Source organism: Sylvia atricapilla, chromosome 2 (assembly GCF_009819655.1).
Source record: "Sylvia atricapilla isolate bSylAtr1 chromosome 2, bSylAtr1.pri, whole genome shotgun sequence".
Classification (NCBI taxonomy): domain Eukaryota; kingdom Metazoa; phylum Chordata; class Aves; order Passeriformes; family Sylviidae; genus Sylvia; species Sylvia atricapilla.
This window is the reverse complement of record NC_089141.1, coordinates 101,921,263-101,993,351: the sequence shown is the minus strand read 5'-3', so window position 1 is coordinate 101,993,351 and position 72,089 is coordinate 101,921,263. Positions and strand designations below refer to the sequence as shown.

At 43.7% G+C, this 72,089-nt stretch overlaps 1 protein-coding gene across 1 annotated transcript; it reads right to left on the bottom strand.

The window, feature by feature from the left end:
• Nucleotides 1-15,630: 15,630 nt before the first annotated feature.
• On the bottom strand, nucleotides 15,631-53,752 carry PTCHD1 (patched domain containing 1). The gene is made up of 3 exons (XM_066313968.1): nucleotides 52,965-53,752; nucleotides 40,096-40,756; nucleotides 15,631-21,960 (listed from the first exon to the last, which is right to left on the bottom strand). The coding sequence occupies exons 1-3, from the start codon at nucleotides 53,391-53,393 to the stop codon at nucleotides 20,306-20,308; spliced, it is 2,745 nt and encodes a 914-aa protein (XP_066170065.1). The 5' UTR covers nucleotides 53,394-53,752; the 3' UTR covers nucleotides 15,631-20,305.
• Nucleotides 53,753-72,089: the final 18,337 nt, after the last annotated feature.

The window sequence follows — 72,089 nt, the reverse complement described above, 5'->3', positions numbered from 1 at the left end:
TTGGGAGAACAAGGTGTATTGTTCTTGAGAAAATGCTCAAGATATGCTGAGAAGTGGTAGGGAGGTGGAAAATTCTGTCTTACAATGGAATTTGAGTAACTTGTAATACAGGTGGCATTGGTGGAGAACTGAACAAAGATGGAAACAATACAGGGACTTCACAATGTATTTTGTCATTCTCCAGGTGGCGAATATCAGATGAGCAGAGCTGCCCTGTTTGTTCTGTGTAGAAAGGACAGGAGTGTGATAGAGAGGGTGGCTTATGCAGTTAAAAGACACCACAACACACGTGATGGAGCTAAGCCAGGTTTGCAGGAGCACAGCCCTGCCTCAGCAGCTCCATGCTTGGCACTGTCCCTGGGCTGTGGATGTGCTGCACAGCACAGCACCCACTGAAAGGCACCAAAAGGAACTGCAAGGAGGGTGACAACAAAATATGGTGTAGCAAAGCCTAGTGTCCTTACCCTGGGGTGCTCTCTGCCCTGAAATGCTGCTGCCCAAGGGTGCTCCTGCACTCAGAGCCAGCAGGCTGTGGGAGCTCAGGTACCAGTGGAGAGACACACATGCAGCAGGGCTGAGGTGGAGAATTAATTTGCAATTCAAATGTAGTTACTGAGGTAGATAAATTTAATTATTTAGAGACATTCAAGCCAGATTTCTGAGTGCCACACTCATGTGTATTTGTCAAAAACGATCACTTGCTTCATTTACTCTGCAATGATTTTCGTATTTTGAATTGTCACCTCAGCTCTTAAAGTTGTGATGTATGGCTGGCACTGAAGTGTCTGAGGAACTCCAGACAAAGAGTAAATGCTTGGGAACGTGGCCGAGGCTGCTCTTGCTCCAGTATGACAACGAGCAGGCTGCACTGCTTAGTGCTTGCCATCAGAGCTAATACACACCGCCATCTGCCAGGTGTACATGGGGAGAAAGCCAGATTACCATCGTGCCTAGGTGTGTATCTGTGTGGAGGAGGCCAGGAACAAAAGCCATACATTACAGAGAATGAAGCCTCAGCAGATGAGGTAGTGGGAAAATCTTGCTCGCCTTATTTACCTCGGTGATTTCATTGAGGTGAACTTTCATGAGAAAGGCAGGAGGAAGCTCTGTCAGTCTGATGAAAGACACAGAAGGAGCATGCTTATGACAGAGATGGAAATTGCAACCCTCTTGTAGGGCAGAAATGGAAAGAAATTGGGAGTAGATGTGCAGCAAGTTTTCTGAGAGCCTACATTTAATTTTACTCTTTTCAGATGCATCACTGTAAGCAGTACACAATTTTCAGCCCAGGCAGATCTGGCACTAACATATTTTAGAGGCTTTTCAAGTGGAGTGGCACACTGCAGCTTCAGGCCCTCTGTTCCTCATGATTAATGCATCCTGCTTTCTGTGTAAGAGGAACCTCAAGCTGCACAGGTACATCATAGGCACATAAATGGGAAGAATTCAGAAAGGATTTTTCTCACAACCCTGGTGCTGAAAAATACAGAAATTTTTCCTTCTTTTCACCTGACCTCGTATCTTTGGTGAACTCCATTTGTCCCAAAATAAGAAACCTGCTTCTTTTGCATTTTGATGGATGATTCTGCTTTACAACATGACATTTTAGACATGACATATAGAGTATTCCTGGAAAGGGTCTTATTGTGCAAATCAAAGATATGCATTTGCATAATAACCAAAAATATTGTGGGACAGTGTCCTTAAAAATAATATTTATTCTATATTTTTATTTTATCAAAATTGTTTTCTACCTGCTATACACCATTGCGACACATTCTTTTGTTAAAAGACCTCTAGAAGGAAATACTAAGTTTTCTTTCCTTCTATAATATGTGCTTAGATACCTTGACTTTTGAGACAAATCCACACTCTGTTTTAGAGCCTAGATATAGATATTTTTGATTATATGGGCCACTCAGGAATATATCTGATTTTTTTCTGTTGCTTAGGTATACAAAGCACATGATACACAAAACTGTAAGTCATTCCCTCTGCCTAATCAACATGATTGTATATTATCTGTCTTCCCATCCCAAATGAGACATATAGAGAAGCCTACAAGCCTGATGGCTGCCTATGGGTCACCATGGCTCTGGTATCTAGACTGATGTCCAAATGAAGAATCATTAGGTTTTTGCATAGGCAAAATAATCTTGAAGACCTGAGCCTGTTAGGTTTTAGGATGTGCTTTTTAGCATTAGTGTTTCTGACTCAGGCTGATGCACAGGGCAGTGTGCTCCTCCCCATGTCCCTGCAGGCAGGCAGGCAGACTGGAGCTGCTGGGAGCTGTGCCTGCAGTGCTCCTGCTGTCCCCTCCTCGGTGTGCAGCACGGAGCACATGTGGTGGAAACCACATGTCAGGGAAGCACTGGGGCTCCCCTCGGGCAGCTGAGCCACTGGGGTGGGACAGGGCAAGAACAGGGAGAGGACAGCCTGGCAGCCTGACCACCTCTACCAGAGGGCAAGGGTTGGGGTCCCTGAGGGAGCAGGGCTGGGCTCTGGTGCAGTGCTGTGCCCCTGTTTCAGTCTAGAGAGAAAATAAACTGGGAGATCGGTGTCAGCACCTGTGAGATTGATGGAAAGGTAGGAAACAGGCCTCCCCACAAACTCCAGAAACCCTCTGACCATCTTCCACCTCTTCTGGGTTGTCATGGCCCTCATTGGCTCGCTGCCCCTCTTGGTGACACTGTCTTGGTGACACTGTGTCCCTCTGTGCTCATCCACAGCCCTCCACCCCCACGATCACCTGAGTTTAAGGTCTGAAAGGAGACTTATTCACTCATTTGCTCCTGTGCTGACGACATTCAGGATTTGTCTAAACTGCCAAGAAATCTTTGAACTGGTTCCACTAGTGAAGCATGTATCTAACTCTTATGTGACATTGTTACCTCCTTGTCTGGCCCCTGTCTGCAGGTGTCTCATCAGACCCATCGGATGGACGGATGGAAACATCGCTGGTCCAAGAAACGTGGCCTCAGTGTGAAGATTCAAGCATTTGAGTACTCACTTTGTGATTCATTGTAAGTCTGAGATATTGAAATGATTGAGTAAGTTTGGGCTGCTCATGAATTTTTCAGTGCTTTTTTTTCCTTTGCAAAGGATGGGGCAGGCCTGAGTTACATTTAAAGGAAACAGAAAATACCACTATTAATAGACAGTGGAGAGGTGCTGGTTTACTAATTTATTTGGTTTTCCTGTACCTCCAGTTTGCATTAGGCCCAATGACTTCATGAAATTTGAATGAGTTTACAATATTTTTCAGATAAGACCAGTCCTTGTGCAGAGAAAAAAAAAATAATTTAAGATGTAGTATTCAATTATGCAAGAATAGGGAGAAAGTACAGAGCAGCTGGCTCAAGGCAAATAGACTGAGTGTTGGACAATGCTGTGGTGCTGCCATTCTGTTCTTTAATGATGATTTATTAAGAACAGACAATATGTGATCTCTCCCTCAGTGGCCTCTCTTCAGCTGGATGCCATCAACTCAGGAAGGCTCAAAACAGTGGCTTTGGGGTAGACATATGTTAGAAAGTGTTTTAGAGGCTACAAAAAGATGGAGAAATGGTGCAGGTATGGAAAGAGTATTGTATTTACCTTTTCTACAATGAAAACAGCATGGATTTGAATGCTGCTGTTGCTATCGATTCTCGTCAACTTCATTGAGAGATACATGCAGTCAGGGATGTGGAGTTTGATTTTATGTGGCTAAACATTTAAGCAAAGCTGTCAGTGGCTTTTCAAGGCAAAAATTCAATTACTGCGATTTTGACATCACTATCTATTTTCTCAGAATTATTTTAAGATCTGGTATCATCCCTGCCTTTTTCCAATACCCTTGTTTTTCTTCACTGTTTCTTCCTTTCTACTGATGGCATCTATATATTTTGCCTTCTTTTTCTGCTTTTTTTCCCATTCCACTTATTTCTTTGACATTTTCCCCCTTCTTCAGTTAACCTCTTTTCTCTCCCTGCATGCTTTCTGTTTTTTTCATTTGCCCTTTTTATCTCCCCCATGCAAGCTCGTTCACTTTTACATTAATGGGATAACCACAAGCAGTCAGATGTTTAAGCTGTCTTTTTATGGTGGTAAAGAGAATGAGCCTTTCTATTTCTGAATAAAAATATTCTTGATAACTTTGAATAACTTCTAGCAGTCTGGGATGGTGAAAGAGGAAGTCTGAGGTGAGCTTCTGATTCTGCAAAGGCAAATGCTGCAGTGTATAGGCATTCTGCATTCTCAAAATGTTAACAAAGAAGGAATTTGAAGGAGCTGGACACACTAAACTTCTAATATAGTGTGTCAAGTGCTTCAACCAACACAAATATTTCATTGTGGTTAGTTATCAACCCCCTTAACTCTCTGTACTGAAGTCACGAGAAAATTTATAGAACTGCCTCTGAATAATGTGATTATCAAAATATCTGACTGCATCTGGAAAAACAACTGCAGTTCAAGCTTTCCTTTGGGTTCAAAATTTGCTTGGTGAAGGACCTTGCCAGTTCTCAACTGGCATTCTCAGTGTTTTACATGACAGAAACAATGCCTGCTGTGTTAGCTGCCCTGTCTGGAATTGCTAAGTGTCATGACAGAGGTGAATTGAAAGTTCTCCATACAAGCATTAAATTCTCTGTTCCAAGGAGCAGTTTTATGGACTGTACCCAAAATGGCAGAGACTTGCAGTATGGTGGCAATTTCCTTCATGTAGGAACTCTTAGCATGAGAATCAAAACTAAGGTCATAATCCTTTGCCTACTTGTTGTGTGCAAACCAAGTGCAAGCATACATGTGATACACAGTTGGACTGAATGACACTAAAGGTATTTTTCAACTTAAAGTGTTCCATGATTCTATGATAATGTTGTCTAAGAACATCCAGTGGAAGAAATAGGGAATATTAACAGCAGAATGGGATGCCTGGAGGAAAGCTTCTTTTCTTTCCCTGGGTAATCGTGCTTCTCTTTAGCCAGTTAATTTGGAAAGTGGGAGCTCAAGAGAGTCCTTAGTTTAGCACTGGCAGAAATTCCAAGCAGCCAGCCTATCCAGATGCCCACATCAGATCCAGGTGCTCAGATCAGGAGGTTCGCCCCCTCCATGGCATTAGTGGACAGAGAGATATCCCTGAGAGCCTGTTGAAAATGGGACCTTAACTCATCTTGAAGGAATCTTTGCCCTGAGGACAAGAGGAATTTTGTGGGACACTTGCCACATGTAGGTGGCATGAAAGCTGAATTGTGGAGCAAAGCAACTGCAGTGAAAACACACTCACCAGAGGCTGTATTAATATAATTTTGAATAATGATTATGTGAGAGGAAACCAATTTGCTTTTAGATATCCCACAAACAGAAAAAAAATCAGATAAATTATTCATTGTGAATTATTTGCATAGACCGGTAGGAACTCATTAAACACCGAAAGACTGATCTGCAAGAAAGAAATGGAGAAAGTATTTAATCTGGTATTTCTTGTCTCCTAAGCTTCCAATAATTGTCTATCCAGCAAATTATTTTGTCTCTTTCTTCTGTTGTTATTCTGTACTTCATGGACCCTTCTTACTGAATGTTTTACAGCAGAGATTTCCTGTGAGCCAAAGAGCTTGAATTTCACAGATACTAAAGTGCAGCAGGAAACAGTAGAAGACATCACATTTTCTCCACTTATTGTGGCTGAATTGCTACAAATTTTAAATTGCTGTACTTAAATGTATTAGCTACAGATACATAAATCTCTCATTTTTTTGAACACATCCCAGCCTCTACAGGCCAGGAATCCAGCTTTTATGCTAAGTAACATGACAAGCAATTCAAGGTGCCTCTCTTTCTGAATACACAATGAGCCAATTTAAAGGGACAAAGCTTGGGGCAACTTGAATTGAGCTTTACCATACTTGAATTGGAAAACACTGGATTTTTGTAAAAAAAAGGGGCTGAATCAGTATCTAGGTTGTTTCAAGCAGTTTTTTTTGTGTAACTTCTTCTTTAAACCCTGCTAAACATGGTCCCACAGCCAGCCTAGGCATATTCCCAGTGCATGCCTATTCTTGGAATGAGGATATACAAATTGGCTTATATTTGCTGCAAATTAAACTGATTGTGTCTTGTCCCACCTTCAGAGGACACAAGAAATATTTGATACCAGTTCTTATATATCCTTTTCATACAGATAAGTGTTACTGTAGTTCTCAAATTCATCTCTCCTAGAATAAGGTTTTTTTCTGAAGAAAGTGCATTTTTCTGATTCCTCATTCTCATTTAATTCTGTACTCTTTCCAAGGGTCATGCCCACAGCGTTCAGTTGAAGATTCATCTCCTCCAGGAGAACAGAAAAAAAAATAGTCTTCTATGTCTTCTGTATGTGATTCTTTTAATAAACTGGGTAAGGATTAGATGTGATGGCTTTGTAGCATTGCCACAGTTTTTATTCACTGTGAAGCAGTGCCCAAGTGCAATCTCTGATACACTTCTGCAAAATTGCTGTTTGATAATTTTTTCCATACTTTGTGTTTGCACCACTGATTTCTCTTTCCCTCTGGACCTGGCTTTTTTGAATTTCTTATAGATGATTTCACAACATTCTTTCTTTCAATGGTCTGAGTGTGTTTTGACTCTGTTCTCAGCCTTCGGAATTCTGCAGTTCTTCCCAACTCAGGTGGACAATGCTTTATTAATATATCCTTTTGTGTGCTATCAATGCTGGTAATAGTGAAAACACTGAATGGAGCTGGCCCTGAATAGCCCATGTGGGATCTCCCCCTTGTGTGTCTGCTAAGAGTACCACTGAGTCCATCAAATGTGAGCATGCACACACATGCAAGTGTAGAGATGGATTTGAAATCTGACCTGATATTTCCTATTGTATCACAATTACTCTGGGATTTGAGAACAATTAAATTTCAGAAACACTTATCTTTTTTCAAAGTAGTGCCATTTGACATTGCAATTGCTTTGTATTCAAAGCACAAACCAAAGCTGCTACCACAAAACCCACTATGATTCTGTAACTGTTGTGAAAAATAATGACATGCCCTCTCCTTTCATTGTACTCACACTAAACTCACAGCACATATTTTGTAAAAATTAGTAGCATGCTTGGCTTTTGTTCCCTCTGCAGTATTTTGTACATCTGTCATTATATCATCTTTCTTGGTTTCTTGTGGTGTGTTGAGGAAAGGGGAAAAATGATAATTTTGCCAGAATTGTGGATTGCTTTTCTTTGCCAATGGAAGTTGTGTTGGCTTAGGCCATATGGGAATGGACTGAGATCAACCTTTTACATAGAAACCTCTTATGTGCATGTCTGAGATAAATGAGGATGAGAACAAGCAAGGAGAGAGCAGGGTGGCATTGTAGGAGGGGAAGATGCCAGGGAACCTTCATCTGAAGAAAGACAGAGATCTTGAAATGTGTGTGGCCACTCCCAGGGGAGAAGGGGACAGTCCTGCTGGAGGTCTGCAAAGCAGAACCTTTGTGTGTTACAGGCTTGGTGGGATAACCCATGGGTCCTTGGGCAAACTGGCAGGACCTGGCTCCCTGCAGAGCTGTTTTGAGGGCATGCCAGAGATTTATCAGTTCTCCAACTCTAAGTGGAAGACCTTCTTCCACTTTCCTTTTTCCCCCAGGCTTTGCAGTTGAGGAGGAGCCCAGGAATTAGAAACTCTGGTATTTCATTACTGGTACCTTGCTGGAAAATTGCATCCCTTTAGGCAGTGACCTAGTTAAGGCTCCTACTTCTGCAGAAATTTGGTGTTCCCACCTAGGCAGCTCCTAGCAAATGCCTGGTGAAAGGTCCCTTTTCTCTCCCACACTGTCTGGAAGGTTGTATCCCTCTCTTTGCAGGTATAATTCAATACAAACAAGAACTGTGTATTCCTTGCCAGTCATTGCCCAGTTCCCCAGGCACTGACCGAGTCATTGCCTTCCCATCAGCCTCAGTGGGAAGCTGCACAATGCTGCAGAGACACAATGGAGAAAGGGGTATTTTTAAATGTGTGCTTTATTTTTTTTTAAACCTGTATAAATAAATACAAAATGACAAAGAGGTTCATGTTTACTAAACATTGCATTTGATTGTATGACATTACACAGTGTGTGTCACAATAGTTCACCTTGTAATTGTGTCCTTTTAGCTGTTGATGCATAATTTTATAAGTCATAGGATACAATTAGTCCTGAAGCTGCATCCAGCCACCCCTTTAGTGGAACCCCTGAGTACTTACAATTGCAAGAGTGTATTAGGGGAGCGCTTGAGTCAACTGGCCAAAATTGGGGAATTTCATTAGAGAGGTCTGGCATAGCAAAAGGAGAAGGTAATGAGAGGTGTAGGATAGATTCTTGAGAAAAGAAAAAGTAATAAAGGTTTGGAGCATTTTTATTTCTGTATTTTGTCCCCTTAGTGGTTAACAGAAACATACTGGAATTAACCAAAGTCAGCAGAAACCACAGGCTCACTTAGGAATATGATTTTTTTTCATGCTCACTGAGAGCAGGCAAGTGGACAAACCTTGCATGATCAGTTTTTACCTGATGAGCTGGTTCCTTTTTGAAAAGGGTAAAAATATACTCAACCACTTGATGAAATGCTGATTCTCCAAACCACTTACCATCCTCACCCACTGAAGGTCAACTGCCAAGGTTTTATAGACATTCTCTGGTCATGATTCGCTTGCTTGCTTCTTTAAATTGCACTCCATGTGCTTTTTCACATTCATCCTCTCATTCATTCTCTTCAAAAGGCTTGAATAGAGCTACTTTACCTTCACATTTTGAGCTTTTAAAAGTATTTGCTGCAAACAATTTTTCAGTTCTGTTTGGTCTGTTTAAAGCAAATTGTTTTTACATAGGTTAGAATTTTGTATAGATTTTCCCCATTATTCTGTGAAATACATATACTTTATATATATTTTAGGAGTGGGAGTAGCTGTAAAGGATGGCCTTTGACTACCTGACATCTATGGCTGGCCACCTGAGTATGGTTTGTATTTGGTCAATGGCGGAATGTATATTAATGATAACTCATTAATATGTCTAAAAATTATGATGATTATGTCTAAAAAATGCTTACAGATTTGAATGGAGTGTGAAAGCCATGAATCTGGTGACCTTATAAATAAGCCATAACAAGAAGTTAAAAATCATAAAAAGGTGTTTTTACTATCTTTCCCTGTCTTTATTTTTCCTGCATCAGGAGATTTTCGGTAACATTTAGCCAATTATGCATTCAAATCCGAGTTTACATAGAAGTGCAATGTTTGCTATTGTTTGCATTTGCTACTGCCTTGCTATCTTTTCTCAGCTCACGTCTGGCCTTTTCTCTCCTGAACAGGTTTTGTATATGATTTTATGTGCTTTGAGTTTGTCAGACTTGAAGACTTCTCCTTTCAGAACAAAGGTAAAAATGTGAACTTTCTTTAAAAAAAGAAAACCCAGTCTTTTCTGCTGAAAATTTCAAATTCAGCAACTCTATTCAGCTCTCCTCCCTTTCCCAATGCTTTACTTCCACTGGGCAACACGGTTTCAATACAGTGGTTATACTCTGCTTGGAGTATACTGAAAATCCATAGTTCTTCCTGGCTTGGGAGTTGAATAGTGAGCACCTTTTAAAAATTTGGTACTGGAAAATGAGGCTCACAAAATTACTGGTAACTGAGCCTCACAAAACTAGCTGCACTTTACTGAAATGATGAGACTTTTGCTTGCTTTCTCTCCCTCCCACTGTGGCCACCTTAATTTCCAGATGTACTAACAGAGAATAGAGATGGCAGGTGTGGAAACCTTTTGGGGCAAATAGAAGAGATAATATTTAAAAATATTTGTTTGTTCTGAACAAAGGCTTTTTCACCAAAAAGGTATCTCAATAAAGCTTGCAATATGAGTGTCAGAGGGGCTGCATGGCCTGAAGCCAAAGGCTGAGAGCTATGAAGATTTGGGAAAGCACAATCATAAGGATGCCTGGACAAGCATTCATGGCACATCTACTGCTTAGGGATACCACAGTGTACCACAGAGGCCAAGTTTTCTTATAAGCTTTTAAAGAACATTAGAAATTGGAATGCCCTATTTTGCACAGCTGTCTGATGAAGGAGGAACAATGCTTTGCCTTGCTGAGGTATGGGTTTCCTGTTCTGGTCTGTGCTTGCCTCTGTGTCTCAGGTCCTTTGTCACTCAGACACTGTCAAGGGATCACTTGCCTTGAAAGCAGATTGACAAAATGAAACTCACCCTTTGGCTTCCAGGGGAAGGGGAGAACAGTTGTCTGGAATGTGCTGGGTGGTGCTTTGAATAAATGTTATTAGCTGTAACTCGTGAGAAGCCTGTAGAGAGGTGCTGATGAACACAAAGAGTAAGTACTTCATTGAAGTATTTTTCCCATAATTTTTCCATTTCTCCTCTACCCAGGTTCCACACTTTAAAGCTCTGTTGGTTGCAGTTGTCAATAATTTAAAACTCTTACCTTATTTTTGATCTGGTGCTGGAACAGACCACCTGAAGAGCTCTCCAGGGCTGTGAGTACATTTAGGAGGTTTTCTGTCCAGATTTTTGTGGAGTTTTCTGCAATACATCTAGGCATATTTTTTTTTGTCTCCCTTGACTTTTACAGTTTCCAATATGTTTTTGTCATTTCTACCTGTGAAATGTTCTCCATGAATTTATTATTTGCGTCTCACTTCAAATACTTTGTATTCTGAGATTTTGACTTTGAAGCATTTGCCAAAAGAAAAAAAAAAAAAAAAGAAGGAATTCACTGATGTTAGCAGTCTTCTCCATAATTCTGAAGTCACATATCACTGCTCCACATTTCCCCTTTCTAAGCCAATTTCTTTTAATCTTTTTTCTGTAAATGAGATTCTTCAGGTTTGGTATCACTACTGACTGTGAGATGAGAACTCCTTCTTTGATGGAAAGGTTTGGAAAATGCTGAATCAGCAGTTTAATTGATATTCTCTCTCTCCTCTCCTTATTTCTGCAAATTCCATATAATAAATCTGCTGTATAAACATCCTCACAGATTATGATATTAAATATCATATGATGCCCTGACAGTGAACTTTGGATGCTCCTGCTTTCTAGATCTAATAATGTTATGGCACTTGTGTATATCAGAGCCATGGCAGGTCAGCAGAATGTTTTTGGTTTCCTGTGACAGCCGCTACAGCCACCCTTCCAGTAGGATCCAAGATACTGACAGAAAGGCTCCCATGAGAGGGGCAAATGAGCAGGAATAATCCTGAAATTATAATGTGGCCACTGCCTCTGGAGCCAACACCAGGAGATGCTTGGGAGAACCCCACCTGTCTTGCAAAGAGGGGTACGATATACAGATTGGTAAAACTGCCAATAGACAGGTTTGGAACAGGCTGCAATAACATGCAGAGAGAAAAGAAAAGAGAGATTCAATTGCAGATGGATGTCCTTGAATCAGGAATCACCTTAAGAGAGCTGGAATTTCCCACTTCTTGATGTACGTTATGTGCCTGAAGGCTCACTTCATCCAGAGAGAAAATTGATCGCATCTTCATAAAAAAAGAGTAGAAATCCAACACACAAGTACTTTGTCAGGAAGGAATGGCTATTTCAGAATATTAAATTCAGCTGCTCTTCTCTAAGTAAGAATTGCAGTAAAATAGTGAGGGTCAGTTTGTAATTTTTAAGTAAGTTATGAGCCAGGATCCATGACCAATCTCTTTTCTGTATGTTTATATATATTCTGTATGTTTATCTATACTGTTTATATATCATGTTAAATTTTCCAGCTCTGGGGTCCAGATTAGATTATGAATTATATCCCCCTTTTATTCCAAAACAATGAAATACTGAATCTATATTTGAAATCATATAATTAGGCAGCTGTGATTTTTATCTTCCTTGTATGGACAGATCCTGTCTTTTATTAAACAGCCTTAATATATATTACAGCTGCTAGTCTGATTTTTCTCAGTCTCATACTAGTTAGGCCCTCCTTCACTTTGCAACTCAGAAGTTTTTATATCATTTCTTTCTCATCCTCCTGACACAATAAAACCTGAGTTTTATTGACAGCTCTGCATTTCTGCAGTGAGTTTCTTTGTTCCTAAACTCCTTACCAAACTTCTCTGATGCTCCTCCCCTGCTGATCCATTACTAATCTCAGAACAGATAAACTATTCTTCCTACCAGCTTTCAACTCCATTTCTAGGTTGGCTTTTCCTCCTCTTTATACGGAGCCAACTTGTGTTGGGCGTATAAGAAATACATAATTGGTATGGGGGTGTATGCACTATATATATATTAGTGGGGCATCTCATTTTCCTGAATATAGATGACAAATAAAAAATCATTTTTTTACTTGTAGCATCAGGGAACAGATTGCTTATTATGAAATATAATCAGTATGTGAAGGCATATTTTTTTACAAATTGTGTTTTCTGGCATCAGTTTGTTTGTGTACATTTAAAATTTTGTTTCCAGCAAACTTCACCTGTGCAAATTGGTAATTTCTAAGATGATAAATGTCAGTTTTGCTCAAAAGAATGCCTCCTCACAGAACAGAGCATATTTCAGAGGATGCAATGTGGCCAAAAAGGAATCAGAATGGAATATTCTGCATTCATATATAACATATGCTATGTATAGTCTGGATACCCAGCTAAGGCCTTTGACGTGATTCTTACATTTCTCATATGTATAAATTTTCAAGTGGACTTGTTTCTTTGCTGGTGGACTGTTGGATGTCTTATCCTCTGGTTCTTTCTAGCTAGTGCTTGGCATATATTTCAGCTATATTCTGCCAGTAAACTGAAATCAGCAAAAAAATCCTGTTCTTCCTAATGAGTTCTATATTGCCCTTAACGTTTACAAGTTCAAGCAATATTTACAGGATGAATGTAAACATAAGCACACTTCACTGTTTTGGGTCCACAATCCTGCCTGGTTTCTGTGTGCAAATTAGTTGTATAAGTAAGGAAATGTGGTATTTGGGAGTGAAAATATTCTGATTTGTATGCAGGAGTGTAAGAATTGCATGTGGAATTCAGACATGCTGCTCACAAACATTTGTTGGGCTGAACTGTGTGCCTTGATAAGCTAAAAATCAGATTTAACATGCCTTTATTTTGAAGGCATATGTACAGAAGAACTTTTAGAATAAAACATGCTGATTGCACATTTGGAAAGCCTGAATTTTGTAAATTAGATTGGTGGAGATTTGCACAAAGGAGTGCTTGCTAACACAAATGAGGAACACCAGCCTGGTACGGGGGTTTTGCTTTTTTGAGTTCCTGTGTGATACTTAGACTTAGCCTCTCTTACATTACACTAGCAATGAGAAAAATTGATATCATTCAAGTTTCAGTTTCAGACAGAATTTTTGGCAACAGTGCTTCAGGAGTCTGAATTTAAGGCAATGAGAGAAAGATTGACTGAAAGGGATGAGGCCAGGAGCTGTAACAGGTGACAGGAATCACATCTAAATTGCAGACCCAAACTTCCCATTAAACTAAAGCCCTTGGTAGCCAAAACCCCCAAACCCCTGCTATTTATTGCAGTGACTTGGGATCAGATTTGGCTCACCTGCATTTTAAAGTAAAGTGATGCATATCTCATTTCTACAGAGCACCTGTAGCTGTCATCCTCATCCCCTGATGGGGTGGTTTGCCTCTGCCTTGAAGCAGTTGGTCCAAATGGGCCTGTAAGGATGCTCCCCTTCTCCAAAACATTAGGAAAGAAGTGTAAATGGGTTATCTGCTTGGGCATGGGAAGAAGATGATGGAGCACAGTCATCGGAAGATCCTGGAGCAGCAGCTGTGGTGGGAGAGGTGTCTCTCAGTGATGATGAGGCTTCTAAGTTTGTGGATGGTTAAGGTTTTGGTAAGAAAATTTTGAATTGCAAAAATACTGTTCAACAGTAATACTTCAGGTCTACCTACCTACCAGATCTCAGAAGGTCTGGTTCTTGTTTGAGGAAATAACTTGTAGTTTTTGATCAAATCAGATTCAGATTTTTGCCTTAGCTGTTGGTTTGCCTGCTGAGGCTGAGGTTCTGCAGCTGGGTTACTTAGACCAGCCCCAAAAAGCACTTAGATCCCAATAACATGGAAATGAATAGATGTGAAGTGGGTTTCCCTGTGCTTGCTGCTGAGCAGTGTGCAGCTTGGAACATGAGGTGCTCCTGGAAAAGCAGCATGCCCATCATGCTGGGGACATCACTGGCTCTGTGCTGAGCAAGTGCCTTTGAACTATTCCACCACCCCTCTCCGTGGGGTCTTGGAGAGCATGCTCATCCTGATTACTTGGTATAGGCCAGGAAAATCAGTTTGTTGCATTGGTGATGGCACGGGATTTCGGTAGCAGTTTGGGAGCACAGGAAGCAAAGAGAGAGACAGCCATTTTATTTTAGGCTTATGCTATACATTGAGATTCATTATACAATTTTTCCCCTAAATTAATACAAAAATAGTAAAAATAGGTTAAAAAAAGCCTAAACGAAACCCCCTGACATCTTGCAAGCCATTTATTTGATGCACAGATTAAGACTTGGAGCTTAAATAATCTAGAACTGTTTCTGTCAATCTTTTTTTTTCTGTTTATCCCAAAAATTAAAAAAAAAGGTAATGACTTGCAGAATGCCAACGACATCAGAACAATTTGTGCCTGAGAAGCGGCTGCCCCAGGCAGGCGCACGTGATGCTGAGGTGCCCTCTCTCCAGGCAGGAAGCTGTGCCAGGACAACAGGGCAAGGGGTGGCATGTGGACATGCCATTCTGCTCCAACCCACGCACCACAGACAAGAATTTGTGTTCAAATGCCCTCCTGGGATACTTTTGCCATCTCTTTCTCAAAAGATCCCAACCAAACATGAAGTTCGCCATTGCGCTTTCCTGGCAGTGGATTGAGGTTCACAAGGGCTTCCTGGGGGCTCATCTCCCCACAATTAGGAGCTAAAACTTCTCCCAGTTCTCTAGTAAGACTGGGCAGGGGGGATAAGGTTGCCCTCCCCACTCCACTGAGCTGGGGTCACTGGGGGTGCCCTGCAGTGATGGTGTAGTGCCTGGCCATGGGTGGAAGATGCTTCCTACCTTTGGGAAGGGGAAGGAGAAGGGGTTCTCCCCCCTCCCTGCCTCCTTCTCATCAGACTTGTATGTACCCCAGAGAGGCTTACTTATTTCATAACATTTGTAAGAAAATAAATGACAAGTACTTCTTGTGATAAATGTAGGGATAAAGCCATGGAAGAAATACTTTGTCCCTACATAGCTAAATTGTACAATCTGATTTTTATGGATCAGTATTTTAACGTGTGCAAAGGCAGGGGAGGAAAAGGCTCTGGGTAATTCTTTCTAACCAAGAGCTTCCAGAAAGTGGTTTCCCATATGGTTTGTGCCTTACCACGCAAGCACTGTTTCAGCAAAACCCATCAGCAGTGCTGCCACAGTGTGAGAATTGTGAGGGGATGTTCCTGCACGGGAGCTGATGCTCTCTGCAGCCTGCACACCCTGGGAACCCCCGGGCAGGACTGTGGGAGGGGGACAAGGGAAATGGCACCACCACAGCCCCTGGTCTGGCATCCCCAGTGCCCACACAGCAGTGCTGTCCCTGCCCCTCCCACACTCCCATCTTGCAGTTCCCAACCATGCCAGAGGAGCTACTGTAACTGCAAATGCAGAGCTGACTCCTATTGACTCGGCTTCCCTTCCCTAAGTGTGTCTCCCTGAACGTGATATTTGCTTCCCGAGTTAACAAAACAGGAAAAACCACCTTTCCTAAGTCTTGAAGTCACCAAGTCTTCTCCCACAACCCACTTGCTTTGCTGGCTCTCTGTTTTTCAGAGAATCCAGTCTTCCTTCTGGACTCCACCGATATCTGCCAGTCATGCCACCACTTAGTTTTGTTTTCCCTTTGAATAAAAATAAAGGTGTTGGCTGATGTGGGATTTCATGGCTCACAGGAGGACAGTCAGCCTAGAAAAAAAACATTTAAAAGTACACCTTTCAATTTACAGTACATGTTTTACCTGAATTCGGTGCTGGCTCAGAAGGCTTCTGAGAGCAGATATGAATCCTCTTTTGACTCAACATAACCTCAGGCCACTTTGGTACTGTATTCCCTCCAGGTTCATGCAGTTGACCATGATAAGTGTATTTGCTTGTCTTTGGAAAAGAAGCTCTTTTTCTTTGACAGACAGGTTTTTCTCAACATTTCCTGCTCTAATTTTAATCTAACTAGAACACTTCCACATTTCTGCTTTGGGCAGAAAATTCTGTGTTCATCAATTAATTTTTATGGCATAGTTATTCCAGCTATAACAGATTTTCTTTCTTTATTTTTTTCTCCAGTTAGAGTAATTGTAAATTGAAAGTGGACTTGTGCTAACACATCAGAAGTTACATTACAAGAAAACTGTATTGATCTTGAGGGCCATATGCACGTAGGTTGGCTCTTTCCCCCATGCTTACCCTGTAGTAAAAATATTCTGTACACCATACTCAACTGTATGGGAATTTTAATGTTTGTAGAAGATATATGTGCTCAGTGAGCCATAGTCCTACACAGTCTTGTTAGCCTTAGCTAAAACTTTCACTGTTAGATTTTAATCAGTGCCTGACAGTGTAAAATACTCTGTTCTACTAATTGAATTTATAAAAAAATTGGATCATCTATACTGCAAACAAAACCACAGTGATACCTGGGCTAAAAAGCCACTTAAGAGTATGACAAAAATCTGCTTAAGCCTAGGTAGTCTTCCAAACTAGAGGTTCACCAGTAAGGGTAGAATCTTCTGCACAGTTAGCCACTGGGAGTGCTTTGGACTGAGAACAGAGTGCTGCATCTGCACCCACTAATCAATTGGCGCAGGGACATCCATTGACTTTGGTGAAGATAATTGCTCCAGAGGAAAACGTTGAAGGAGAGGAAGGCCAAAGTGGCTTAGCATAGTCTGAAACCTTGAGAACATGGTTCATGTTGAGGTATTCAAGCTACCTGCAGAGAAGGAGCATTTGGTGCATCCCTCAGACACATCAGGATTCAGGCAGAAGTCTCATGGATCTGGGTTGAGTGCACTTTGGACACTTCTGTGGCTGTACCTTGCCAACCCTGGAGGTGGGGAACAGAATGGCAGCTTGATGTGAAACACAGTGAAAAATGTATGTAAGTTGGTTTTGGCTCTGTTCTGGGTTTTCTCTCTTTTGGGGAAGATCCAGTCTCCTGCCTGTCCTATCCCTGTGTGAGAGGGGCATGGCTCCTCTTCTCCATCCCAATCTTGGGTGGCTAGCAGGAGTTAGGCTATTGCAGATGGTAACATGGCATTGGGGGAGAACTGCTGGGAGAAGCATCTGCCCTAGAAGACTTTGAGGAATGGGCTGGACAAACATCCTTCAGAAATTATTTAAATGATGTTGGCTCTGCCCTGGTGGCAAAGGCGTGGAATGCATGACTTCTCACCCTGCCTTCTGTGGACACTCAAGCCTCTTCTGCAGCATTTTGTCACAGGAATGCCTCCACATCCTTTTTCTGACAGGTTTGGAGATAGAGAAGTAATTTTATCCCTGGTTTTATCACCTTTCTTGAAGATCTCTGAAGGCCTCACATGGTGAGATTTAATAAGAGATCTGTGAAACTGCAAGCTTGTCTTTGGACATCTCTTTAAAGATGCTCCTGTCTGTGCACTGCAATTAGATGTGAGGAGGTTTATGGTAACTATCTTGGCATCTAGTGTTTGCAAGTGATAGCATGAGGGATAGCAGAGGTGTAAAATCAGTGTTTGCCATGTATTCCTCTCGGCAGTGTACAAACAACCTCTTTGACACATGTCCCATTTCCGAGTGTCCCACGAGTCAGTAGATTACTGCAGAAGAATTGCAATTCCACAGTAAGTCTCAGCTAATTTGCTAATGCCCTCAGAAGTTTAAAAGCCACTGCAGCTGCCTGTTGAACAGCCAGGGGACAGAGTGACTGGTATTGAAACAACATACTGATGATCACAGAAAATCTACAGTGAACTACATTTAAGGAATATTTTTTGGCTGGAAAACATAGCCCCAAGCCTGAGTCTAAAGAAAACAGGAGAAACAGATCTTTTTCCTAGCCTTACATTCATTTGGCTGTCTTCAAGGTGTCCGCCTGTGTTCTGCCAAGGCTGAAGTTGTTACAGCTTCCCAGCTGCTACCGAAGCAACTGTTGTTTACTTAAGCAAAGAGCCTGTGCATTCCTGGACACAGCTTCCTTTCTTCTGGTTAGGGAAGGGACTTATCCAGGGGAAAGTAAATGTTGCCAGCTGCACTGCTGACTTGTTTTGCTAGTGAGAATGTAACATTTTGCTTCAGGGCAAAATATCTGGTTATCTTATTTTCCGCTAGGAAGGATGCATCAGAAGTATCTCTTTGCCTGAAAATTAATAGTCAGTAGGTGGCATTTGCAGGTTTTGCACAGGGCATTTTTGGGTCACTGGGATTTGGATGCTAAAGAGACGTTTCATGCAATGAAGCACATCCTGGGTTTGTGACCAGGGACATCCTAGTGACCATACAGGTACCACAGGCAGCCTCCTGGGCCACAGTGCTCCCAGTGCTCCAAGCCCCATGGCTCTTGCAATACCCCTTCCCCTCTAGATACTGTCATTGAAGCAAACTTTGTGCCAAAAGCTGAAAACTTTTCAAGTACTCTTAGTTTCCAGATGAGCTGCAAAAGGGAGTCTGGTTGGAATACATTCGTGTTGCACCATGTCCATATGAAGCAACGGTCCATATGAAACCACCTGACACACCAGGCCAGCTTCCTGCTACTGGGTTTTCACAGGCGAGGTGTGGTCAGAATACTCTCACCAAAACCTACAGAATTGGCTTACATATCCCCACTGGGGTTGAACCACATGATAAAACCTTGCAGTAATGAGCCTGTTGCTCTTAAGGATGGAGGGGGCAGAGGAGGGAAGAGATGCTGCTTTATCTGTATTACTCCACATCACAGATGCTGACAAAATTATTGATTTAGAACTCATGGCTCCAAAAAGACTCAGTAATGTAATCTTTTTAAGTTGTTTTAGTTGTTTTTTTTTTTTTTTTCTTTTTTTCCCTTTCAGATGTGATGTTTTCGATAGGCCTTTTAGATATGGGCTCTTTGGGACGTTGTTAAACTTGCTGCTGCTAAAGCACAGTCCCAACCTTTGGTTTGTTCCACACAACTCTTAATGTCTACTGTCTCCTGGAAGAGCCCACAGCTGCAAGGTCTATTGCTTTACAGGTACTCTAGGAAGATTGAGGGATTAAGTTATACATTATGTAAAACTACCCACTAATCCTCTTAGTGTGCATTACCAGTGAATGGCCTGAAATAGGCTCTCACTAAAAGAGCCCTAACATTCACTTTCGTGATGACATTTTAGTATTTGAGGTTTGTATCATGGATTTTGGTGCTGAAATATTCAGTACACCATCTTCTGTCTGCTGCTAGATCCACTCACATGTCTTAGTAGAGTGCAACAAAATTACAGTTGGTAAAGCAGATTACATGTTTAACTAGTAGTGAGACATGTATAAAATAGAATTATATATTTTCTAGAGTGACAGAGTCACATGGATCTTTTTTTTTTTTTCTTTTCTGTTTTTATAAGAAAAAGAAACAGCTATAAAACCATGATTAAAAATGTTACAAGGGATGATTTCCATTTTAAAATAATGATACTTTTAGAAAAAAAAAAAGTGATTCATAACATAAAAGTGTTTGGAAAGCACTTGGTTGCTGTGTACTGCCTTCTTTCCCAGTACAGTTTGCTATCTTTTATATAGTCTTGCATAAATGTTTGGATTAGGGGAGAAAAGAAAAATTAAATGCGATGGCAAAGACTTATAAGAGCTGACTCACTGACTTGAGTTATTGCTGTGCAGAAAGTTTGTAAAGCCTTTACATCCAGCGAACATTTAGTGCTACTCCAGCCTTGACAGTTGACCTTTCAACATGATTTGGTTCAGCCACAATAATTGCAGCATCTGCAGTACAGGTGATGCAGACGACTGCTTAAGAACCCAACTTTTCCATTAGATCTTACTTCATGCATCTAAAATTTAACCTCTCTTTGCATGGGTGTGCAAATTCTCCCATATTGCCTGTTATAGGAACTGAGCAAGGTACAATACCCCGGCTCTTTTTTTTTTTTTTTTTTTTTTTTTTAATTTATTGTTAATTTCTCCCATAATTTTGAATATTCCTGGATTTAGCTTAGAGGAAGGAGGGGAATGCCTCCAATCTCCTTCCTGTCCCCACACATTCTGTCAGTACTGGTTTCTTTCTTTTTTCTCAGTAAGACCTAGTGTAAAAAAGCAACCCACAAATCAAGTTAGACTGTTGTAATTTGGTCAACCACTCGCGTGCTATCCATATCCACCATTTCAACACACTCTATTTCCTCACGGTTTTCAGGATTCTTCTTCTCTTTCCTCTTCTTCTTGGAGGGTGGCAGGAAAGTCAGTATCACAGGTAAAATGGCAAAGCAGTGAAAGAAGGTGACTAATGCTATTAAAAACAAGCACCTGAACAGTGTACGGGTCAGATTTGAAGGCACAGCTGCAAGAGGAATCAGACCAACAATGTAGCAGAGGTAGCTCTGCAAAATAGCTACCCCATGCACTTCCAGGGCATTTTTCACCCATTTAGTTCTTGTGAACTCTTTGCCCAGGACAAAGGTTGATAACAGTGGAGCACAGTTGTCAATTGTGTAATTAATTCCGTAAATTAAGCACAACACAGAAATACAATCTAGTTCCACTTTCCACAAGGTCATAAAACCTATAACTCCAAATTCAACCGAGGCAACAGTTAGAGTGAGCCAGACATTGATCAGAGAGTCTGCCACCAGGAATGCAGAGAAGAAGAGCAGAAATAAAGCACTAATGCAGGAGTTTTGTAAGGGGGCTCCCACTGAAGAGGCATAACGATCCATGTACACAAATGATGGATTGAAAACAATGAATTTCACCTTGGAGGTGAGAGAGAGCTTCCTCAGGGTCTCCAGAAGGTCATAAAGTTCTTCCCTCTTGGTTTCCATGGTCTTGGCCACCAAGAACATCCTGGAGGCCACAACATCAACTTCATTGTTGAATTTCTTGGAAAAGATGATATCCTCTGAAAAATGGGCAAACTGAGGGGTCTTCAGGAAGGAGTTCCTCAACATATCAGTGAAATTCTTCTTCGGCAGTCCAGTGGATATGTTGAGTTTCCTAAGGTAATTTAAGTAGCTTTCGAACCAAGATATCCTCACAAAGCCCTTGGTATACTCCAACACGTCCTCCTGGACACTGGTGTTCCAGTACTCGATCGACTCGTAGATGTAAAACCCAATGACCGGGCTGTAGTTACTGAAATACTTCTGCTGGGCAGTTGTGTACTCGATGGTCCGAGTCGCAGTCGCTACGATGTTGCTCAGGTCTGACCCCTCACTGACCTGCAGGTAGCCCATTAAGGCAAAGGAAATATAAACAAGGTAAAAGAGAACTACAAAAGGCTTGACGTAAGTGTTTGTTATCCAGTCACAATAATAGCGTTTCAGGAACCACACCAAAAGATGACTCTCGTAAGTGTTCGTTTCCTCTGAATCATCCGTGTCCTCACTGAATCTGGCTGTCAGAAGAAACCTATACCATGCAGGCTTCTCTTGCAATACCTCTGGCTTTGGTACCTTTCTGCAGAAGATACTATGCTGGTAGTTGTTTTCTATGTAGCCAGTAAACACCAGGCTGGAACCATAAAAGGAGAGTACATAGAGGTAGTTGAAGAAAATTGCAATACAGGAATTGCAGCAGAAAATCCTGGCTGCTTCAATGTTAGTGAAGGGACTGGCACCTATTCCAAAAGTGACCAGGTACATGGCAGTGGTGAGAGAAAACGAGAGCATGGAATCTGCAAATACAGCTGCAGTCCTCTCTTTAACGTGTTGGTCTTCTCTAGTTTTTCTCCAGGAGGACAACATTTCAAAAGTCCCATACAACCCATGACCTACAACAGAGAACAAAGGTAGTGTTTAAAGTATTCAAATGCTGAATTACACAGAAAAAAGTAACGTGGACATGCTACAAGGCTCAAAGGAGACACAGCGTTGAAGGAAATGTCCTGCAGAAGAGAGAAATGATTATGGAGGTGTAAACCACAGAAGCACGTTTGCTACCTGCCCAGCAAACCTTACTGCCAGAGCTCGAGGAGAGTTCTGAATTGCTGGGACAGGATTCATGGGTTAAAGAAATAGGATTTTTTTACTCTGCTTGGCTGTTTTATTTCATTATTTCCGAGTGCCTGTGATGGAAAATGCTTTCAAATTAGTTTTTCCTGATGATGGTATCTGACCTGTGGTGAAAACAAAGAAATACAACCTTGAAGTGCCTGTGCTGGAAGCAGAGCATTAGTTGGCTGCTTTGTAGAAAATCTGTAAAAAAAGAAAATTCCACATAAGCTGAAAATTATCAGTTAAATCAGTTACTGATTTCTCCACTCCCTGTACAGATTTTCCGCCAGGAAAAAGAAATCCTAGAAATGAAACAAACAAATAAAAGCACAAATGAATTTTAGAAAAGGAGAGTGGTAAAACCGGTATGAAGCTGCTTAAGGCATTGGTCTTCTTTATACATCTAAGACCTTATAAAACCAAATACAGCCCTATATTTCTTGGCAATGTCTACATTTTTAAATGTATTTAATTTACTCTTAAAATGGATATACCATTCACAAAAGGAAAAGAAAACCTGTTGACCTAAAATCCTGTGTTCAGGTAAATCCCCCAAGTGCAGGTAAATCAGGAAAAGTACATCCTTTTATTTTAATCCCTGGTTGGTCATCTTCCTCTTACAGTTTCTAAGTTTTGAAGATACATTTGGAGAACACAGACCTCTGCTCCCTGGCAGTGAACCTGAGCTGGGAATGCAGCCATTGACCATCTACCACGTGAGAGGAGCTGAAGTAAAAGTAGTTTGACAATTTACACAGAGATAAACAGATTATAGTCTTTGTATCACACCTAACATGTGAGAGGATGATATTTTCTCATAATAATTCATTATAATGTTCATCTTTACTTAAGAGATCTTTTCCATATAATCCCAGCCTCTTTGGTGCCTTTCAATTCCTCCTCTTCCTTATTCTTTTGCTGATTTTGCTGTCACTCATCTGCTTCTCTGGTCTGCTCTTGGATTTATCTCCAGAAATTCCCAAAAGTCAAGTCCACTGTGTTTTGCTTTTACCCATTTTCTCTGATAGTACTATATAAAATGATCAGTGCTAAATTAGCTGCTGCTAACACTGAAGAGTAATCAGTGAACTTTTAAAGTTGATGCTCCAGTCAGGAAGGTCAAGGTAATTCACTGATCTCTCTAAGAATTTCAGGCTGTCTGCAGAGTACCAAAATTGCTGTATCATGTCTGTTCTCTCCACCTGTAGACAATTTTCACTTTTGCTATAAGGGCTATAAATACAAGTCAAGAAGCCCCAAGCAAATGAGGTGTTTTGAAGAACTGGAAGACCACAAGATATATGAGGGATGTTGGAACTAGACGATCTTGAAGGTCCCTTCCAGCACAAACCATTCTATGACACTGTGATTCTATAACCCTGTTTGTTCTTAAATGCCTTATACAGGCTAAGTATTTAATTAACTTGACAAAATAACCCTTTCGTGGCCAGCACCTTTTACAGTAGGGGCAGTTGTTGCTGATTCACTCCACCCTTCCTGAAATCTGTATTTTGACAGATGGTAGAGCTGATCACTCTGTTATGCTGAAAAGAATAGGTATGGAGTATTTTATAAAGAAGTCACAATACAGAGCTCATAAGTTGAGACAATAGGACAGCTGGTGTATCTTCTTATCACTTGGTGTTTAGTGTAATGAAGTCCACACTCATGTACAACACCTATTTTGTTATTTAGAGTTGTGGCATGGACCTCAAATGTCCAGTCTGTAGCAGTATTACAGACCTGACTTTGGCATTCATCTTAATTTTCCCCAACAATGTTTTACAGCTGCTTTCAGAGGCCAGGTCAAGACTGTCAATTTGATAACTAGCACTGTGCCCCCTCTTAAAGCTAATGGGGAATACTGGAAGTCCCCAGACATAAAATCAAGCAAAAAGCACAATCAGTGACTGGCACCCTGTTGCTAATTATGCTTCAAATAGTTATGCTCTAGGCTCAGTAGGGAAAGCTATTAAGCTTGCTTTCAGTGTGTTCTTTGTAAAGACAGACTGACCTTTATTTAAATGTAACTGATCACTTGCCAAAGTAGGGAGTGAGAGGTTTAATCCATTTATGGCTCCCATGAGTCCTGCAGACAGGCTCGTTTTCGAATTTCACATGGCATCATATGCATTAGCATTGAGTGAGCAAAACAAAACAAAATGAGGTCACTGAATATTACAAATTACTTCCATCATGAGCTTTAGCTATAGCATGTTTTTGTAACAACCAAAAAAAAACCAAACAAAAAAAATCAGCATTAATAGGCTCTTACCTAAAAATACTCAAATATTAATTTGGAGAACCTTTGACTCTGCAATGACAGAAAGAAATTAGAGCTAGTTAAATATGATGCTAAACATGATGTTTTACCAGGTATAAGGCTTTGGATAATGCTTGATAACATGACTTCTGATACCACATTCTTTCTTTAAGAAGAAAAGATAAAACTACAATTTGCTCTTACATAATCTTCAAGACTAAGACCCTAAAATGGAATCTGATTTAGAGAACTGCTCAAGAAAATGCATGAAGAGGCGTCACCACATGTGCTCCACAAAGTCAAGAGAAAAATATTTGGATACTCTCCTATTTTAGGATAGATTCCTTTTGTTGTTTGCTACACAATCTGTGTACTAGGACCTGGTATTTTCCTTCAGTTGTAAAATTTGTGATTTCTCTGTCCATTTCTCTGATAGCTACAGAATTATCATTTACACTTAGGAGGACATGCCTAAATGACAAAGTTGCAGAATTTTTGCACCAGCGGCACTCCTGACCTCCTCCACTCTCCTCTGAGAAAAAAAAATTAGGCTCAAACTCAAGCACAAATTAGGCTTGGTAGTCAAAAGATTAGCTGTATTTAGCTAGGATGGGATTTACCTAACCTAATTTAACTCTCTAAATACTCACTGCAAACACAACTTGGGTAACAATTTTCAACACTGTAACTCGCTCATATAAGTCTAACCCACAAAGACTAGGGCAGGTATCTCCATGGAAGCATTTTGAGAGAATTTCTTTCACTTCTCTGTCATTTCAGAGTTTTCATTTTTTGTATCCCTAGTAAATTTGCACCAATTACCTCTATTTCTCTCACTGTTGGTACGTCTATGCCACATAATATTAATGAGACGAAGGCAATTTTGTCCTTGCAAATAAATTGTGTAATTGCTTCAACTGATTTTCCCTTTTTAATAGAGATTTAGCCACAAATCTGCAATCATTTAGAGCAACTTGTTCATTATTCACGGTCATTCAGTAAATAATAAATATGAACTCAAACAGCTAATGGGCTACTGGAGATCTTTTCCTGCTGACATTTGCTGTTATGATTCACCGGTCATGCCCTACAGTCAGGCTGTACAATCATGAGCTAACAAGAAGCACAAAGAAAGATGGGAGGTTTTTTAAGAGAAAGAGGTTCAGGGTCAAAGGAAAATGTTAAAGGGATAGGAGAAGGGTACTGGACAAAATGGGCATCAAACTTTTTTTCTTGTTCTTTTTCTGCTACTTTGCATTTAGGAGCTACTCCTGCCATGTGTTAGAGGACTGAGAGCAGACATTCTGCAAAAGCAGACTTTTGTAGCCAAAGAAAATGAAGAAGAAAATTACTGTTAATGCTGAGGATCTCACAGGTTTTTCAGACTGAGATGAGCTACCTTTAATTTTAGAACCTGGTAAGAATAGTAATATACTACCAATAAACCAAATAAATTAGGTTTAGCTTAAATACAGCACTTTAATGAGTGGCCTGAAAATGCTATAAAAAGTTTCATTTGCCTCCTTCAGAAACAAGTCTTGCAATTACACATGCTCTGCAAAATCAATGCAGAGCATACATCACAAAAAAGCACTTGTAGGAAGTTGTGAAAATGAAAGCAAAATTTTCTCTTCCTTAAAATTATCAAACCATTTACCCAATTTTAAAATACTACTTATCTGCAGGCACTGAAATGGTTCTTTTTAGTACCATTTTCAAACCTGAAAGAAGAAATGCATTCTTCCCCGTGTTAAGTGGTTGCTGAAGCAAGGGGCCTTCACAAACTGGCACGGGCAGCCCAGGCTTAGTATTGGCTCTGCTCCCAACTGTGAGACCAAAGCAGAGGGAGGAGAAGCGATTTAAGCAGCCCTAAAGCCTGTGAGAGGGCAGCCAAGTGACCTTCTGGTCACTGGAGTCACAAACCAGTTGTCTATTTGCTTGGCGTAACTGCTTACCCGAAACAAGGGGTGCTGCCTGCTTTTGTAAAACAAGTGAGGGCTATGTTCAATTTTTGCACTAAAATCATGGGAAGTTTGGATCTCATTGTGGTAGAGATGAGGCTTGGATATCCAAATAGAGTTCTTCCACCAGAGAAATAAAGGGGAATGACTGAGAAAGAGGTTTTTGGTTTTTCTGTTTGCACTTTTACCCATCTGTGAAAGTAGAGAATAATAGTGTACTCTGCTGGTCTCATCCTTGTTCTCCTTGTGTTGTATGTCTCTGCATGTGTTTGACAAAATCTGAGTGAAATGTCACTAACAGGTTGTGAAGCTCCAGCCTTCTGTGTGGAAGGTTGCATTTCAGGGGTAATAGATTTTATTAATCCCATTTTAATGCAGAGGCACCCCAGACACTAATAACAACAGATCTGCCCCTCACAGAGGCTGAGTGCTGCACCAGGATGTATGGTGCCCATTAACCACCACAATTAACACCAATAAATCATCAAACTGTCTTCCAGAGGGAGCACACTTCACTAGTGGCAAAGCTGGGCTATGGGGTGTTTCTCCCTTCTCAGGCACTCAGGCATTACTTCCCTTCTCCTACTGAAGTTTTCTGCCTCCCACATGGCTCCTATTTCACCTGTTTTAGTCTACACTGGAACTAAAGGAATGGTGGGGATCAGAAAGTAGCCTTTTTTTTTTTTTTTTTTTTTTTTTTTTGAAGGTTACTTTTGAAACAAAATCTTTTCCTGAAGTTGATGGCAGAGAAGACTGTCTGAAATGGGTAATGACTCAGGGTAGGATACATGGGAGCCTTGTAAACTGGGTGGGTGAAAATTTGAAGTGGAAGCATGCTCTGATGGAATTTCTGAGGTTAAGTGTGTATTTTGATTTAAAGTTTTTGCTTGCACTGTAATGGCTGCATCCCTGTAACACTATCAGTTCAGCTGGACCAGTGTTGTTCCATTCAGGTTGATTTAAGCTTGAAATCACCCCACTGAATTGGAGCACTTGTCTGCAAGAGGAATTTAGTGTCCTGTGAAAAAGGGTGTGAATGTACAGAGGGCAAACTATGTTGCACCAGCTTTCTTTGTGGATATCTGTGAAGCACAGCTTGATTCACATTCAAAGTGGAGTGAAATATCATCCTCAGAGACAAACACCAGATGAATTAACATGAAATAGCTAGGATGCTGTAGATTCATATCCCAGCTTGCTGCCAATGCAGGCAAGGTCTCAAGAACTGCTCTTGTACAAAAATAGTACATAGGAGATCAGAATCATATCACAGGAATTGCCCTTTCCAAAACGGTACCTGCAATAACATATGATATAATGAAGGTGCAATGAATTTTCCTAGGTGACAGTATTAAAAATAACAATGTGCACCACTCAACTCTAGGACTGCTTTCCACAGCAATGTCAACAAAGAGGCTGAGATAATTTCCCCCTGCTGACTTATTTTTTTCCAGCTAGATCAGTGATCTCATCAGCTCCCATCTTCTGACAAGCCAAGTGAAACCGCTAATCCGGACTCCCTTTGTCACAGGAGTTGCAATCAACCAGTTGTTGACTAAATACCCGTCCTGCCTCTGTGGCCTCTCCCAGCAGGCACAATTTCAGCCCAGAACACACAGCAGCCTCAGACTGCTACTGAATGTGACAGGCAGAGCAAGAATATTTGCATCCAGCTGAAGCAAACATCTGGCTTCATAGCCTGTTCTCACTAAAATAATAAAATACTACAGCTAAACGAGATCCTTCAGCATGCAGACAGAATCAGCACCAAGCCTAATTTATACAACACTTTTCACTGAGTGGATAACAACTTACCAGCAAGGGTTGAGCTGACCAGCTATACCATCATTAGCACGCTGTTGTAACAAACCCTAAGCAAGGTCCAACTCTGTGGTCCATAAATGGTGCAATACTCCAGTTTTGCTGCATGAATGTCAGACCTGAAGGAGGGTGTGTATTGCTGAACATCCCACAGCACAGACTTGTCTGTCCCAAACATTTGTGCTGAGCTGAGAAAATGCACTGTGAATCCTACTTGCTTTTCCTACACTTGCCTGTTTGTGGGAGCCCAGTTTACAGTGTAGAGTAAAATCCTAGAGGATACTAACATCCTGTAAGGTACTCATCTAAACAACTGTGTTTCCAGGCAGCAGTGTTTGTCTCAGGGGACTTGTGACTAAAGGACTGCAGGCTGTGGACAGTTGAATAGTGTTAAATGCATCCTCTTTGGCAAAGTGATTGAAGTCCCAGCCACACAAGAACAGCTTGACCTCATTTCATACCTCCAAGCACAGGTTCAAAGGCCAAGTAAACCTGAATGCTATGTGCAGGCATGGTGCATGGATTCAGGACACATGAAAGTGACATGGGATGGGATGTACTGGTGTAAGCACAGGCTGTACATACTGCAGTGCTTCTTTACCCCCTGTCACACAGATTCCACATGTCACTACTGAAACTGCATTACAGGTATGACAACATACCTCAGAAACATGGTAACAGTACTATTGGGTAGATTCAGTATTTGCAATTATTGTTTTAAAGGCTACTAAATTTTACACATATCATCACCTAAGATGTACTGTGGCTGCAGGTACTAACATCTGACTTCCCAACAGCGAAACATACCGAAATTAGGTAGGTGAGCCTGTTGGGTATCTAGGCATGAAACCATTTGATCAGTCTCTGGTTTTGCTTTACATTTGATTATTAGCCATTCACTCTTAAGTGTCAGGCTGATCTCTCCAACCATGTTTACAAAAGCATTGGCCATGCCAGTCAGAAAACCCCTTGCATGCCCAAGTATTCCTCAACTTACTACCAGCATCAAAAACACAGTATCGTGGTGCATGCACATCAGATAAGAATCTGCCTCAGTCTCTGGAGAGAGAGTTGTGTTTTGTGCTGTATCTACTTGGCAACAAAATAAGAGAAACCAAAATGTTTAATAATATGCTCTCAGAATCTGCTGTGTTTCACAGCTGTGGGTGGCTGTGCCCACAGAAACGCACGGTGAAGAGAAAGTGTCCCTGTGCAGCACTCACTGGCTTGGTTGGTGCGTGCAGAGGAGATGTCTTCAGCTGCTGCTCAGTGCTTCACACTGGGAGGCCACAATGATATTTTCGGTCGTCGATCCTGCTGAAAGACTCTCTGGGCCATTAAGCCTGCACTCAAATTGCTTAATGCACAGCCCAGCAAATGGGGTGTGTCTGGAAATGCAGCACAAGGTTGAGGCCTCATTTAAGTCTTGTGCAGCATTCCCAATCACAGAAGGGAAGTAGGTTCCTCAGAAGACTCGTATGGATCTGCTGCACTGGAATAATTTAGACCCCAGTCTTCTGGCAACGAATGTTTGCCATAATATCCTACATTTTTAAACTGAGCTTTTGGAAATGGAACACCCAAATCAACTCTCTGCTCTCCTGTGAAACAGTCCATTTTGGTCAGGTGTAGCCCTTTCTGACCTATACTGAAAAGTGCACATTTGCACAAAGCAGGCACAGACAAAATGAAATCACCCCCTCGGTCTCACCTTAAATTGTGGGGACGCACTCAGCGAGGCTTGGGGTGCATAGTGTATGTCAACTACAAACTCCCCATAAACTCCTCAGTACTATTTTTTATCATGACAAATGAACAATGAGCTAATGTTTTAGAAAATGGTACATTAGAAAATGGCACATTAGAAAATGGTACAAGTCACAAGCTAATTTTAAAACCATGATCACATATTACATATATATGTATATATATATAAATAAACCATGATGACATATAACTATTGAAATGAAAATCATTCTACATATAAATCTCTAGCTTTGAAGAAATACATACACATATGCAAGACACACATAAACATTCTGTAGTTTTTCTATCTATATAAGGGAAAAAGAAACAAAGAGAATGAGAAGCATTTTAATTAAGTAGAATTAAAAAATGCCTTGGTATTCATGGTCCTAGACATCACCACAATCCCTAATCAGCAATGCTGGTAACACAGTCCACCACTTTTTATTTTTGGAGTATGTGCATTTTAGAACTATATACTAATAAAACCCCCTTACTATTTAATATTACATTTTCAAATTATTTTTTCAGAATATAGCAATTTCTGTTTAAGTTAACAGCCTCCTATTATAATGATTATACATGCAATTCGGCACTTACATGGTTAATCCTGAATAGACCCATTGATTTCAATAAAATAAGAATACTGATTTAGGATTTGGGAGAATGATGGATGTTTTTCTTGTATCATCCTTTTTTACTTTTGAAACACTGTAATATTTGAGTTTTTCTTGTTACAGTGATAACAAGAGTGTCATATAAACACATTTTTAAAACAGAGCTACATTTGAGAGAAAACTTGAGTGGCTCTTGTATTTTGATAAGCAAACTAAGTTATAGTTCAAAATCTATTTTATATATAAAGAGAACACTTAAATACACTTAAAAATCAGTAAAGGGTTGTTTTGGCATTTAAATAGCAGCTGCCAGCTCTGTTTAAACGTGTCACTTGCTTTCCTTTGTTTTCACAAAAGACCTGGCAGAAGTTAAAAGTCATATTTCTTTCAGGGCAACAGAAGGAGCTACATGTTAGCAAAATTTGGTTTTATCTGCTGGAATATTTATGTCTGCATGGCTTGCTCATCTACTGACTCCCCAGACCTTTTGCAGATCTGAACCGAAAGCATTTGAGCCAAACCTGTGCCAAACACGTCTGTGCTTCTGGAGCAAACATCAGAGAGCACCTGACTCTGTCTGGCCTCCAAAGGGTCTCCCTGCCCCAGTGTCCTCCTAGGAATGCCTCTTCCTCCTCTTCAGCTCAGAAACACCAGAAAATCCCCCCGAAGCAGAGTGCCCTGCATAAGCTATTATTTGAAGAGAGGAGAAAGCTGCACGGAGGATGAAAAGAGGAGGAGGGCAGGGGTCTGCTCAGTACTTCTGCACACATGGGGTGTGTGGGGAGCCAGGACCACCCTGTGCACCAGGGGAGCTGTACAGGATGGGAGAGTGCCATGCCAGGACAGTAAAGGAATCACGGGTGTGGCTGGCAAGAGGAATTTCCCCATGGTGCACGTAGCTCTAGGCTGACTAGCCGAGGAGGTGGTCACATGTGGAGTTAGCTAAGAAACCTGGGCTCATCTCACATATGACATGTTACGACTCATATCAGCAGACTAATTGAAAACTGGTTTTCATCACTAAGTGATTTTTGGACAGATTTTATACATGCTGTGTAAAAGAAGCACTTAAAAGAGAGAGCCTCCTGCAATCACCTGTGCTAGGTTAATGTTTACCATGTTACAGGACAGGCAAGTGATATACAGCAAAACTCCTGAAGATGGAGTAAGACATGGTGGGTACACTTGGGGCAAACATGTTTTAAATCTGCTTTAAATTTTGAAGGCCACAAGCTAAAATATAAGTTGCTTCTAGGAGTGCTATTCCAGTGGAACATGGGCCAGTAGAATATGGATTTGTTTACCACACTTCAAGCTTCTCCTTTTCTGGCAAGAAAGCTACAACTGCAACATCTCAGGCATACAGTTAAATTCTCCTGTTTTAGTGATGTTTGTCACTACTCTTACTCATAATACATAGATCAACCATATGTGAAACACAATGTTCAGAAAGTTGCAAAAATTCAGTTAAAGCACATGCCACCTACTATTTTTACTGATTAAAAAAAAAAATTACAAGTTTGGAACTCAGCTTAGGCTTTTCACAAAGTATCCAGACTTACTCCAATTTATTCAATCCAACTCTGGATTCTCCATCAAAGGTTTCATGACCTGAAAATGATTGGTCCCCTCTCTGCACACAAACCTCTAGGCTAATGCCTATTTGGGAGATGTCATATTTGAAGCTCACAACGTGCACCATCTCTCTCACAGCCAGACCTAAAATGAAGTCACATCAGCTCCTGCTGACATTCCCCGGGTCTTCATTGAGCACCCAGGCCCAGTACATAAAGTATACCACAAATATATATATATAATTACTGTATGTATGTATGTATATGTATATATCTATACATACACACACACATATATCCTATATGTATATGTAGATAGAGAGAAAGGATTCCTTTCTCTAACCTCTGAACTTCCAGTTTATTCTCATATACATGGAAGTTTCTCTTGAGGGACTTCACTACGTGAAGAAAGTCAGGATGTCACTCTTGGTACCTGTGACTGTTTGGGGCACCTCTGACAAAGCCCTCCACAGAGCCCCTGCATGCACAGAGTTCCCTGCAGTTAAAAAAATGCAGACAGTAAAAGTGTAACAGCTTTCTTTTACTCTTTGCGTAAATGAATGCTCATTGAACACATTGTAACATACTTTTCACAAGTGTGTATTGCAGCACCAAAAATGAAGAGGAAATTGCTGTACAGCACCTGGTTTCAATATTAAGATGTCCTCTGGACTGACTTCCTACGGATACAGCTCCTCTCTTCCAAAAGACGCTGTAAATTATCTGAGTCATCAGCAGTCTTCTGAAGCCAAAAGCACGTACGTGTGCAGGGATTTCACTGGGCTGTGTGGCGGTGAGTGAGGGGGGAACTTGGACATCATGTTGTGTGCCAGCTGCAAGCTTTACCTGCTGCTTTTGCACTGCTCAGGAAAGGGCTGGTGTCTAAAACAGTCTGCCACCATTTGGTTTAAGTTTCCTTCCCATAAAATGGTGTTTGGGTTCCTTAAGGGGCTTGAGACATCATTCTTCAGGAGAAGAGCTGGAGGGAGGAAGACCAGAAGGTGGAGGATTTGCTCAATCAGCTCTGCTTTGGGTGAAAAGTCCTGACTTTGGTGAGAAGACTAATTGGTACATTGAGTGAGGAGGGATGGCCTGGGAACCTACTTCTGCTCTTACTCCCTCTTCCACGTGAGGAACAGAAATGCCACGCAATGCTTGCAGGACTGCAGGAGATGCATGGCTGCTTAGAGATGTCATAAAAGATTGAGGGACTGAGGACAGAAAAGGGAAAAGAAAGAAGCATGATGAGGAAAGTGACATGCCTGGGATTCTGCCTGTTCAGAGTAGATAAAAACAGATAATTTTATTCATTTCTTAGAAGAGAGATGAAAGGAAGAAACCACAGAAATGATTTAGGACTGTAACTGAGCTATGCAGGGCTGAACTGGGAAAGCTGAGCAGATGGAGTGACAAAAAACCAAGTGTACTTCCAGGGCTCTCTTGGAGTGCTTTGGCAGTATGAAAAAAGGAAAGGATGAATGGTGGAAATCACTGGGAAATCAGAAGCAGCTGAGATACAACTGCAGGGTATAGTGGGGACCTATCTGAGAGCCAAGGAAGTGGTTGAAGAATATAGGCAAAATGGTGGGAGCAATGGGCCCAGCTGTGGCTGAGGAGAGGGAAGGATGAGAGAGGAGAAATTTAAATAAACCCAACCAAAATGGCAGAGAGGACACACTGACAGGAATGTGAAAAACAGCAGAAGAGATGAAGGAAGCTTAGAGAGATCAAAAGATGCTGAGAGTTGTGCAGGTGTTAGGAAGCAGATGCCATGGCCTGGAGCAGGAAGATGGGTGAGACCTGCTGGAGAAGGCTGCCAGATATTGCAAAAAGAGATGAATGAGATGGGAGAAAGAGACGTGGGGACAGCCAGCTGAGCCAGCTGATGGAGGACATGCTTCTTCCCAGCACTAAAAGACAGCAGTTGGACAGCTGGAGTGAGAAAGCTTAGCTGGGGAATAAAAACCAGACTCAGTAAACTTCACGTTTTTATTAACTGTCACCAGGAAAATCAGTGGAAAAATACTATACAAGGTCAAATATTTGGGGGTGTGTGTTACCTCTGTGTGTGGACTGAAGGGAACTGGGGAGACCTGTGGAGGGGCTGCTTCTCTCTCTTTGAAACTCTCTATATGTAACCAACGTTGACTCTTCAGCTTTACTGAACATAGCAAACACTTGGATGCTTGATAGGGAGGATAATTAATGCTTTTTCGGTGTATAAATTTGGAATATGTTGCAACTCCCTACCAGCATGTTCTTCCAGAGAACTAAACAGCAGCCAGGCCACTAAGGCACAGCACCAGTGAGCACTGTGCACTGGTGTGTGCTGGCCTGAGCACCCTCAGGTTTTTATGTTGGTTGTCAGCTGCCCTGCTTGGTTTAGTTGTCTGTTGCCTTCATGGTCTCTAACCCTCAGTAGTCTTCTCACTTGCTCTCCTGCTCTTTTCACTCCTATCATCAAAGACATTGATCTCCCCTGTTCTTCTGTGGCCTTTTCCTTCCAGCCTTCTTTCCCAACTGTCTCTGACCTCAGATCCTGTCTATGGTGCTCCAACTTTTTGCATTTGTAAAGCCCCTGTACAGGTATCTCAGCTCACTCCTCCATCAGCACAGCTCTCCCCCAGGCAAGCCATGTGGAAGGTGTGTGTCCAACAAATTTGTGTTTCTAAGACATGACTGGAACTTCTCTGCATCTGTAAGGTGCCACTATGAGCCCTGGTTCCTCCAGGTACCTTCCAAAATGCTCTGCACCTCACCTGCTCCTGTGCTTCCTCCTGCCAGACGCAGCCGTGTAAGGGCATCCTGTTCCCCCTGACTTTCCTCCACTTGGGACTGAACTTCAGGAGGACCCTGCCTGGGTCCTGCCTGATGTTTCCACCTGCTCCTTCCCACTCATCCCTCCCTGGATCTCTCTGTTGACTGCTTTTCCTTTCTCTCTTCCCAGAAGGGGCATGCTGCAGGGTGGAACGCACTGGAGGTTGCAAAAAGTGGTTTTCATTTCTCCCTGTTTTTGCTGAGTTTCACACACGGCTGGCTATCATTTCCTTTTACAGTGTGCTGCAAGCTCAAGCCACTCTCATAACTTCTACCTGGTTTTCCCCTGCCAGCATTGGAGGCTAAATATAAGCTCTCGGAGCTGGCCCTGCATCCCTGCCCATATCTGGCAGCGCCTGGCGTTCCACCGCGGCTTCACACAGCCGATGCTTTTCACGAACTTGGCAGCTGAAGACAGCCACTTCTCCCCGAGTGAGCTGTATTCATTTCTGAAGGAACAGCAAACACATTGCTAGTTTCCAGTGCAAAGGGCTATGTTGCAATTTTCTTTTGAGTGCCTAGGTTCCACTCTGCCTCTGGAAAGAGAAAAAAAAGTCACGCCAAAAACTTGTTCAGACAGCGCTGGTTGGTGTCCAATGATTTGTTTGGTAACGCTGTGATTTTTTGAGGAAAACAGTATTTTTAAAGGTTCGGAAGTTTTTAAACAGCATTTAATGTGTAAGGGAAACTTGTGATAAATTAGCATCCGTGCCAGACCAAACATCTGTAGTTTCTAATGAAGAAGACAATAGGAAATCAGGATTTTAGTTCTGTTTTTCAGCTGACACTATAAATCAGCTATTTTAAGTCCAACCTAGCTGTAGAATTTATTTTTTCTGATTCCTATGGTCAAAAATGAACTGCCCCTATTCAGCAAAGTATTCCACAAGAACTAGACATGTCAGCAAACTTGTCCTTAAATTACTTGTTTGCACACTGACAGATGTGGATGGCAGTTTTAAAAAACCTCACATACATATGCTAATTCATACTACATCCAGACGAATGGTGGAAGCCTGCTAATTTTCTCAGGTTTTTTGCTTTACTTTCAGATTAGAAGTACCTGTGTTAATCTGTAGCTAGATAAGAACAGTTCCCAGTTTGACTTGACAAGATATCCCAGAGAAAAGAGTGGCTGCAGCCAGCCTGCCCTCTGCTGCCTCACCCCACAGCCCCTCAGTGGGGTTCAGCCCAGCTCCAGCCACGGGCTCTCACCTGCCTTTTGCAGCTGGACCACTGGGCACCAAAGGGAACCTTCACTCTTGTAGTATCTAAAAGGGGGTATTTTAGTATCTTAAAGGGGAAGGGGGTCTCTGGCAACATTTCTCCTGGCTTCAGTTTTTGCCATTGAGCTAGAAATCAGGGATGGAGAAAAAGAAACCTGCCCCACCATAAAAATTGTCACAGTAGTGACATACTCAGACTATATAGAGTCATCTTTTGCAAGCTGGGTTACAGTAATCTGCTTTAATTAAAAAGTAAAATAAATTAGCATAAACTACCATGATTAAAACCAAAGTATGAAGTGTTTAAACTAGCATGTCATATTTAACAGGTGGAGTAGGCAAAAAATATTCCTGCCTACACTTACACAGCCTGAGCTTAAGACTGTAATTTGGTAAGTCATGGTAATTCAGTAACTTCTAAAATTCCCTGTTGATGCAGAAGCTGAGGATTCAGCATCTACAGAGGCTGGTACCCTTCACTGTAGCTTGTTTGTTCTTGGAAATGGCTGATGAATAAGGGATGTCAAAGAAAACAGGATGAATGAAAGAAGTATTACAAAGCACTTTGATCAGACTATTTTCCAGACATAGTGCCTATATTTTTAGAATGGGCTTGTGACTGGACAACCTATTCAGAAAGTAATTCTTGAAAATATGAAAAGGTTGATAATTGCAAAACATTGCTGACTAGCTAATACATCTTGGAGACAGTGATGGTCTCCAGATAAAGTTCTTGAGGAGAAATGGTGTAAGATAAACTAGCTATAATTCAGCAAGGACAAGGGCAAACTTCTACACGTTGTTTGGAATAAATGACAGTGAAAACAGGGTAGAAAATGACATGAAGGATCTGTGAATTACCATGTACGACCAACCAAATGCCAGCCATTTCATACTGCTGAGAAAAGAATGAATGACATATGGCGATGTATGAACAGCAGTGCCATATGCAAGATGTGAAAAATCATCCTCCTACTCTATGTGCTGCTGAAAGCCTCAGTCTGAATCCTGTGCCTGGATTTAGGCACCACACTCCACAGTGGATGTGGAATGGTCAAAAGTAAAAAGATTGCTGGAAGTCTTGTAAACATAGTCTGAGGAAAGCTGAGATGAAAAGGAAGAAGACTGGGCAAGTGGTACGAAATACGCAAAGAAAAAGAAAATAAATTAATTTCCAGATGCAGTGGATAAATAAGGAGGACAGCTAAGTTGCAAAAGGGGAACTCAGGTTAGACATGATGCAAATGCTGTAGTGGTTGTGCAGTGAAACACAGGAGGAAGTGGTCCAAAGAGGAGACAAAGTGCATGATGAAAACTATCTGTTATGAAAGACGTAATCTCATCCTGTGTCAAATGATGTCTGGAGTGTGTCCCCCCGCCTCCGCAACGCTGATGAAAAGTTAAAAATCCTCAGCTGCTATAAACCAAGGAAACTTCATTAATGATGTATAGCAGAAAAGGGGCCGTGCCTGAAATGTGTCCGGTGTAATCATTTTTTCTATCTCATTTCTGCTTTTAGCCATGAGATTATGAGTAATAGATACAGGGCTACATCGTTAGCCAGAAATCCTTTAGCTTTCTAAAGGTCAGTTAATCTATGATCTAATCTGACGGTCACTGAAATTAGGTGGAAGCAGTTCAGCGGGCTATAATGGAGGGTTCTTTGTGTCTGTAGCCTTCAGTTGCCTTGACTTAAAACATCCTTTATAGGCAAAACAACATCTAGGTATGAAATACATTTAAAACCCCATGCTGAATATTTTTGTTGTACTTCGGGGAAAGAAAGAAAAAAAAGGCCAACCTGCCTTTCTAGCTATCTGCCAGTTTAAAACAGTTCTCATTAAAAACTCCAAAATGCTGTCAGTGCCTTCTGTTCACCTGTTGATATTCCCATCCCTTGGGGGATTTTATGCAGCTGGGGAAGCAGGCAAGATTTACATGAACTTGGCTGCTCTATCTTGACTTGTTCACAGTGGGAGCTGAGCTGCCCTTTTAAGAGTGGAATACTTCAACCAAGCAAGACCGAAAAAAAATCAGGAGAAAAGAAAAAGGAAAAGAAGAGTTGACTGTACAGCTTGGCACTTAAAGGAACACTAAAATAGACATGTGAAACTTTTCATACTTATCTGTAAGTCTTTGAGGATTTCAAGTCTCAGCATTGTCAGTACTAGTAAATTAAAGATCTGAAAGGTTGTCCCAGTGAGCATATATTTGATCCCTAAAACAAAGCTAATATTTCATATTTTTGAATCAGTTTTCTCATGTACTTTCACTTCATATGTCTGGACTTTAGACTGCTTTTCTGCTACTCCTGAAACACATCTGAAAATCCCCTCCTATCCAAAGTTACACTTAATATACACTACTTAGTTTGAGGAATTGAATTTTATAATACATGAACAGGCATGAAAACCCACCAAAGAAACCAGAGACTCAGGTCAGAAAGATACCCTTCTTTTGACTCTGACTTTCTTGTGCTGCATTTCCTCTAGATTACAATGTAGTTTAATTTTCATGGATGTCATCTGAAAATGACAGCCGATGTAACGTAGCTGAATTCTGTTTGTCACTGAATATATTCTGTATGTTAACTGGTACTGTGATGCACTGAAGCATAGTCTTTAATTAAAGTGCAATAATACCACAGTGCAGCAGCACTATGGTACCAGCACGGCACAGGAACCTGGTGCTGGATATAAAAATAGTTGTGCTCAAAACGTGTCATATCACTACATGATGTGACTAAGTCAGTGGAGACACTCTTACACTTGAAACCTGAAGTATTACTGAGCACTGATTTTCAGCGATCACAGGGGAAGCTGTGATCAAATCAATGCATGTATTATTCTCCACAAATGAATAATGGTGTGAACGAGGACATATTAACACCTACAGTGTACAAAGCTTTTCACACTGGTTAGGAACCAAACACAAACAAAGAGGCTGTGAACTCTCCAGAGCTCTTGTTTTGTCTCCTATGAAGTCCCCCTGCCTCTCGGGGTAAAATATGCAGAATTTCCACAAATGCCCTGCTGCCAGCAGGAGAGGGTTCTGACTTTGGCCTGGGATCAAGTTGGGAGCACACTTCTGTCCTCCCCTTTCCCACCCTCAAGGAAAACAAACCAAACCAAACCAAACCAAACTGAAACCATCTATACTCCACAGTGAGTGAATGTGGTACAAAATCCAGAGAGATAAATATGTCTCTGCTGGCACGGGGGCCAGGGAGCAGCCAGTGCCACCTTCTTCCATAACCCTCTGCCATGAGATGTGCTGGTGCTGAGCTTGCAGGTCCATCCCTGACCAGGGATGTCAAAGTTCTCTCCCCCAGGACCGTGAAACTCTCCCTATGCTTGCTCAGCCAATACATGGACTTCTGGAGAAATGCAACCCAGAACCAGCCACCGCTCTTATCCCACAGGCAGGCATCTGCCAAGCCAGGACAGCATCGCTCTGGTCTCTGAAGGAGCCAGTACTCCCTGAATGCCCAACATGGGCAGCCCTTTGATTTGCCAGCACCGCTGATGCTGTCAGTGTTGGATGGGGACCACTGCAAAGGTCTCCCCCCAAAAGCAGAATCAAACATCCACAGAGAAGCAGCAGCTGGGCTGCCTCACTGCAAAAGGCACGGCATTTGCACATCCTTGTTCTTTGCTACTGCACAGGCTCCACATCCCACAGCATTGTGCTATGCCATACTGGAGCCACAGGCATGATTTTAACATCCAGGCACCATAAAAACACTTTAGGGACAGAGGCAGTGTGGATTTGGCATGGGACAGTGCTGCAGGAATGAGACAATAGGAACCATGCAGTGATGCTTGTCTGCTGCTGGGAAATGCGTCAGAGAGGCACAAACACACAAAAGAGAGAGAGGAGATAGTTACCTAACATGACGAAGGGGATTCCCAGGAAGGTGGAATTGTATTTCCCACCAGTGAGATTGATGATCCCGGCAGCAGTCAGGGTGGCAAGGGTCACTGTCAGCAATCCCAGCAGGCCAAGCCAGGGTTTGCTGCGGACACAATCCTGCATGGAGCAGCAGAGAATGGCCAAGGTGACCACAAGGACCAAGCTTGTGATCAGGTAGCGTTCTGACACCCTGCTCGTCTTCTGGAAATCCTCCTTCAGCGAAGAGGAAGTGAAAGGATACATTTTGACTTTCCTGTTGGATTTCTGGAAAAGTTCAACAGTGTCACAAAAAATGGATTCCCACTTCTCTGCCACCATGTCATTCAAGGAGTTGATTGCCTGCAAGTAGTAGGTGAGCTGAATGGCTTCCGCAGACTTCACCCGGTCCTTGCTGTGCACAGTAACCCCACCGAGCTGATGCCCATTATACACTTCCCTGCCATCCTTTAAGTGAGTAATCGGATAAGTGATTGCAAAATTAGTTCGATTAGAAGAACGAGCAGCCTTTAATTCCTCCAGTACATGCACTATGTCGTCCACTATGCATGTCTTGTCATTGTTCAGGATACATATATGGGCAAATGTGTAATTGAAACCAGGTCTTTGAACTTGGATCCTGGTCACTGCAGAGTGCAACTACAAGGGAAAGAGAAATCACACGCGTTATTCATCAGTTCATCTGGCACAGTAGCAGCCAGGACGACAGCAGCTCCTCACCGCCGTCCCTTTTCTATTTGATCAAAGCAACAACAACAAAAGTTCCGGTGACTGCGGTATTAATAGCACACTCATCGCAAAAAAAAGAAAAAAAAAAGAAAAAAAAAGAAAAAGAAAAAAAAAAAAAAAAGAAACATGCATCAAATCAGCAGTATTATTCCCCTATGTCTTTTGCTGGTAACTCTGGCATAATGTGGTGTGCTTATGTGCCATGTGCAGCTGCTGTTTAGCCTCTCTAAATACGCCAACTCAACAGGTCCAGCTAAAGCCCAGACATGTCCAGGGACACTGCTGTGCTCAGGATTGCCCAGTTACTTTAAGAGATCAAGTTGAGGTACAGAAGGCAGAAGAGCACCGTGGGCAGGTGTGCCACCTGTGCAGGATGTGCTGGCAGCACAGGGGACCAGCACTTGCTCTGAGTAAAGGACAGGCCACAGCTGCATGTCCCATGTACAGAGACCATTGGCACAGCCAGGAAAAGAGATCTGGCAACAACCAATTTGCCCTCTTGTTTCCTCCCTCTTTCCCCCATCAAATCCTCAGTAGTCTGAGAGCAGGAAGCAATGGCAGAGACAGACACTGTTTTCTCTTGCTCTCTCTGAAAGGTTCTGTTAATTAGTGAGAGCCCCCTAACTTTAAAGTTTGTAGCTTACTGTTAGGTCTAGCAGCTCTTAGTGCACCTTCCTATTTCTTTCTCATCCTTCTGAAATTTGCCATGCCTGAGCTCTGACCCCAAAAATATCAGTTATTTCTGAGCATCAGAAAGGCATAAAAATAACCATATCTTCTTGAGAAACTATTAAAAACTCTCGCAACCTTTTCTGAATCCATTTTAGTCAACATAGAAGTAACAAGAAATTTAAAATATGGCAAGAGAAAAGCCCTAATAGGGTTACAATGTTTTTCAAAAATAAAACACTGAGTTTGCTAACATGTATCATTCTGTCTGATGACAAACAGTTTAAAAAAATAGAAGATAATGTACAGGAGAGCAGTAAAGCTTATACACTCATCTGGGGGCAATGGAAAAAATGCATGATAATCCTGGCTAACCCCCTGCATCCGTTGCAATTAAACAGTCATAATGACTTTTGTGTGGTATTTGAGACTTATTTGCAGCACCCTACCCTTCATCCCCTCCATCATTTATATCTATCAATCTGATTGTTTTGTGATTACATTACACAGTCTGTGATGGGTATAAACTCAGTTATGTTGCCTCCATTTCTCAGGATAATGCGACATCATATAGACTAAGATTACAACATTCCTATATTCTCATCTTGTTTCTCTAGCAGCTTGGGGGTGTATTTTTCCACCTTGCAGTAGTTTAATTTTTTTTAACAGAAATAATCGTTCAATACTGACATTAGGAAGGTAAGTTTGAGAAATGAACTGAACTAACAAATCTTTACATGCTACTGTAAGAACACGATACCTGGCCACAGTGAGAAGCAAAATTTTCCATTGTGGTGGGAGAAAAAATGTACCTGTCTGTACAACAGATTAGGGCCTTTTGCACAACTTTCTTCTAAAACAAAACAAAATAAAATATTTGCAGGAACATGACAAAGAAATTAACCTCTATAGGGAATACTTCCCATCTTTTCAGTTTGGGGTTGCAAAGTTCTGCTGTTTTGGGGTACAAATTCTATTGTACATGACTACAGTTTGGGGAAAATGCCCTGATTTACCAGATCAAAGACAGATATCTGATTTTAATTTTTTGCAATGGGAGCTACTGAATGGCTTTCATTGACAACAGCTATAAAACAAGACGTCACATAAAGAAGCACAAATGAGGGAAACCAGGAGGAATAGAAGAAATTTCCTGCCTTTATTAGATTCACAATACAAATCTTTCAGAGAGGATCTATGGATTGACACAATGCAGAAGAAACTAAATTGACATGCAACTTTTATCAAACAAGGTGTGTTGCTATTTACCCACCCTCCCCACTGCAGCATTTGCTTCCTTCCACATGTGAAGCACTTTCTTTTAATATTTAGGTTATAAAACAACCTCATCTATCACAGCTGTTACTTCATCTTTAGCGAAAGGCTAGAAGCTAAATGTCATACCTAAGATACTCCTTTCCTCTTGGAAATGATAATTTCAGGCTGAGGAGCTTGTTCTGCAGCCTGGTGCTTCTGAGACCGTGCTGGGCTGGACCGAGTGCTGCATGAGGAGGACCCTGCCCATCCCACCTCTCAGCAGTGGAGTTTTGGGGAAGAGAGGGAAGCAGACAGACAGCTCTGTGTCCTGGGGCAGCCCCTGGAGCTGGCTGCAAGCTTGTGCAGTTTAGAGCAGCCATGAGATATATTCTGAGCTTTGCCAATGGCCACAATGTTTGGTGTCAAATTGGTGGCAAACAGCCAAAGAAGAGGAAAACTTGCCATTCCCTCCATCCCAACAAAGTATGCTGAGAACTGCACCAGCACGCCCAAGGATTCAGCACCGGGAATCCTGACCCAGACTTTCCTTCTCAAGACAAACATAACACTTTATCTGCACTTTTTTCAGACCTGATGCTAGGGAAACCTTCTGCTGCCTCAGTGCAGGGTAGGGGTGTGCTGCAGCGTGGCTGCAGGCTCTCTCTCCTTTCTCCCTTTGCTTGCCTGTGGCAGCCTGTGAGCCACAGGATGCTGCCTCTTCCCTGGTGAGAGCTGCAGTCCCACAGCACTCTCCTTTCTGCTCCATGCTGGGAATTCAGCTGTGGCCACACAGATTTTTCCACCCATCCAGAGCCCACACTCAAAAAGCCCTGGGTGCCTGGTTTCCACAGAAAACAGAAGCTCCAAGAGCTTACAAGGGCACATCCTGTGAGTTCAAAGATCGCACAGTCTGCAGTTTGGCTTGCCTATGGTACACCAGGAGGTTCCCCCAGGAAACTTCAGTCTGATGGTAAAGGCTGTTGTGTGATGGGGACAACATTAGCAATATGCAATGTATAATGCATATTGCACTCCTCAGTGCAGAGGATTGTAATAGCAAGTAACCATACTCAGAATAAACCTAGTTCTGGGCCAAATGACTGAATACCAGATCCTCATTTATCCAGCTGTTCTTATCCTTACTGATCCTATTCAAAGAAAGGGAAATTTAAAGGAATAACAAATCTGAATGAATGGGTTTTCTTGACAGGAGACATGCACTGCTTGCTCATCACTCCTAGCTTTTTCAGCTAGCTAACAGCGCAAGGAACCAAGAAGCAGTTGACTGCTGAGATGCCAGAGCACTGCAGCACAAGAACTGCACAGCACCACCTAAGGTCCTTCACCATGATGGCACATGGTCCCTGAAAGCGTTCAAACATGAAATAACATCCACCTCTTCCTTTTGCCATTGTTTAAACAGTGACCATTCCTCGGACTTCCCCTCTCCCTTCTGTGTGTGTCCTGCACACACATAAACTCTGGGTCAGAATTCCCACCTTATAGATTTCTAGAACACCGTTTTCCTTTAGTCTTTAGTCATTTGCATTTGGTAAAATCTTGGTCTTGGTCTTTGCTTACTTTAAGTCCCATGCTCACTTGGTTATTTATTTTAGACAGAGAGGAATGATGGCTTCAACCAGGAGACAAATCCCTTTCAGCAAATATCTCCAGGTGAGGGCTGTACTGGTCTCACAATTCCACAACGAGCCATGTTCAAGCCTGTGGCACATCTGACAGATGAGAGGGGGTGAAATTGCAGTGCCCTGCCAGCTGGTTCTCTCCATGGGTCCAGGAGGGGATGCCAGGAAGCAAAAACCCCTCCACTTTTCCTAGGCTGAGCCATTTGCACCAGGGTCCCAGAGACCTACGGCTGGAAGTTCCTCAAGCTGTTTTATTTTTGCCAGTCCTCCTACCTCTGCCACCAGCACAGGAACACAGGCACTGGCAACCAGAGCCCTGCAGCAGGGCCAGTTTGGGTGCCCTGGGATGGCCAAACCTCACACTGGGCTCTATGAGACAGCTCTCCACTATACAGAGGATGGCACAACTTTCAGCAGTGCCATCAAAGCTGAGCCTGAAGGCAAAAGTTGTACTTGGAGATGTATGGTCAGGACAGAAAGGCAAGCTTGTTTTTATTTAAAGTCCTTGCAAAAGATGCAGGAAGCTACAAGAAGGGGTAAGAAAAAGCTCTACTACCCCTTTGCTTGGTGGAGAAATCTTTTAATTCAAAAGTGAGAAGGTATTAGCAGAATTTCGTTAATTTAATCAGGTAACAAAGAAGTCTGCAGCCTCCCTGTGAAGGAAACAGATCCCTTCCCAGCAGGGATGGGTTAGAAACTGCTGATTCATCTGCAAAATGGTCCAGTCCCAGAAATCCTTTAAGCTGACATTACATAATCTCCTACCCCAATCAAATCTATGGGAAAAGGGGATGAGGACCCAGCCACCAGTGTTCTACTTGGGTCTCACCTTGCTGGTGGCACAGCTCTGCTCCCAGGGAAACTCCACAGTGACAGCAACAGCAAAATGCAATGGGACCATTCAGCCTTTGACTAGCTCTCATGCCCGGCTCATGAAAACATACCCTGACTCTCTTGTAAGCTGGGTCAGTCACAGACACCATTTTTAATCATAAGGATGTGTACAACTACCTCCTCCTTATCATATATATAGCTATCAAAAAATATGTTTGGTTTTGCTGCTGAGTGGTGATATGTGCTGTTTATAGGAGACATCACTCATCTTAAAGACTTGACTATACTTTGTACTTGACATACAGTCAATGAATGGCCAATGAGACAAAACTAGCTAGATATATAGATGTCCTCCTGCACTGCAAATGATCTGGCACACAGACATGTTTTAGTCTCAGGAGCATCATCTTTGCAAAGCCATATTACTTTGCTGTTGCTGCTATTATTTAACTTATTTAGCCTCCACCTGATGGTTCAAATCCAGTATTAACTTTGCTCTTCAGGGTTGGCACTCTTAGAATTTTTTTGCTATCATTTTCACCAAGCCTGTGTTTTCTTTGAGTCCTGGAGCCTGAAGTATTGTGATTTTATTTTTAATCTCAGCTTTCACTTAAAAAAAAAAAAAAAAGGAAAAGGTCTGATCCTGTGGTTATGGAGGAAAGATTAAAGATTGAGGAGAAGGGTGTGTACTCCTTACATATTACTGTTTAAAATTTTATCACTGTTTTGGGTTCAAGACTGAAAAAACTAGAAAGCAGAATGAAGACAATAATTTTAAATATACACTTCATTTTTATGAGAAGCTGGTTTACTCTTTTAGTAATTTTTACAGGTAACTTGTGCCAAGGAAAATGAAGATGAGAAAATGCCTTTAATGGATAGCTATAAATTTCTCCACTTCTTCTATGATCTCAGTAATCTCTGGCATTTCATACCTTTGCAGTGTACTTTTTTATTCACATCAAGAGGTGGCCTCAGTCAAAACGTAAAAAGGTTATGAGAGGGAAAAGACTTGCACAGCTTCCAGCTTAATTTACAAAAAAACCCCACTGTGGGTTCTGCAGATATGGGCAGAATTAAACTTTCCAGAGTGTGTTTTCATCAGAAGGTGCAGAGAGGGAGGGCAAAGGAGCCCCTTTGCTGTCAGTGCCAGACTGTGGGTCCAGGGCAGAGGTTCAAAGAGGGTGGTGGGCAGTGGCCTCCTGATCATGCCAGCCTAGCAAGGGAGGAGGAGTGTGCACACAGCCTATGGATGAAGCTGACAGATCCTGATGGCTGGGGATAAACATTAGAAGTCACAGCTGGAGAGCAAGCAGCAAGGATCCGTATGAGCAGCTTGCCTCTTTTTCTCAGTTCTACAATCAGGTTTCCTGAAGAGACGCTAAGATGCTAATTATGCACGGGATTTATTTTTGCAACTAATTTTTTCAGCTGTCCAAAACACAGTGATTTATCTTCTCTCCAAACAATTTTCAGGGAAATAAAATCTAAAAATTGTTCAAATTACAAGTCATCAACTGAGGGACAACTATTAGTGCTTGAAGCGGCAGATGTGCGCACATTTACATTTCCATCTGTCTTCTTGGTAGCTACAGAAAATCGCTAGATATGATTTTTCTTTTCTAATCTGAAGTGGGGAAGCTTTTCTAATCAATACTATTTTAATTCTGACACCTTGTAAATCTGCCTGAATTTGTTCCACCGAGAGAAGCCCCACTCTGTTTTTTGGGCTGACTGCTGTTGGAGGACAGGACACCTGGGCAGCAGAAACCTCTCTGCACAGCCCGGTGTGCGGCAACAAGATCAATTTTTCATGACGGGAAAAAAATAATAAAACTTTGCTGCTGTGTCTGATCTTGCATCAGTTCCACCATGGGTGGCTTTCTCCATGCACTTCAGATGCCTCCATGAACACCCTTCCATCTTTACTGTGCTTCTCAGGGGGCTCTTGCCAAGGGCTCCTCCAGCAGAAGCCTGAGGAACAATCCCTTCTGTGCCGCAGGGAAACCTTAATAGCTGCAGGTTCACAGCCCACGGTGTTAGCTAACAACTCTGCTCCTCCTTCTACCTTCCAGAGAAGGAGAGAGGGGGTTCTCCTACTGTAAACCCCAACTTAGAGGCAGGGCCTTGTCACAGCTTTCAGGAAGTACAAATGTGGTCAGTGGGGAGCCCTGGCAGCCCTCCCTCAGCCCTGTGACACTGCCTGGGGGTGGCCTGGTCTCGGTGGCTGTGACACACAGATGTCCCTGGCCTCTGACACCTGCCCTGCCCACCCGTGTGCTCTCCCTGCGGGGTGATGCCCCCAGCACACACAACACATCCAGCCACCCATTGAAAACACCTGGATTCCGTGCGTTCTGCTTGTTAGAGGGGAAGCAAAGTTCGACCTTCCAAGGCAGGAAAGGCAAGGCAACGTGGGATGCTGGGCATTCTGAGCATGGGCTGCTTGGCTGGCAGCAGCACAGGGCTGTAGGGAGCATCACACCACGGAGTAAAGCAGGAGGGAGAGCAGAGGGGCCCTGTCCTGGCCAGTGCTACTGGAGCAGGGCTGCGGGGTGGTGGACACCAGTGGGATGTGATCGAACTCCAAGGCACAGGCAACTTCAGGACTTCTGCTCCAGGCACTGACCAGTGCCTGCAACAGAGACCAAACCCTCTTGCCTGCAGGAATCACACTGAGGAGCTGCTGCTGCTGACACTGGGAGCTCAGGGGGATTTTTGCACACACTTCCACACTGTCCTTGCAACGTGCTATTTACCTTCCCTCTTCCTTGGCAGTGCCCGGATCTTACCTGCGTATCTTAATTCTCATCTGTTTTCGCATAAGATACATTTTAGCCCTGCAGCATTGTGCTGCTATGACAACAGGCTTGCACTTCTGCTGCTTTCACACCCTTGTTTTTCTTGTATTAGGACTCTTCCCCTCATCTTACAGCCTTGCTCTAAAGACATGACTTCATCCTTTATTTTGTTTTCAGCAGAACGCACTGTATGTTCTATTGACTGTTTCCCAAGAAGTGTTTTTAGTGCCTGAGCTACCCAGAGAAGGCGGAGACCTACTACATCCATTGCTAGATCCACAGCTGACTGTCTGTGTCCAGGCATTCAGGAGTAGCCCAAAGTTTCTAAAAAAAGGGTACCTTGTGTTACTCAGGATCGCAACAGACCCAGCTTTCGCCTCCACTGAACAACCACAACCCACTTCCACTGACTTTGGAATTAATGGTTTAAGCGTGCCACATTTGTACAGCAAAGCAATTGGGAATACCACAGACAAAGGAATGTGGTTATTTCTAAACATGGTTGTTTCCTCCACGAATTTCCTCACATGTACAAAGTAAGTGAGGAAATCCGTGAGGACCATAGACCGAGCGTGCCAACACACACGTTAACAGGAACAGAATAATTAAGGAGCAGAGAGAGGAAATAAAACCCCAACAAGTATGAGATCTGCAAGATTTTGAAGCTAAACTGTTTTGTTCTGCAGTAATCAGAAGTTATGAAGTTCTTAAATAAATGCGTCCTTAAACAGAAATACCTGACTTTACTTCATTAGTGCTGATAAATATATATTCAGTCAGTTACCTAGATCAACTAACGGCTAGCTTATGAGAGAAGCAATCTATAAGCACTAAAAATCAGTAGTTAGTAAAGGCTTCTTTAAGAAAAAAAAATCCTGTCATGTACAGATTTTTATAGAAGCAAACTGCAAATACAATCCCCTTCAGTAAGGCATGTTACATTTCAATCCCTTTCCATCTTTATGTCTTGGTATCTAAAGTGGAGTTTTTGCCAAAAAAGTATTAGTACTGTGTTATTGTTATAAACATAGTGATGGAAATGGAAGAGAGAATATTTTTCCACAAAAAAGATAAATCTTTAATTTAAAAAAGTCTTCAGTATGGTGCGGTTAACTCACTGTAAGCATACAGGAATAAACAGACTCAAAAGGACTGGTGTCTGAAATTCTAAGTTAGAACATATTTTCTGAGGTTCAAAAATCTGTCTAGGTCTCTATTCCCAGTGAGTCTGCATGGCTTTAACCTAACAAGTCTCTTGCTGGAAGTGAAAATATCACCATGCAATGGTAGGGGGTCTGTTCTAACACTACTTTTAGGTGATATTCTAGGTTTTCTTAGACAATTTCTACAGACTTTATAAAATCATCTGAACCTCTGCATGATGGCCCACATCAAATATCCCAATTATTTTTGCTTTTCTAAGCACCTATAGGAAATACAGGGATAAAAGCACACTTTCTTCAATAAGATGTTTTTACCTCCTACCTCTCCCTCTTGAAAGACAAACCTTGAGGAAGAAACATCCTGCAGACCAACAGCACAGGATACCAGTTCCTTATGCTCAGCTATGGAGCAGGTACTGCAGCAAGTAAAATTTCATTATTGTCCTCCCACAATATCTCTGTCTCAGGATGCATCTCTTCCATATCTGAGATTCTACCAAGGCTTTTTATTGGAACACCTATTCATGACCAGAGATTGAGGATACCTTTAGATTTCTCCCTTCTGCAAATGACTATGGCAGCTGGAAATGCAACGTTGGGATGGCAGGCCTAGAATGGTGTAAGCGCTTCCAGGGAGCTGTGAGAACTATGGACAGAGATTTACACAAAAATAAGAAATAAACGAGTACTTGGCATCATCTTGAAAGCAAAACTATTCCTATAAGGTAGCCACACACCTCTCTGCTAATGAGGAGAGACTGTGGAGCAGCTTGTGCATCCAGCAAGACCTGGGGCTGTCCTGGGAGCAGCCAGCGTCGTGCTGGCAGATGTGCGCTGACAGCGGGAGCCCTTCAGCAGCTCCTGCTCTGGGAGCGCTGCCTGAGCCCTGGGCTGAGACAATTCTGAGGCTGAGCCCTGCCCAAAATCCCCTCCCAGCCAGCAACAAGCTATCGTGCAGCATTGGCAGTGACGGCTTTCTCAGGCTGTTAAGGTGCCCATGAGGAAATACACTAAGTTAACCAGAGTGTTTTAGATATGTCACCACAAGAGTTATTTAACTGAATAACGAATTGACTTGGATGTTAGACTGATTAACTTTTGACAGTACCATCTGTGTTTCAGTTTCAACCGCTCAGAACCCAAAACTTTGTATCCCTTTTACTAAGGGACAGTAACAGAAGCTGATTTCTTCCTCTGCCTAAATCACAGAAAATCTCCTTTCCTTGGCACATGACTAGGGAAGCTGTAGGGGCTCAAGGCTCATTCTTTTCCCTCTCTGGCAGATGAAGTGGGATATGGCAGGTAAGGAAACCAACAAGAGGTGCTCTGTGAGCAGCCAGCATCTGCCTGGGGCAACCATCCTCCTGTGTCTCCTACCCTCCTGCTGGTGGGTGGAGATGCAGCAACAGCCATGTAGGAGGAGCCAGCATCCAACCTGACATTCATTCTAAAGCAAAACCTCTCCCTTGGGGAGGTCATCCTCCAGAAAAGGAAAGATAAGCAAAAGATGCTGTGTACGTTCTCTGCCCTGACTGTGCTTACACACCCTCAGGAATGTGAGTGGGATTTACTCTGTGGTTTCACCCAGGACACTTATTTACAAGCACAGTTCTTTGAGTTGGTTGGCTCTGGACTGCAGCTGGGGCTGACTTTGCTCCCTTCTCTCCTTCACACAACTGATTGTGTATAGGAAAACCTTGATGGCCACTTCTTTCTTTCTCCTTCCCTTGGTGGGCCCTGTTAACACAAGATTATGTAGCCCTGCATCTCCACAGATATAAAAATATTGGGAGCTAGGAACCTTCCCTCCTGTTCTGCTGTTCTTTGGCTCATGGGGCCAGGCTATCCACAAGGTTGGACAGTCAGCTGCCTGAGCCTGCCTCTGCCCACAAACAGAAGCATAATCAGGACAAGGAACTCTTGTCCACTCCACACAAAGCATATTGGAATCACCTAGGTAAGTAAAGAGTTGGAAACAATGCATCAGACATGCCTGACAATGTCTAAACAATCAAATGGCAATGGCGTTCATTATCTCACTAAAAGAAAATAATGATTTTTTTTGTGAATTCTATTTATTAAAAATGAAGCTGTGTTAAATAATAACAGAACTTTCTAAGTTATACCTCTTTTGCTGGCGTGATAAATCTTATGCAGAAGTTTGCCTGCAGAAAGATTCTGAGTACCATTTATTTGTGTGTCACTCTGCTATTGATAAAACTACAGATCCCCAGAGAAAGCAGTACAGAGAAAAAATCCATTATCATTATCATCCTATGACTGAGTAAATGTGCACATACTGGATGCAAATGCAATTCAAAGTGCAAGAAAATGAAGGAATGAAAATCATTTCTCTGGAGTTTTCTCATTCTCCAGTTCACATTGCTGTTACTGTACTTAGTGAGTCGACACTCATTAAATGTTTGTTCATTACTGTTGGGTAATATGTCAAAAGGAAAACAGAAAATACTGAGTGGCTATGTACCACAGTTCTGTATGTACCTAGAGTTGAAATAAAATATAAATTAATTCACTGTAACATTGTTTAGTAAAGAGAGAGGTCTCCCTGAAGTCTCTTACATTAGGTGTTTGCATCTGTTTTTTCATTTTAGAGGAGACACTCTTTGAAGCGATTAAGAAAAATTAACATTGGCTTTTATATGGGGTGACAGTTTGACATTCAGGGAAAAAAAAAAAAAGAAAAAGCAATGCTGAAATCTTTTGGGCTTCCACAAGGCAACAGCAAAAATGTGCAGGATTGATCTAGCCACACCTCTGGTTATTTCCAAATGTTCCTTTCCTTTTTCTTGAGTGAACTTGACCCTCTTAACACTCAAGTTTTTTGCATCTATTATCCCTGTTTTTCTTTCCAGGATTGTTCAGAACTACTGGGGTATAAACTAGAGCACCAGCGTCAAGAGATGCAGGTTTCTGACATGTTATGATATATAGTACGGTGAGGTGTCCTGTCAGATTGTGACTCGCACACTCTGTGCTGCTCGAGTGGGAAGATGCTGCCCGCTCTAACTTGAACCGGCAGCACAGGCTGCACCATGCCTGCAGTCTGTAGCTGGGCTGGATTTTCTCTCCATCTATGAAACCGGTGGTGGTGGGCAGGCAGTGGAGGGGGAAAAAAACCACTATCCACTAAAAATAAGCTGCTGAGTTATGTCATTTGCCTTGATGAGCAGTGAGAAGGTTTTGTGCTACCCCTCTCCACGCAGAAGTGCAGTCCAGACACAGCAGCAGCCCCCAAAACCATTCTCGGCAGCCTGATAGACTGGTACCTAACTGTTTTTGAAGTTTGAGTTTATCAAAGCCCGAGACGCCTTAACTCGGGAGCACAGCTGCCACGCGAGTGAAGAGACGCCGAAAAAATTATTTAAGCAAGCCAGACTGCCCTTCTCGCTCACCCAAAGCAAATAAAAGCAAAACGGGGGAAAAAACCGAAAAAGATGGGGAAAAAAGAAAAAAAAAATTAAAAAAAAAATAAAAAAAGCAGGCGGAAGAGAGCGGAGCCCGCGGCGCTGGCGGGGAGCGCGGTGCCGGCTCCCCGCGGCGGGCTGGCGTCCCAACTGTTGCAGGGAGGTGACCGGGGAGCTGCGGTGGCAGCGCCCGTGCCGGGCGGGCAGAGCACGGCATGCGCGGGTGGCTCCGTGCCGGCGGGCAGGTGCGGGGAGCGGGGCGGGATGCGGAGCGCCGGGCCGGGCGGGGTGGCGATGCTCGGGGCCGGGGGACCCGCCGGGGTTACCTTGAGGATGAGATCGGTGTGGTGCTGGTCCAGCATGTTGGCCTTGCGGAAGGAGGTGATGATCACCCGGCCGTACCTCCCAGGCGTCTGCAGGTCGGAGTAGAGCCGATGCTTGGAGCGGTTCACCGGGAAGAGGCTGTCCACCAGGTTCCTCTCGATCTTGGCCAGGCTGTGCGTAGGGGCCAGGAGGTGCTCCACGCTCTCCTCGACCTGGTAGCGGCTGAAGCTGGCGCCCAGCAGGATGGAGATGAGCACGGGCGCCGAGGCGAAGAACACCGGGTGGCTGGCGACGAAGTGGCCGAGCCGGGAGAAGGACGTCCCCAGCCCCCTGTGCAAGACCTGCCGCAACATCCTAGTGCGGAGGGCGCGCAGGAGAGCGAGCGCCGCGCCGGGGCCCCCGCAGCTCCCCCACGGCCCCCGCAAGACCATGGGGCAGCCCCGCCGGGCGCCGCCTCCCCGCCGGCCGCGGCTGCGGGGGGCCGGGGGCGGCCGCCGCGCGTGTGCGTGTGTGTGCGGTGTGTGTGCGCGCCCGCCCGCCCGTGTGCGTGCGCGGGGCGGCTCGGGCGCCCGTCCTCCCGCAACGCCGCCGTGCCCGAGAGGAGTTTCCCAGCCCCGCGGCGCCTGACTTCCCAACCCGCCGCCCCTCGCCGCGGAGCGGCGGCGCGGACCGCCGGGGGTGCGCGTGTGTGTGGGGGCAGCCCCGCCGCCGCCCCGCCGCGGGAAGGGGCGAGCGCCGCTCCCCGCCCCCGCCGCGGAGTTTGCGCGGGAGCGGGGCTGCCCGCAGACTGCTGACTAATCCCCCGGCCGCGGCAGGCGAGGCGAGGCGGGGCGGGCGCGTAAAGCCTTCCGCGGCGCCCCCGCCGCCGCCGCCGCCCTCCGCCCAGGGGCGCGGGGCCACGCCGGGCGGCGCCGAGCACGGGGCGGCGGGCGCAGCGCCGCGCCTCCCGCCGGGGCCGCCCGCCCGCCGGCCGCGCTCGGGACGCCGCGGCGCGCCCCGCCCCGCCCGGCCCCGCCCGCCGCCGCCGGCACCGCCGCCCCCGGGACGACGGGGCAGCGCAGGCTGCCCGCGGCCCCGACGGGCGGGCGGCGGGGCGCGGAACGGCCGCCCCCCGTGGAGGGGGAGTTGGGTGTATTTCGCCCGGGGGTTTTGTTGCGGGGACCCTCCGTCAGAAACGTCCGGGCACTTCTCCCGGCGACGGGGACGGGCCGCGTCCCGGGGTGTCCGACGGCGCGCCCCGCGGTCCCGCCGCACGGCTACCGCGGCGGCGCCGGCAGCGCGGCACAGCCCGCCGGCCCCGCGCGGCCCGAGTGGGCATGTGCGAGCGCCGCACATGCCCATTAGGGAAAGCGGGTCCCGGCGGCGAGGCTGTCCCTGCCCGTCTCACGGTCCCTGGCCGCCCGGCATCGTCTCGGGAGCCGCCCCGGGCTGTCCCGTCAGTGCCCCGTGCGGGGAGCCCCGGCACCTGCCGGCACCGCGCCGTGCCCGGGGAGCGCCGCCGCGTCCTCAGCGCCAACCCGCAACCCCGGCGGCGTGTGGCTGAGCGCGCTGCCCACCCGTGTGTCGGTACAGACCGTCCTCGCCGGATGCGATTCGGGGGCACGGCCTCGTTTTTAAACGCAAACTGTATTTCAATAGCAGAAACGAGCGCACGTACTCTGGCCGTTGCCATATTTGGGCGCGCTGATTCCTAGCTCTCTTAACTGGTCCAAGCTGCTACTTCCCAATCCAAAGGTGTTGGTAATGCGAGTCTAGTTACTACCCAGGCTGTGGTTTTACAAATCTGAGTAAAGGAAGTTTCTGTTTGACAGCTCTTACATGTGTTGCTGCATAAAACGGCAGCGGCTCCCTGGTTTGGTTGTTGATGGGTTGACAATCATCCTCCCTTTTACATTTCAGTAGTGTCTGACCTAAGGTAATGTTTTGTCGTGGACACTTCATGCACGAAACCTTGACATCACTCCTTGTCTCCTCACAGCTAAGTCTCACAGCTTTAATGCTGAACTCTTTCCATGTTTCGCTTGTAACGTGGTGAGCAAGTAAGGGGCTTGATTGAACATGGCCAAGGTCGGTAAGATCCCAGCATCTCCTGGTTCTTCTGGGTTTCATGCCCAAGACCAGGAATCACTCCAAGAGTGGTGTGCCTGTGAGTCAGTGCAGCTGCAGTGCCCAGTCCAGGGATGCTGGGGTTTGTAACACGATCGTGCCCCTGCTCAGTTCTACTTCCACAGGGGCGGGTCCCCACTGCTTGTATCAGTTTTCTTTTAAGAAAGAAAATTTAATTTGAATATATTTTGAAGAGCATTTCAAAGGCGGACATGGAAACAGAAGCACAGACATTGGGGAGGACTGGAGTTCACTATTAGGTCAGGCGTCCGAGCTCAGGCCTCTTGTCTCCCAGACCAGCACTTTCCCTTCACTGCCCATGGCTGTACACAGATCTGAACATAGGCTTACCTCATTGTGTGTCGAGGGAATGTCAGGATGTGCCTGGTGCTCTACATCATTAGCAACAAGTAAAGAACTTTTGTCATTGCTGCAGGCAGTATCATCTGTGCTGGTTTTTTTTTTTTGGGTCTCCATTAAAGATATTTTATCATTATTAAAAATGAAGGGAGATTATTAATTGTTTCAGTTACCATCCAGTGGCCAATTCACAGTTCTCCAGGGTATCTCAGGAAAACTAGTTTGAGGATCTGACATCTAGCCCAGTTCTCAGCACATTAACTTTGGGTAAGCTATAGGTGACCCCAAGAAGACTCAGAGAATCATTTGACATCACTGAACCCTATCATTAATATATATATGCATTTTTTGCAGGGGCATAGAGGAAGAAGCCTGATGCATCAGCAATTCTGCTGGATGTTCCTCTGTCTTCCTAGAACAGTGTCAGTTTTACTGCCTGTTGTAACCAGCATCAGGCTTCACTGTTAGCTGCAATAGAAATGATGTTTTTCCAAAGACAGTCATAGGTTTTCACCTCACAAAATTCTGCCTCCCTTTGGCCCAAGGAATTGCCCTTCCTTTGACTGTGGGGTTGCCCGTAGGGGAGAGACATAGGGGGGAATGTGGGGCAGCTTGACATGTGCTACTGGAGCTCAGCTGTGTGTGCTGGAACTGCACTGAGTGCATTACAAGTGCCCCAAGCACCCTGTGGATATTATGAAACCTGGGGGAAACCTGCATACTCCTGACTCTGGAGGTAGTGAAATCACCTTGCTATTGAGCATCATTCCTCTGGCACTCCAAAAATTGCCATTAAAATGCATTCTGTGGGAATGTGGTTTGTCAGGAGTGGAACAGCTGGAGGCCTCCCACAGCACTCTGTGATGAAGACCAAAGCCCAGTGACCTCCCACCTCTGTTGTAGGGAAAAGCTGGCAGCACATGCCACACAGCAAGTGCTGAGCACTGACTTGCTCTGCATTTCCTTTGGAGGAAAATGGAAGGGTAGGATTTCTGTCACATGTGTGCCACTCTGCTACGGCTCTGAATGGCGCTTTACAAAATAGATAATGATGTCTCATTGCTCCAGAGAGTTTCCAAACTAAATTAAGAGAGAATGATGGGAAGAGATGACCGTACAATGAGGTGCAGATGCTGGGAATAGGGATAATGAAGGGGGAACAATATGATTATGTCCTTTCAAAGCAAGCGCTTCAGGGTAGCTACTTTTGGGGACAGAGTATAAAAGGGAGATGGAGAAGATGTGACTCAAAGGCAGCATCTGCACAGGGTTCAAGTCTGCTCTCAAGAGCAGATTCATCTGCTGGAGACTCTCAGATCCTTGCAAAAAGACTGCCTTTACCCACGCTTAGAAGCTCTCAAGGCCAGACAGCTCATGTGGATTAGCATGAGGCCATGGTGGCATTCCCAGGGCCTGCAAGGCCTTGGTGGGCTCAGGCAACCCACAGCCCAGGCCAGAGGGCTTTAGGATGACTTGAACATCCAGAAATGAGCATATCTTTGTCCATCTGCTCAAATCTTGTTACGGTGGAAAGTTTTAAAACTAATGTGAGAGGCAGAAGTTGACAAGGTTTTATTTAAAATAACTTCTTTCTCCTATGTCCCCAAAAGTGGTCCAATAAAGAAAAAACAGAGAGAAGTGATGGAAGAGGGGATTCCTGATGAGTAACTTCAGATGAGTGAAGAGGGCCTAGGGAAAAGGAAAGGTGTCAGGAGCAGCTGGGATGGCTGTGGGAGGTATGCAGAGAATCAGGATTTTGCATTGTTTAGTTAGGCATGAGGAACCACAGAAGATATTTTAGGAGCATGTGCAGGGGATTTAGTGCTGCAAATGGGGAATGTTTTTTACAACAGGGCACTGAGCAAAGCGTACTGCAGGTTCCAGCTGGAGCTTGGAGAGAATGAGGTTACCCAGAGTGAGGAGATGGGTAACAAAGTCTTTTTTTTAAAGGGAACTAAAAAGAAAAAAATTGAAGAGAGTTTAATATTTATGGTTAGACTCTAAAGGGTTGCAAAACCTTTTAAAATTACATTGGTTATGTTATGCTCATTTATACTGGCTGAAAATCTTGCTGGTGATATGGAAAGACCCCGTGCTTTGTGCCAGGGGATCAAGACAACGTGTAGCCAGTCCAGGATGGCTGGGGAGAGAAGTAGCTCTCATTACATCACCCGACCAAGTCCTGCTCTATATTTCTTGGCCTCAGGACTGGGACCTGGGCCAACGCCAATTAAATTGGTGAGGGCACAGACAAGGTTAATGATAAAGTTAATCTCCCATTGCTGATTGGTGAGGGATCCTCACAACTTGCAACTTTTGTCCATTTGCAATTAACAGAAAAGTGAAGCAGAAGGAGGCTTCCTCCTTATTTGCAGCCCGTGTTCCATCACACTAGGAATATTATACAAAAGTATCACTCTTTTTGCTCATATGTGCTGCACTTCTCCCAGAAGGATGACAATTTTCTTATACTAAACAGGGCTTTCTAGAAGCAACCCTGGGACAGCTGATCTCCGTGCAGTTAGTAGTTTATATTTAATAATTGAAACTTGTCTCTTTTCCTCTCCTCAGTCCTACCTTCTTTTGGCTAGGACCAAGGAGTGGGGCATCCTGGGCACAAACAGCATGATTAGAGCTTAAAACCCCCAAAACTCAGGTTACTTTTAAAACTGTGCAACCAGAGAAAGAAGAAATGAATTAGAGGAACCAAGCAGCATCACAGCCTGTGTATTCCTTCTCTACACCAGTCCTTTGGGCCGTGAAGGATGGGGCTGTCTCAAGAATAGCTGCCAGCATACAAACCAGGAAGCAATACCCTGCCAAGGGATGGGCACACATTTTGCAGTCTGCATCCACAGATTTCACTGCCAGAATTCAAGATGGCTGATTTCTGACCTCCCTGAAACAGGCTACTGACAAAATCAGTCACGTTGGATTTTTTTCCTTCAGTATGAATAGGCCCCTAATGTTATCAAGTGGGAGGGAACAGAGAGACAAAGGTGAGGAAGAGGGAGAGAGGTGAGGAAGAGCTGTGGCTGTGCATGCCCTCTGATGTTGCACTTCCCAGTGCCCTGACGTGCTGCCACCTGTGACAGGACACACACACTCCACACATTGGACTTGCTAATGCAGATCTTGGGAGAAATCACAGGAACTGAAATATCTTTTTGCATCTGCTGAAAGGAAAGAAATCTTTCCTCCTGCTCCTGCATGACAACATCTCTTCTTTGCAGTCTGTCCTGTAAAATGCAAATATGTAAATGATCCTCTCTGGCCTGTTCCTCCAAGTGGATAGAGAGATATACGAAAACAATGTAAATCACCAAGAAATACTTTGACAGCTGGCACCTGATTCTTTCCCAAGTGCCCTGGTGGTCACTCTTCAGCAGCTCTTTGCTGATTCATGAGGACTGCTAAGAGAAAGCATGTGTGACATCTTTTACAGAGTGTAATAAAAGGAGGAAAGTGCCCTGTGTGGCTGGAACTGCAGTTCCATGGTCTGAGATGCTCCATTAGCCTGCTCCTGGCAGTGATGATACAAAAACTGGAAATCCCCAGTTGTACCATTAATATGAATAGATTGAAAAAAACACCCTGGAATGTAACAGGGAGCCAGTGAGCCTGTGCTTTTTTATTTTTTTTTCTTCTTCTTTTTTATTCCCCCCCACCCCTGCTTGTATGAAAGCTTGGTAGAGGGGAAGGATAGGTCTGTTCCCTTGCATATTGGCATAGGCTGCACAAAACCACAGCTCTGTTTTTATTTGAGTTCCCCTGTATTTTGTTAGATCCAGATTTGCTTCTTAAGCTGAAACTTTTGGGTCTCTCCACTGTCTGATATTTGTGATTGACCAGACTATTAATCATGGCCTCACCTGTTTATTTTAAAAGAGTCTGCTGACACTTCTGCCAGGCCTAGGGAAAGGTCTTTCCTTCACTGTAAATAATAATGGCCTGATAAAAAAGAGTCCTTCCTTGCAGAAAGATGGATTAAGTTCTTGTTTTGAAATGCAGTCTGAATGGTCCTGATGTACTGAAATGTTGCAGCTAATACAAGCAGACGAGTCAATTTACAGCTTTCATACTACATTTTAAGAAACAAAACAAGCAGACGACAACACAATAAATCTGCTTGGTGTCCTAATGGTTGATGTTAACTGAATGCAGTTGTATTAGATAACCGGATTATGCAGCTTTCTAAAATAATAGGAAATGCACAAATTTCATCAAGAACATGAATTTGTCTAAGGAAGAGGACAGACTTAAACAACATAACCTTTGGAAAAAATGTCTGTGAACCAATGAAGAAGCATTGTTGTGTTACCCTGGGTGCACAATTCAAAGTTCTTATTGGAATAACCCTGATTACTTGATATTGGAATACTACTAGAAAAGGAATTATATAATGTTCAGGGGACCAAAATAGAAAAGAGGTTTCATTTGTGGATAAATTATTTTAAGAAAATAGGTATTTTTAATTTAACTATCACAGTTAAGTGTATAAAATGTATGACTTCTCTACTGTAAAGGTAAAGCCCTGCTTTAAGAGACAAGTTTTAGTATAAAACAAAACATTAACTGGAAGTTTAGTAAATATGTCTGGAGATACTGGGATTTTTGGCAGAGTGTATCTCCTAGAATAGTGTGAATGTTTCGCTTTTGTTTATATGCCTTCATACAAAAATGGGCAAAAGAAGTAGGCTGCAAGTGAAAGCAGAAGAAAACACATGGAGCTATTAAAATAGGTTAGCATCTGATTTTAGATTTAGCAATGAATACATACATAAGCACACATAAATGCACATGTAAAGGCACACACATACACTGTATATATGGAATATATGTAAATGCTTTTTTGTATATATTTTATATATATATTTACATAGGCTTAAATAAAAGCAAGAGATATTTAAGTTGGATACTAAATATGCTTTTTAATGGTGACACTTTTCTAATAGTAATGTGGAGCAGCAGGGTTACCTGAGAAGAGTGCAGGCTTTCAAGTACTGGTGGATTTTAAAAGCAAGCTGGATAAATGTACAAGGTGTGACGTCAGTGTTGCTAATCCCACTTTGGTGTAGGAGAATGGACTAGGTATCTTTGAGGACTCTGTCAGACAGCATTATTTTCTGTGACTCCAAGATATGGGCAAAGAGTAGGTGAGATGTCACACTTCCACATCTGATGAAGTATAAGAAAAACAGCCTGTGATTTGCGGTTGCAAAGAGACTTATTCCTGAGCGCAGTGAACAGCCCTTACTTAGCTCATCTACTTTCTCTTTCAAGAGAAAATGTGGGTTTGATGTAAGTCCCTGTCAGAGCAGCCAAGTTGTGTAGACAGGGCTGATCAACCTATTTCTCCCCTGCTTTACTTCTTCATATTCTGACTTACATCTCCTTTATAGCCTTTGGCCGGGCTTTGTGTCTCTAAAGCTGTTAGTAAAAACAATTATCTAAATATATATTACAGCTGTACAGCTTTGGGACAGCACACTGACTCAGAATTGTCTTCGTACTGCTCTGTCACATTCTTCCACCTCCATCTAGATTGCATATTGAGTCATATTGACAGTGTTGTTGGCTATAAAGTAAGAGACCTTCAGTAAAGGACATTTTTTAAAAAACCCTGTAATTTTTCTCCAGTCTTTCGGAATGTCTTTATGGGCTAGTATCAGATTGAGTAGATTTTAGTCAATATCACAGGGGTTTTGCATCATTTATAGGGCGCAGCATAGATGACAAAGCAAGGACTGAAAGCTGCTGGAATCAGGTTCTACAACTGCTGTGTTGCTGTAGGCAATTCACTTTTATTCTCTACTTGCCTCAGTTTCCCCATCTTTAAAACTGGGATGATAAATGTTGTCTTCCTCTTACAGGGAGTGGAATAACCATAATCAGCAATATAACAGCATTTAGGAAATTCAGTATGATAAATCAGTGCAGTTTTATTCAGACTAGAGAACTCTTACTGTGAGATCATTCTTAACATTATACTTTGTTATGTTTTATCAACTGTTTTTAAATGTTGTCATGAGCAAAGTAATATAATGAATTGTAATAGGAACATGAGTTTTACTTACTCTTTAACCAGCCCATTTTCAACTTCCCACAACTATGGATCCCAGATGGCCATTGTTACAGCCCTGCACCAGTGCTTTCTTGACAAACACCAGAAAATTGCACCAGGGATGTGTTTGTCAGCAGTTTGGATGTACCTCTGTGCTGTTGTACCTCTGTGCTACTGTCCTTTCTGTCTGTCACAAACACATCTTTCCCCTGAAAGATGAACAAAACAGAACAGCCACATTATCATAAAGCAAGGGATTTGCCATTCTTACACCGCTTATATTAACATGTGTTCACTAAAAATGTACCACAACCATATTAAAATAGGTCCTAAAAATATCCCATTACTTGCTTACCCCACACTGCTGTGTAAAGAATATGCAGGACAGTAGGAGAAGGTTTCTCAGAGTATAGTATTTGGGGTAAGAACACAGTCTGCCTGTTTTTATTTTTAAGCACTAAAAGTCTCTCATGACAAAGCATGGATTGTACAGTGCTGGAAGAAACCCACATCAGTAAGTCGCAGGTGTACCTTTTATGAGCAGGTGAAATGCATACAGTCTTTGGGAGAGGTCAGTTATTCTTAAGGCATACATTTTCCGTTCAGAACAATCAGATAATTAAGCAGATGTGTATTCAAAAATAAGGAAACATTGGATACCTTTTTCTCTTACGTGCTTTTCGTAGGACCGGCTTGATTTTCCAATTGTTCCTGATGTTTCTGAGACAAAAAGAGAAGCAGGGAATTATCCTACTGTATAATATATATTTGATCTTTGTAGGGTTTTTGGGCTTGCTTTCCATGAAAGCTGCATTCCAAGCAGTGCTTTCTGCTCATGAATATAGAATTACATTACTGTAAATGTTACACGTTGCTTTACATTTTAATTGAGGAGCGGGTGTTCTACCTGGGTAAGTGCCCATCAGCATTAGATGACACACAATTAAAGCAGAGTGTCTAAACCTAATTTTCTAAGGCAAATGTTCAAAATCGCATCTGTGCCTATTTTTGGATCAAAACCCCTTATCAAGCTGCACAGTGGCTTTCCTTGCAAATCCGAATGTGCAGACCATGGCAGTATGAATCATCAGCCTGCCTCTGATCAGCATTCAGGGTATATTCTGGCTTGTGTATAATACTAATTGAGTTTGGCTTTGCACCTGAAAGCACACACTTTATTTTGACTGCATGGGAATATCATACAAGGAAAGACTTCTATATTTCAATGAAATTTAATGTACATTTGAGCAAATCATTAAGAGTAATTTTTTTCCCTCAAGGCTGCTGCAAGCTTACAATTTGGTTCATGGGAGATGAATTTTATTCCTAAAACTAAAATCAGTATTTCATTATTCTGTAATACTTATGTCTCAGTAGTACTTAGAGCTTCCTCTTGCTATTCCTGTAGAATTCTTCCAAAATTCAGTAAATCATAATAATCTCCAAAGTCACTATTTGCACATGCTAAGCAGATGGTTCCTAAGAGATGGCTGCTTAAACCACACTGAGTATTTAGCATGCTCAGTTTGGGGTTTTGCAATTGCTTTTTTTGGAAGCCAGGGGCTGCTCTGGTCCCTGGCAATTCTGCTAAGTTCAGGGAGATTGTTTTCCTGTATTTTTTTCCTTCTTTTTTTTTGTTTTTTTAATGCATCCTTCTCCGATATGATGGAAGGTGAATTAGCCTGACTGAAATGGAGAGGAAGAGAGGTGCAGGAAGATACAGAAATCTTAGGCAGCTGATGGAGAATAATGGTGCAGAGGGGAGCTGGGACCAGCAGGTGGGATAAAACAGTGAGAGCATGAATCCTGGTCTTGAGGAACACATTACTTACAGGAGTGGAAAATGAACAGGGAGAAGTGTCTTTCACCATCACCATACATCACCCCTCTTTGTGTTTACGTGTCTCTTCTGTTGTCAGAGAAGGCTAGTGACAATCATGTAAAGGGAGCATTTTATTCTCCCTTGAAAAGTTTCCTTCTCAGCTTGTGAGGTCAAAGACTGTATATTAAGTCTTCAGTTCTCTCAGTGGGTCCTCTGATAATGCACTCAGGGACTCGTGTGGGGGATGGGAAGCCATTTGCTTTAGAGACATCTGCCCCCAGCCCCATTCCAGAATTTATATGCAGATATGTATTAAAGAACATTCATGTTACAGAGTCAGGCACTGAAATGTTCAGAAACACCTAAATTCAGGTGCCAAAATGACATTAATTTGGCCTCAGTGTAAATATACATTTTACTTGCATGGTGACACATTTGCTTTTTTTAGGATTAAGCCATTCTTTTTTAGGTGTCCAGGGCCAGTTAAGGAAGGAGTCAGAGTTGCATTGGAATGAGTCTGTTCCCTGCAGGCCAGACCCTGCATCAATTGCTATAGGTGCTGGCATGTGGCTGTGACTGGAACAAGAGGAAAGACATTTTAAAGAAAAGACTCAAGAGTTACATAGCTGTACACCCTCTTGCACATCAGACTTTGTCCTTGCCTCTCACTGCTATGTCTGACTGTCTGAAGACTCATTTAGGAGCTGGGGAGCAGAGTTTTGTCTGGGTAAAAGTATGGGAGCTGTTCTCCACGCTCTTGAGTGGAGAATAGCTGCAGTAAGGTGGGTGAACTCAGCTTTGGCTTCTGAAATTTGTTATCTGTCTTCTTTGTCAGGGCTGGGAGATCCTCTGAGTGAAAGAGAAAATCAAGATAAGTGACACTAATCCCTGGGTCACTGACCTGTAGCCAGAGGTCCAGGTGGCATGGAATGGCCTGGACAAACGTGAAACTGGCTGCAGCTTGATAGAGGAAAGGGAGAGAATACAAAGAGTGGCCCGGCTTTGGCACAATCAAACTCACAGATGTGAGAAAAAAGATAATGAAAAAGGGAAACCTTCAGTAAGGTGGAGTTCAGGGTCGAGAGTGTCTGCTAAGCTCCAGCGTCTCTCGGCAAAGCTTTGTAATTTCTTCCCATTTGCCGTTGCTGAGTCTCTGCTGCTTTCAGCATTCTTTGGGGATGCCACCAGCCCGCTGATGCATCAGCCACAGACTGTAAACAGAGGATTACCTGGGGGAAAACAGAGTCGATTAGTTCTTGTAAGGAAAACAGCGCCTTCCATTTTCACTGACTGCGATGCTGTGGGGGTCTCCTTGCCTCCAGTTCTTGGAAAGAGCCTACCGAGGGGCTCGCTGGCTCTCTGGGGACGCGCTCGGCCAAATCCTGGCCGTGTGACGGGGCCGGATCCCTGCCTCTGCCGAGCAGCTGCACAAGGCACTGTTGTGTCCTATGTCCATATCAGATCCCGAATTTTCCGCTCTTCCTTGCTCTCATTTCCTCTGTCCTCAGTTTCCCTTTTCCCCTCGCCTCAGACCCGCTGTGGGCTCCCGCCGCTCCTCTGCCGCTTTCCCCGCGGCCCGGGGAGGAGAGGGGGAGGCGGGACGGGGCCGCGGGAAGGGAGGCGCGGGCACCTCCGGGCATTCTACACACCTCCGGGCGCTACGGGCGGCTCCGGGCACTCCAGGAGGCTCGGGGCACTCCGGGCACTCCGGGCCCTCCGGGCAGCTCCTGGTAGCTCCGGGCACTCGGGGCAGCTCCGGTCACTCCGGGCACTCCGGGCACTCCGGGCAGATCGGGGCACTCCGGGCAGATCGGGGCACTCCGGGCACTCCGGGCACTCCGGGCAGCTCGGGGCACTCCGGGCACTCCGGGCACTCCGGGCACTCCGGGCAGCTTCAGGCAGCTCGGGGCACTCCGGGCACTCCGGGCACTCGGGGCAGCTCCGGGCACTCCGGGCACTCCGGGCAGCTCGGGGCACTCCGGGCACTCCGGGCAGCTCCGGGCACTCCGGGCAGATCGGGGCACTCCGGGCACTCCGGGCACTACGGGCACTCGGGGCAGCTCCGGGCACTCCGGGCACTCCGGGCAGCTCGGGGCACTCCGGGCACTCCGGGCAGCTCCGGGCACTCCGGGCAGATCGGGGCACTCCGGGCACTCCGGGCAGCTCCGGGTAGCTTCAGGCAGCTCCGGGCACTCCGGGCACTCCGGGCAGCTCCGGGTAGCTTCAGGCAGCTCCGGGCACTCCGGGCAGCTCCGGGTAGCTTCAGGCAGCTCCAGGCACTCCGGGCACTCCGGGCACTCCGGGCACTCCGGGCACTCCGGGCGCTCCGGGCGCTCCCGGAGGCGGCGGGGCCGCGGGGCGGCGGTGTCGGGCAGCGGTGCCGGGCGCTCCCGCCTCGCCCCGTCGGGACGCGGCACCGCGCAGGAGCTGCCGCCGGACACGGGCAGCACTTAGAGCACTGGTGCGGCACTTTGGGAAAACCGGCCAAAAATCCCTGAAAAAGCGGCTAGTGGTGCTGGCGCGAGGCTGCGTTAAGCATATGGGTGTTACCCTGCCAGCATAACGAGCATGAAGTAATACAGTACTTCTGCCCCAAAGAAACGGTCCAGTTCTGCTCTTTGGGGTTTTGTTCACCTTCCACATATACAGGTGGATGCTGCTGCAGAGAAGAAAGGCAAATCCAATGCTGTGGAGAAGCAAGGCAGAAGGTGTAAGCAGCCGGGGAGTGCCCAGGTGCGGCACTGGAGTGTAGGGAGTCAGAGGATTCCTGAGCAGCAGCGGCAGCAGCAGAGTGTCTCTCAGTAAGTGTCAGAGTGTCTTGGCAACAGTACAAGATGTCTGCAACTTTCCTTCACTTATGCAGAAAACACGTCGTGTAGGCAGTGCAGTGGTGCGTGAACACAGCAGTGTAGGCTTGGGTTTGAAATATTTGCATTGAAAGCAAAGGCTTGTTTGGTCGGTGTAGGGAGACTGAAAATTTTGTGACAGAGGCTATGGCATTTCTCTCCCTGGCCATTAATTGGTTGTTACAAATCTGCAGTGCAGTAATTCTCTCTCCCCCCTCTCTTCTTCCCCCCCCCCCCCCCCCCCCTTTTCCTCTCCTTTCTTCTCCTTCCAATTATTTATTCTAATAGTAATATTAGTTTTCAGTGGTGTAGAACATGAACTAGTTTCTTTGGTAACCAAGTCGGTTACACACCCACACAAAGTTAGAATCTGCTAGGTGCAGACATTTTCTCTTTTAGAAAAGATGTGGGTTTTGAAAAGCACCGCAGTAGGGCAGCAATATATGTCTCAGGGAGTTGGTTCAGAAGTCCCATATACCATACGCAGATTTAGATGTAAATTCTGATCTTTTGTTTACACATACATATGGAACTTGAATAAACTACCAATATATTGATTTCTTCAGTGACTTCAGGATTATATACTTCTTGTCCCAATATTTCATTCTTCCCACTTCCTCCCTCACTCCTACCCACTTGTAGAGAATAGGTGGCTGTAAAAGAGCATGCAGTAGGGATACAGCACAGGTGAATAAACCTGCAAATACATGCTGCATTTTTCTTAATTTACCTGGTGCAAGTAAAAATTTGCCCCATTTCCTAATCTGTCCCCTGAAATTAAAGAGATGAAATGCAGCAGATTTTGTAGACAGCTTCTTTTTAGGGATTTAAGTAAAAAATTGACCTTTCTATTTTGATTGGATTTTGAATGCAAATAGCTACACGCAGGATTAAAACCAATTTGTGAGCATGAATTGTAACAATTAATGTGACTAATAATCTCTGTCATATTGTCTTGATCATGATCAGTAGGTTGGTCTATAGCAGAAGCAGAAACCTGTAGATTTTATTGCATTTTTTTCTAGTGACACGTCAAATCCTGACAAAAATAAAACATGTACATTTTTAAACATACTTTCCTTGTTCTTGTATATGAGGCAAGAAGACACTAGTACCTGAGAACTAAAAGGTAGCTATAAAGAGAGGCTGAGCCTGGCAAGGCTATTTCATTGCTTTTGCCTGAATGGAGTGTTAAAAAGGAAACAAACAATAAATAGGTAAAAGTGAATTGGAAGTCTTACTTTCCTTTCCTTTCCTGTTCTGAATCATCAGCTATAATAGTAGGTATGTTTTTAGTTAAATATGGTTTTTATGCTAATGCAATGCCTTTTAACTGCAGTTTTTCCAAGGAGGGAAAAGCCTGACACAAATATAGAGAGCACCTGAAAGTACTCTTATGCAGTACTTGTTATTTCATAATAACCCTTCCTGCAACAAAGTACAAAACATGCAGTGCAGTGCAGCACTAGAAAGCTGGAAAGGTTATATTTCACAGTTTTTGGGAGCCTGATGGAGATTGAGCTGGGTGGTGTGCAGTAAGCACTTTTTACAGTGCTGCATGGTTAAAATTTAATCCATTATAAATAAAAGGTAACGAAAACATTAATGGTAAGGAAAACCTGACTTGAAGCAAACTGGCACTTATTGCTGTCTTCCTTTGGGTCCCTCATTGTTATCCCGTGGCCACATCACTTTCCTAAGCCTGCAGGGAATGTTTCCCTCTGGTCTTATGCACATTCTGCTGTCTCCTCCTGGTGCCAGACAGTCCTTTCTGCAGCATCTTTCCCAGGCTCTTCCTGCCTCTCATTGCCATAGAGACAGTGTGTGCCTGTTAGAGTCACTGCAGAGATGTGCTCATTCGAGCCCAGGGATGGCTGGAGAAGGCAGGACATGGGCAGACCTGGAGGCTTAGGGTGCCATGGAGAGAATTTTGTGCCCAGGTCCTGATCTGTGTAGCTGTTTCAGTACAGCTGAAACAACAAGCCCCAGAAATGCTCCACAACTCAAATGAGCTCATGGGGTCCAGCCAAAAGGCTTAAGGAACTCATTCCCAATGTCCTGGGTTATCTGAGACATTTCTGTCTAAAGATCATCTAAAGGTGATGCACAACCTTAGTTCATATTCTCAGCAGTAACCAAAAGGATGCTTAGAGAAGGAAGGCTGGACTTGTAATACAAGAAGTAAGCAAGGACTCAAGGCAGCTTTGATTCCTGTCTCTGCCCTGGTGATCCTGTGTGCTTCTGACCAAATTATTTCCCTTATTTTCTTCTCTTCAGATTAAGGGTGTTATTTTGTTTTCTCCCTTTGTAGGGTAAGTGAGAGCCTGAAGCCATCATCCAACCTAATCTCCATGCACATACACACTCCACATTTGCTCCAGAACGTGGCAGTTGCAGCCCTGAGTAATTCCACAAGCCTGAGCACCTTTGGTGACTCGCAATGGACGTGTTTCCTCCTACATCCTGTGTGGAGAGGAAGGTTCAGGCCAAGGTGCCTCAAGGCATTGTCCATCCCCAGGTATCCTCAGTCCTGCTTGTAGTAACATGGCACTTTGGGCCTAAAGTGCAGTTGGAACAACAGGAATGCAGGTGCCAAATCCTTGGTGGCAGTGTCTACTGAGAGCAAGCATCAGCTCAGTTCCAAAGCTGAAGTTGTCCCACTGTAACAGAAGATAGTATGGTCATTCCTATGGAGGACAGCAGCTGTAGGGCAGAATGCTGTTCCTGCTGAACTGGTGCAGGCCCTCTGCCATGTTTGCATGTGGGAGAAGAAGTAGTGGGAAAGAAATGGGGAGCAGGGTGAATCATGCCCCCACTTTCCCCACCTGGCCATGGCACTGGGGATCCTGGGGCAGCACACTGCACCAGGGACAGACCCAGAACATGTGGCAGGTCTGTGCACAGGAGTCTGGTGCAAAGACCCTTGTCCTCTGCTGGCCAAGTGCTGTCCCTGATGGTGAGACAAGGTTAACAAACATGCACTGAGGCTAATAAAGCTTGACTCTCAGTGGGGCTAATTAGCTTCTCTACAGCAACATGGCAAAATGAGTGGCAGCTCTGCAGCTAAATCACTGGGCACAGTCCCATGCAGTGCTGCTCTGCCTTCCTTGCCTACTTAGGGAGAATCTCCTATTCGTGCTGCAGTGGCAAAGTCATGAGGACAAGTTGCCTTTGAAGAGTTGAGGTACAAAGGTAGTATCCATCATTATTGCTGTTTCTGAAATGATAGCTAAAAATAGCAAAGGCCGGAATTTACTGATACATTTTCGTATTGATATTCTAACACTTTCAGCCCTGATTAGCCCCATTTTCCTGCTCTTTCTTATTTTCTCCATTTCTTCATGAAACATATCTTAGTCCACAACATCCCTTAAAATTGTATAAGGATATGTTAGCATGTGGGCTGCAGTAAGCACTGCTGTTACCGGTGGTGAAGAGAAACCAGCTTGAAAGAAAACTTGATGTTAGGTGCACAAAGAAGTTGAAGAGAACCTGTGCCTACAAGGTGGATGAGCCAATGGATGTCTAGGAAGGAAGTAAGCTGTCAATAAAAGGAAGGGATAGGGCTCAGTTTGCCAGTTTTTATGCTCCCAGCCTTCTCTTGTAAATTAGCAACTGAAATTTGCCATACAGCCCTAATACAGAGAAACTCCAATGTGACTAATTTTTACTTTTGGGTTTGTGTCTGTGTTTGCTTATTTACTGAAGCCAGAACTGTTGTCCTCACCCTGAAGGTAAGGGATGGAGGATGTGGCTCACTCACCTTCAGAATCCATCTGCATATCTGGTCCCTGGGTCAGGCCTGAGTTTCCTTTGGTTTGGAGCCCCTTAGTGCTTAGGGCTGCCAAACAGACCCTGTCTGAAGTGAAAGTGCCTAATGTCACTAAGGCCTTACGAAAGCTTTACAGTGCTTTCATCAAAACTTGGATTAAGCTCATAATAATGTCCTTTATGTGCTGCAAGTACATTAACACACTTCTCTAAGACAGAGCCTGCTTCCATTACTCTGGTTCCTGTGGCACACAGGAATTATTGCCTCCCAGAGAAGTGTTAAGTGAAATGTCGCCAGGGGATTATCACCTCCCTTTCCTGCATGGTTTTGCTAAACTGAGCAGGAGAAAAGGAGCTCCCACTGCCCTGCTAGGAAGCCTTGAGGAGGAACTCTGACTTGTAGTTTCTTTTCAATAAGAGGAGAAGAAACATTCTTTTGCTGTATGTTTTTCTGGTATGAAGGGCTGTTCCATGGCTCACTTCCAGCACTTCTAGCTGCCTATGTGGAAAACAAGGTATGGCCCAGGAAAATTCACCTAATGTGAGACTTTCCCTCTCCGCATTTCCTCATGTGCTTCAAACGTGTCTCCAATGGGGTTTTACTGGTCATGAATTGATTAAAAGAACCGATGGTACATTCAGTTGCTTGTACCTTTTGGGTTCATTGTATTTCTCATCTGCCAGCACAAGCAAGATCTTTTGATCTTGCAGTCTTTTTCTCACCCTGGTCATTCTCATCTTCCCTAAGATGAATGTGCTGTACTGTGAATTCTCATTATTATCCACTGCGATTATTACCTGTGATTTATGCAAACCATTGTTACCTCAGACAAGGTGTGTGCACTCCCTAGCTTGTGTACACAGGCCACTGACAGCATGATGAAAATAGTTGACAATGATACTTTATGATAATTAATAAATTAATTAATCCTGGAATGTATTTCAAATGTGTATGCTGTGGTGGCAGGTTATCATAAGATGTTTTCTACAGCAAATAATATTTGGAATGAAGATACATGGATTTAGGCAGTGATATATTAAAAACTAATTGTGGTGCAATGCTGATGCCATTTTAAAAAGGTTAAGCATTGTAAATATGCATTTGAGCCAAGTCGAAGGGCTTGCTTGCTCTTTAGCTTGCATTTTCCCCATGTGCTCCCAAATACATAAGGCATCTGATGTACAGGAGTAGAGGCACAGCCCCTGCCTGGGGAGGACCCTGGGCAGGGCACAGGAGGAGCAGCCCTGGCTCCTCCCTCTTCTTGCCCTGAGAAAGGATTATCAAATCTTTGTGAGAGAAATACAGATCATAGACCGGGGAGTAAATGTGAGGGAGGAGAGGAAGGGAGGTGGGGGAAGCACGGATAACACCATTTCTCACTGCAGCATGAATGTATCTCAGGGTCCATTTAATTGCAAACTTTCTTCTTCCTCCCTGTCATTACCCTCCCACCCCTCTCCAGACAACCTGAGAGGGAATTGGAGTGAGGTGAGGGAGATGCTTTGGGAGTGATCTGAACATTAAGGAGCATGTGGAGCAAAACACAACAGTTTGGGAAGAAGCACCAGGTAAAAGGACACAGCAGTCGGGTGTCTTAGGGTAAGTCTGCAGCTGAGGGTGGCTTTCAAGTAGAGCACATAAAATCCTCCCTCTAGACCTTTCTAGAATTGTGTCCAGGCATACTTTATAGTGGAAAAATGAAGGATACTTAGGTTGGAGCTGTGGACACAGCAGTGGAGGTGGGGGCTGCAGAAAAAGTCCATGTCACAGAGGGGCAAGGAGGGTGTGTGAGACCCACTCTGCTGAAGGTACAGCTGAGGATTTTGAACCTGGCACCCACAGCGGGGAGGAAATTGCCTGCTTGTTGTGTTGCAGAGCCGACACACCTAGAAAACTTTGGCTTCTTGTACAGCCTCCTGTGAGAGACTTTATATTCTGTGACTCAGCTCCCATAACTGCTAAAGAGAACAGCAGTGTATTTGTCAATGTCAGGGGAGTTAGCGCATCAGTGCTGGAAAATTGCTGTGAGGTCTTTGGATGGACAGTACCACGAAAAGCACTTTAGTCAAAGAATCACTGTAAAAAACACTTAGCCTGGTATCTTACCATTTATGTTTTAAAACAGATTTTTTAATATCATATTCAGAAGAATGAGCT

Excerpts from the sequence above, each read along its gene's own strand:
- PTCHD1 (XM_066313968.1), bottom strand. The coding sequence starts at position 53,393 with ATGGTCTTGCGGGGGCCGTGGGGGAGCTGCGGGGGCCCCGGCGCGGCG. Across the intron at positions 40,757-52,964 it reads ACACCGATCTCATCCTCAAG|TTGCACTCTGCAGTGACCAG; the intron begins GTAACCCCGGCG and ends TTTCCCTTGTAG. Across the intron at positions 21,961-40,095 it reads AATCCCCTTCGTCATGTTAG|GTCATGGGTTGTATGGGACT; the intron begins GTAACTATCTCC and ends TCTCTGTTGTAG.